The sequence below is a fragment of the Nicotiana tabacum genome, chromosome 15, assembly GCF_000715075.1.
Source record: "Nicotiana tabacum cultivar K326 chromosome 15, ASM71507v2, whole genome shotgun sequence".
Taxonomy (NCBI): domain Eukaryota; kingdom Viridiplantae; phylum Streptophyta; class Magnoliopsida; order Solanales; family Solanaceae; genus Nicotiana; species Nicotiana tabacum.
This window is the reverse complement of record NC_134094.1, coordinates 5002934-5075022: the sequence shown is the minus strand read 5'-3', so window position 1 is coordinate 5075022 and position 72089 is coordinate 5002934. Positions and strand designations below refer to the sequence as shown.

Below are 72089 nucleotides of genomic sequence, written 5' to 3'. Positions count from 1 at the left end.
TGAAATTAATTGTTGCAAATATTAGTTCATGCCTATTTGACTTAGTCTCTACTTGAGAAAGAAAGACTTAGTTTAGGATAATTTAGCTAACAAGGAATTGGGTCAATTGAGAGTTTGATTAACCCAATTAAAGGGTTCAACCTAGAGATAGTAATAACCCGACTTGAGCTCTTATCAACTGTTTTGAGTTATATCCATTTGGTCTTGAGAAATCTAAATTAGGCAAAACCACTCTCTGACTAAGAGGTATTGAGTGGGTAATTTAGAGTTGATAACTATAATATATCCCAATCAACAAAATAAGTATTAAAGTCTTTATCCCATTAGGCAAACACATAGGTAATGGTCATAACCCTAGGCTTTTTATCCATTTGAAAAAACCTTTAAAAACAATTTTCTTTAGTCTTCTTCCTTTATTTTGCAATTAATAGAGTAAAATTAGAAATAGAAAATAAATCTGATTGTGGAAATGCAATCTAGATAATCCAATCACTCGCATTGAAATATATACCTCTAATTCCCCTCTTAGCTCCCTGTGGATTCGACCCCGACTCTTAGTTGGGTTTCTATTATTGCAAACGACTGTTTCATAACTCTTTTGATGTGTGCTTTGGACGTGATCAATTTCTGGCGTCGTTGCCGAGGAGTTAAAAATGGGTTAGCTATATATATTTGGGTATGTTTTTGGAGTATCTTCTTTTCCTTCCGTGTTACTAACTTGTTTGAGAAATCGTAGGTACAACCATGAAAAACAATGAGCTCGGAAATATTATTTTGGGGGATGTGGATGTCGAGGATTAGCAAGTTGATGAGGTTCTTCTTGAACCTCAAGCTAATATAAGAGGCCGGGTGCCTCAATGTCTCCGTTCCACCCCCACCTCCACCACGAGCGACTCCACACCGGGTGTTACCCAAATGAAGGATATGCAAGTTCAATAGTCCCTCCCCGTATTAGGACGAGCAACTTTCAAATCACCAATGTGATGCTCACTTTGCTAGAGAAACAAGGTTTCTTCACCGGTGCTCTAAGTCAAAATGCATACAAACATTTGAAGGGATTTGTGGACACTTGTTGGGGGAGCAAACAAATAAATATCTCTGAGGATGCATTGAGGCTAAGGCTTTTTCCCTTCTCTCTACGGGAAAAAGCTTTAGATTGGTTGGAACATTTGTCGAACCATTCCATTCACACTTGGGATGAGTTGGCGGAAAAGTTTATTTCTAAGTTCTTCTCTCCGGGGCACATGGCTACACTTCAGGATGAGATTTTGGCATTCAAGCAAGAGCCAAATGAATCACTACACGAGATATGGGAACACTATAGAATAATGGTTAGGGAATGTCCCAACAATGATATGACGAAGAATATGATTCAAAAAACTTTCTACCGTGGGATCAACACAACCAACCAATGTGTAGTGAATCAACTTGTAGGTGGGAACTTCATGACTACGCCTAGGGGTGTACAAATCGAACCGAAAAATCACACCAAATCGATTAAAAAACCCGACTTGGTTTGGCTTGATTTGGTTTGGTATTGAGTAAAAACAATCTGAATCAACACGACATATAAATATATAATTTTTATATATACATTTAATATTTTACATAGAATTTTCTTTAAAAAATGTGTAAAAATTTTGGGATTCTCTTGCAGGATATAAATTTTAATAGAATATGAAGTGCTCCATATTTATTGACCTTAAATAATGGGTTGTATGATCATTTTCTTATCAAGTGTTACTGAAATGCGTTTATCTCTTTGTTCTTCCATATTCATATAATATGTTAAGATCTATTAAATTCTTATAGCTTTTTTTGAATGTGAAGTGATTATTAATATTTAGGTATCATATTGATTTTTATGTTTAATTACTAGATTTGGTTAACCTAAAAGTGTATATCAACGAAAAATTATTGTCAGACGACTAAAAAAATAACTATTATATTTTACTAATAGAATTCTCCCATAAGAATATTTTAATCGTTAATATATTTGTCAATTTTTTATATTTTTACTAAATATATATTTACTTATCAAATATTTAACAAAGTAAGATTGAAATAATATTTAAGTAACAAAAGACCAGAAAACCCAAAAAATCCGACAAAATCGAACCAATTCAAACCGATATAGTTGGTTTGGTTTGGTTTTGATAAAAATCGAATCAACCCGGTCCATGTACACCCCTAACTACGCCTTATGCAAAGGCGTATGAGGTTTTCGATGAAATGGCTGAAACATCATTGGCATGGCAATCCCGGGCTAATGTTCCACAAGGCGATCCCAACGTGATCCACCTTCACAAAGAGTTACATGACCATGGGCAAACCATTGTCGAATTGACTACCACCATGAATCAATTAGCAAAGACTCAACTTCAAGAAGTGCAAAATCCTAAGAAAGTCAATGCCATAGAGGGGGTAAACATGATGGTGAACAAAAGGAGAACCAAGGTCCACAGGTATAACATCGAGTGGACAATTTTGTGGAAGAGGATAGTGATTTTGATGAAGATGATTCTTACAATTACCAATAAGAGGAGGTGCAATATGTGAACAACTTTCAAAGGCAACGAACCAACTTCTAAGGCCCAAATCAACAACAATGGCGACCTCAAAACAATCAAGGCAATTGGAATTCTAACAACTAATGAAATTGGAGTGGTGGAAACAATAAAGGGAATTAGCATAACAACAATAATCAAGGAAATTGGGGGGAGGGTAACAATCAAGGCGGATGGAACCATAATCAAGCCAATCAGGGGTCGGGTTTTCAAAGGCCCCCGATGTATCAACAACTGAACAACCCGCCTCTGTATCCTTCCCATGGTCCTAGTTCTTCAACCAATGAGATGGGAGTATTGAGAACATGTTTAAGCAAATGATGGAAAAGAATGCTGATTCGGATCCCAACTTGCCTCACACAACACATCGATCCACAACTTAGAAGTTCAAATGGGGCAAATCTCTCAAGCTCTAAATTCTCATCCTAATAGGACACTACCAAGTGACACGGTGGTAAACCCAAAGGGTGGCAAAAACACGGGGCATGCCATGGTCGTTACTAAAAGAAGTGGAAGAGGTGGGAATGTATCCACCTCAAGTCAAAAGCAAATGAGCAAGTGGAGCAAGAAGAAGATCTCGAACAATATGGTGCAAGCAAATGATGAAGTTCGGATTGATATTGATGACAATTTGGAAGAGACTCAAGAGGAGGTGAACCCATCTAGGGATCACATTATTGACATACCGGAACTGATAGTGCAAAATGCTACGGCACCATTTCCTAATCCTCCATCTCCATACCCTCAAAGACTTGCCAAACAAAATGGCAAGAATCAATTCAAAACGTTCATTCAAATGATGAAGAGTCTCTCAATCAATGTGCCATAAGTTGAAGCTTTGGAACAAATGCCCGGTTATGCAAAGTTTATGAAAGATCTTGTGACAAAGAAATAATAAATGAATTTTGAAAATATAAAAGTCACTCATAAAGTGAATGCAATTGTGCATTCAATGGCTCTTAAGTTGGAAGATCCCGGTGCTTTCACGATTCCTTGTACAATTGGAAGTGTCGAGTTTGCTAAAGCTCTTTGTTATCTTGGGGCAAGTATCAATTTGATGCCCTATTCGGTTTTCAAGACCTTGGAAATTGGGAAACCAAAACCCACCTATATGAGATTGCAAATGGATGATCGTACCATGAAGAGACTTTTGGGGTGATTGAAGATGTCTTGGTTCATGTTGATAAATTTATTCTTCTGGCGGATTTTGTCATTCTAGATTGTGAAGTTGATTATGAGGTGCCGATTTTTATTGGAAGACCTTTCCTTGCTACGGGGAAGGCTCTTTGTGATGTTGAAGCTAGAGAACTCACTTTCCGGGTGGGTAATGAAAAAGTGATATTCCATGTGTGCAAGTCCATGCGGTAACCAAATAGCAACGAGATGTGTTCTTTTGTGGATTTAGTGACCTATGTTATTGTTGATGATACAAGTACCACGATCAATATTGGTGATATGTTGGAGGCCGTCTTGCTCAACCTTGATGAGGACGATATGGATGGCTTTGTGAAATATGTGAACTCTTTGCAAGGAATTGGGTCATACAATTATGCACCCCTGAAACTATCTTTGGATCTTGAAAATAGGAAAACTCCTCCTACAAAGCCTTCCATTGAAGAGCCTCCTACCTTGGAGTTGAAGTCATTACCTCCACATATTTGGTATGAATTTCTTGGCCATTGTTCTACTTTACCGATTATTCTTTCCTCTTGTTTGACTAACGTGCAGGTAGATTCTACATTGGAGGTGCTACATAAGAGGAAGAAGGCTATTGGGTGGACATTGGCGGATATTCGGGGGGATAAGCCCTGCATTTTACATGCATAAGATCAACTTGGAGGAAGGCGCCAAACCATCTATTGAACATCAAAAGAGACTCAATGAGGCTATGCAAGAAGTTGTCAAAAAGGCGATTATCAAGTGGTTGGATGTCGGGGTTGTCTACCTCATTTCAGATAGTTCGTGGACTTCTCCGGTTCAATGTGTCCCAAAGAAGGGGGGCATGATGGTGGTCACCAATGACAAGAATGAATTGATTCCTACAAGAACGGTGACCGGTTGGAGATTGTGTATGGACTATCGCAAGCTCAACAATCACAAGGAAGGATCATTTTTCAGTTCCCTTCCTAGACCAAATGCTTTCTATTGCTTTCTTAATGGGTATTCGAGCTATAACTAAATCCTTATTGCTCCGGAGGATCAATAGTAAACAACCTTTGCATGTCCCTATGGTACTTTCGCCTTCAAGCGAATGCCATTTGGTTTGTGTAATACACCGACGACCTTTCAAAGGTGTATAATAGTTATTTTCACGGACATAGTGGAGGACTACCTTGAAGTTTTCATGGATGATTTCTCGGTGGTTGGGGATTCTTTTGATGATTGTCTTGCAAATTTAGATAAAGTGTTGGCAGGATGTGAAGAAACGAATTTGATGATCAACTGGGAGAAGTGTCATTTCATGATCGAGAAAAGCATTGTCCTTGGCCACAAAATCTCAAAGAATAGAATTGAAGCTGACAAGGCAAATATTGAGGTGATTTCTAAACTTCCACCTCCAACTTTGGTGAAGGGTGTGTGGAGTTTCTTAGGCCACCCAAGGTTTTAGCGGCGTTTCATCAAAGATTTTTCTAAGGTGGTGAACCCGTTATGCAAGCTCCTTGAGAAATATGCTAAGTTTAACTTCAATGATGACTGCATGAGAGTTTTTGAATTGTTAAAGTTCAAGTTGGCAACTATTCCCATCATCTCCACTCCAAATTAGAGTGTTCCTTTTGAACTCATATGTGATGCAAGTGACGTAGTGGTTGGGGCTGTTTTGGGGTCATACATCAACAAGATTTTTCATTTGGTATACTATACTAGTAAGACCATGAATGATGCCCAAGTCCACTATACCGTTATGGAGAAAGAGCTCATTTCCATTTTGTTTGCAATTGAGAAGTTTCGTCCGTACTTGATGGGTGCCAAGTTCATTGTCCACATGGATCATGCGGCACTACATTATCTAATGAGCAAAAAAGATTCCAAAACTCAGTTGATGAAATGGGTGCTCTTGTTGCAAGAATTTGATATTGATATCCAAGATAGAAAAGGAAGTGAAAACCAAGTGGCAGACCACTTGTCTCATTTAGAGGACGAAGGTAGGCTGCATGATAGCCTTGAAATCAACGACTACTTCCCCGATGAGCAACTCTTAGCTATTTCAAAGAAAGAGGTGCCATGGTTCACAGATCTAGCAAATTTCCTTGTGTGTGGTATCATCCCGGATGAGTTCTTTTTAAACTAAAGGAAGAAGCTCAAACGGGATTGTCAAGATTATTATTGAGATGAACCATATCTTTTCTGGATTTATACGAATGAGGTGATTAGAAGATGTGTACCGGAAGAAGAGCAATGTGAAATTCTTGGAGCTTGTCATTCTTTGCCATATGGTGGTCATCATGGTGGAGCAAGAATGGAGGCAAAAGTGCTAAGTTGCAGTTTCTATTGGCTCACTCTTTACAAGAATGTTAGCGAGCTAGTGAAAAGATGTGATGAATGTTAATGGGCCGGTGGAATCTCGAAGAAAAATGAAATGCCTCTCACTACCATTTTGGAGATTGATATTTTTGATGTGTGGGGTATTGACTTCATGGGTCCTTTTGTGATTTCTTGTGGAAACACCTACATCTTGGTCGCGGTTGATTATGTGTCTAAATAGGTTGAGGTCGTTGCTCTGCCCAACAATGAGGCGAGAAGTGTGGTGGCATTCTTGAAGAAGAATATTTTCACAAGGTTTGGTACTCTGCGGACTATTATAAGCGATGGGGGGTCATATTTTTGCAACAAGGCCTTCGACACTTTACTTATCAAGTATGGTGTTACTCATAAAGTCATAACTCCCTATCATCCGCAAGCTAGCAGTCAAATGGAAGTCTCCAACCGGGAGATAAAGAGTATTTGTTCCAAAATAGTGAATGCTAACCGAACGGATTGGTCCAAGAAGCTTGATGATACATTATGGCTTATCGGAGGCTTACAAAACACCTATCGGAATGTCTCCATACCGGTTGGTGTTCAGCAAAGCTTGTCATCTTCTAGTGGAACTAGATCACAAGGCCATGTGGGATCTAAAGAAGTTGAATCTTGATTGGGATGTACCCGCTAACTTAGGGTTGCACATTTGAATGAATTGGATGATTTCTGGTACCATGCTTATGCAAGTTCGTCCTTGTACAAACAAAAAATGAAATATCTTCACAAAAAATATATTTGGAACAAAGAGTTCAAGGTGGTCGATCTTGCATTGTTGTTTAACTCAAGGTTGAGAATGTTTCCCGGGAAGTTAAAGTCTAAATGGAGTGGACCTTTTGATATTGTGGGTGTAACGCCTTTTGGTGCATTGGACATGAATAAAAAAAACAATGAGGTATTACGAGTCAATGGTCACCGGGTGAAGCACTATTTGGGAAAAGTTGGAGATGGCCACGTCGTGGCGGTCATTCATTTCAATTGATGGTATTCTGTGTCATGTTGCGACATTAAATCAGGCGCTTCTTGGAAGGCAACCCATGTTTCTTTTCCTTTTATTTTCTTCTTTTGTAGTTAGATGTTATTTTTGTGTTAACTTGATTCGAAGTGTGCTACATGTATGAGTGTTCCTTACATGAATGGTGGACAGAAAACTGTCTAAGTGTTGCAAGATTTGCGGACCGCAGTTAAATTGTGCGGAACGCACATTTACAGTTGTTGCAGGAAAAGTGCTCTACAGCCGCACAATTATCTTGCGGACCGCACAAGTGGGAGGTGGAATATACCAACTCTCTGAAGTTGTTCTGTCAGAAAAAGAGTCGATTTGTGGCCGCACCAGGAAATCTACAGCCGCAACAAGGCATCTGCGGCCGCACACACAATTCAGCGGACCGCAAACAAAAAGTCGATTTAAGCTCCCAGGTAACAGAGTGCGGACCGCAACTCAAATTGTGCTGCCGCACTCGCCCCTATTTCCCTTAAGAACATCAACTGTATAAATAGAGGGCTACGGCTAGTATTACACTTTTCCCTCTCTGAGCACAAAAGCTTGCACTATAGTGAAATCTCTTGGTAAATCATTTGCCCACACGTCCAACAATTGTGATCACTCATCCCTTGCACTTATTCACATCTGGTATGCTTAAATTTCTTGTTAGAATATTTTCATTTTTTAGTTTAAACCGTAGTATTAAAGTACTTTTAGGCCATTTGTCAGTAGAACTCAATTGTACAACCATGTGGGGGTAAATCTGTAGTGGGTTAACTAATACTTGTTTATTGGGGACTAGGTCAATGTATTTTCGTGCATTTATGTTGTTTCCATGTCAAAATTTGCACAAAAATTGCAAAACCTAGTTAATCATACTGGACAGTTCATGTTCTTTGAATTCTGCGGCCGCAAGAAAATTGTGTGGTCCGCAGAAATTGATCTAGGTCAACACTAGTGAGAAACAATCTGCGGCCGCAAGAACATTTTGTGGACCGCAGAATTCTCATTGCGGTCGCAAAACAATCATTGTACTGTCATCAGAGAGTCTATAAATTTGTGACTCAAATGTGCGGCCGCAAGACAAATTGTGCGGACCACAGAAAACATACTGCAGCCGCACATCAGCCAATTCTCTGTCATCAGAGAGTTGGCACATTTTAAGTCTCTGAGTTGCGGACGCAAGTGAAATTGTGCGGATCACACTTCACTTCTACGACCACAATCCTAAATTCTGCGGTTCGCAAGGCTTCATCTGTGGCCACAATAAAATTGTGCGAACGGCGGGTCCTTCCCCTCAAGAATATTGTGTTTGTGACCCTCACTGTGTTTTTTGGTGTTTTCTTGTATATCTCTTGTGTCTGATTGAACATTGAATTGTAACTAACAACTGCGTCTATTTGATACAGAAAATGGTTCAATCTAGAGGCAGAGGTGACACTTCTAAAGGGAGGGGTGAACCTTCTCGGGGACGAGGCAAGAGAGCCTTACATGGTGCCCAACAGTAGGAAATTAGAAAAAAGACAACATTTGGGAGAGGGAGAGATGCAAATCTCTCCGAGAAGAGTTCATACGCCCCCGTCTAGGGACGTATCAGAGGGAAACTCAACCTCTGTCCAGGAATAACTGGCAGTACAGTCCAAGCCGTTAGGGAGATTTCAATTGAGGGACGAGCCGTCCTCATCCTACAGCACTTCCGAGGGTTCGGAAAGTACTAGTCAGGATTCTGAGCCATCCACTACACCTATCCTTGAGGCACCAGTTACATCAGTTCAGGACATACCCGATGAAGGTAGAGGGGGAGATGCCATAACTGCTGGGATTGAAAGAACAAAGAAAAAAGAGGTTTGGGAGGACCGATTCGTCAGCCTAGCAGCTTTCACTAGTTTTCGCACATGGTGGCTAGTGAGGTCGCTAACACTTGAGCAACATATCTTATTGATAGATCTAGAGAGGGATAACCTGGTCGTGCTGAGGAAGTTTAGGGAGAGCAAGGGGTGGACGTGGTTTACCCAGAGTGTGGTGGATGCTAAGGAATACCTTGTCCGAGAATTGTAAGCCAATGTGACGCATATCAAAAAGGGGACAAAGGTGACAAAAGTGAAAAATCTCATAGTGCGATTTGACCAGCACACACTGAACACATACTTGGGCTTTGATGATGTCGAGCCAACACAATACCTGGAAAAGTGTGCACTTGGGGATGCAGTTCATCCTTGGTTAGCAAAAATTCTAGCGGCACTAGGACCACCACCACCATGGATCAATGCTGGAGTTCCTATTCACCGGGGCACACTGAGGTTTGAAGCAAAAGGGTGGCAATCATTTGTTTGTAGTAGACTGGACCTGAGTGAAAATGAGACTCACTCGCCGATTCCTCGGGCAGTCTTAGTTGCCTCCATTATGCCCGGGTACCCTATCAATGTGGGTGTTGTGATGTCGGCCAACATTTTTATGATAGCCTGACATGATGATTCTTCCTACCCATACCCCAACAACATTACAGAGTATCTTACAGATGAGGGGGTGGAGCCAGGGGATTTTGATACAAAGGTGAGGCCGAAGAAGCCTTTCTCATGGTACTCACTTCTGGATGCAAACAACCCAAGAGAAAAGGTCAGTCGTCTACCACCACAGGCCAGTCTGATGAGCCAGTTGTGGTAGTTGCAAAGGTAGTTTATGTTCCATCCACTTAGGCCGAGCCTTCCTCCAGTGCCGTAGCTATGACTCCACCATTATCTACAGCCCCTTCTGCAGATCCTGCCACAGTTTCCACTTCGAATTTGAAGCCGGTGCCCATGCCTACTGCTCCACTTTCTAGGCTGTGAGTCTCCTAAACATTGGTAAGCCTCAACAACTGGATGCAGACAACAACTGCAAAGTTGTCTGACTTATCCAGTGTTGTTGTAGCACAGTTTACTGTTCAGGCACCTCGGTTTCCCCCCACAGTTAAGGAAACATTAAAGAAGATCCTAGAGAACCAGAACACCATCATGGCTACCTTGGTATAGCACAGGCCAGTGATCGAAGAGCTGGGCAAAGAAGTAAAGAAGATGAGAAAGTCTCAGGCTAACAAGAAGTCAGTGGACAAGCTCTGGAGATAGGTGACCAAGCTTGCTGCATCCGGAGATATCCCCTTTGACATGTTGATCGACCCAGATCCGCCAGTCTAAGGAGCCAGACTCTGCTGCCGACACTGCCGAGGAAGTGCATCAAAAGTTCACCAACCCAGTCACACCCAGAGTTGAGGATGATGAGATTCAGTTGGATAAAACTGAGGGCGGTGACATTGTTGGGGATATAGAGATGTCCAAAGAGCCATAAGGAGTTTTTCTCACTCTCTTTCCTCTTTTACTCTTATTTTGTTAAGCATTGGGGACAATCTTATTATTATTCGGGGTGTGGAGTTTATTTGATCTTATTTGGTACATTCTAAGACAATTGGCCTGTAATAACTTGATATTATTTTCTTTCTCTTTCGTATTCTGTATATATTCTTTTTTTTTTCTCATTATGTATATTCAGTAGTTTTTGTTTATTAGCTTCTTCATTTTTGTTTCTTTGTGAGTTCCTAGTTTGAGTTAGTAGCTTCTTTGTTTGATTTAGTAGATTCTTTATATGTTCAAGTAGATAACAATCCTTTGGTTTTCCTAATGCCACGGTTCTTTCCAAAGGTAGTTGTTGTGTGAACCGGGTGACTCGTCCCAACGATGGATGTCATGACAACCTTCTTAAGGGAATGAGTCTATTTTTGGTGTTTAGATAATAATAGTAGTAGTAATGAATAAAAAGACCTAATTAAGTCATACTCGAAGAGTCAAACATGCTTCAATCGGTACCAACAGACTTAACTATGTGCTTATCATTAGAAACAAGGTTTTTGAAATCAATAGCTCTAGTTAGTGACTTTGTGACTCTTGTATTGACTTTGGCAACCATCGAGTGGTTTAATTGAACCATAGTAATTTTCAATCTTAAATGTGGTCGTTGTGGGCCCTCGACTCTATCCTCTTTAACAATCCAGTTGCGTGAGGGGTGAGATGCTTTGTTTCTAGTCCAAGTATTTGTGCGAAAAGGTCTAGAACTTGCCCCGAATGTGTTTCAAGGAAAAATCCTAAGTTTTGCTTGGCTTGAAAATTGATTGTAGGCTTCCCTTGGCCCGTTTGAGTTTTCTATTACCTACCAATGTTGTGATCCCTATTCAACCCCTTTGAGCCTCGAGCCTTTCTCATTTGACAACCATGTTACAAGCCTTTACCCATTTGGTCGTGACCCTCTCTTGGCACCTGAGCTTTCCTTAACACTCTTGTGAAACAATTGGCTAAACACGTAAGTTTGGGGGAGAGACGAGGATTGACAAAAAGGTATCAAGGCACAAAAAGAGAAAAGAAATGATGAGAAGGAAAGTCAAAGAAAAGAAAAGAACAAAAAGAAAAATGCAAAATAAGTGAATAAGTGGAAGAGTTTAAGGGATTCAAAGAGAGGTAATGATCCCAAACATGGAGAAATCAAAGAGGGAGAAAATGAATGTAATGATCAAGAAAGAGTGATGTTAAGTCTCTCTATTCCCCCAAGGAAAAGAAAGTACCTCAAAGAATTGGCAAAGTGTGAGCCGAGAAATGAAAAATGGAGTGCTTAAGGAAAGGTGTAACCACTCACCCATACTGTATCAAACCTTAATCCAAAAGCCTTCATTACATCCCGAAAGAAGTCCTACTTGATTTGAATCCGAGTGAGCTTACATTAGCGGTGATCTACATGAGGGGCAAACCTATGGTACTTGAAGCCGTACTTGCAACATTCTCTTGAGAGAGATGAATAAACCTACCATATATCTTTGGATAAATTGCTAAATTTCTTAAGTGAGCCAAGCGAATGAGAAGTAGAGGAGGAAGAGTTTGGAGTCCACCATGACCTACATGATAGATCAAGAGTCCTTGATGAGTGAAGTCAATTCTTGAAGCTCAAATGTCACATTAAAACTATATGTGCATAAATGTTTAACTTGTTGCCTTGTTGATAATACATGGGTAGTGTGGGTAATTGTTGGTCCAACTGATGTGTGAATGGCTCACCTTCGACTCGTTGAAATGACCCTTAACTTTTGGAGGTGGGAACTAATTTATTTGCTTGAGGACAAGCAAAGACTTAACTTTGGGGGAGTTGATAAGTAGATATTTTGACTACTTATTAGCGGCTTTTAGCTTTTGTTTTAGTCTAAAAGCATTGAATTGTGTTCTCGAAACTAATAAAATTGTGCAAAATTATAGGAATGCTAAAAATTGGGCTCCCGAGATAAAATCCGACTTAAAAAGGAGCAGTCCAAGCACAAGGCAATAAAGGGCACATAAGCACACAATGTGCGGTCCGCAAAAGGAATTCTGTGGTTGTAGAAGAAATTGTGGACCGCAAAATTCCATCTGCGGCCGCAAACAAAGAAGGAAAAATTAGCAGACATTTGTGCAAATTGCGGACCGCACATGAATTGTGCGGCCGCAAAGCTGGGCTAAGAGTCGAAGATTAGAGAGTATGCAAAAAGACCAAGTCCAGATCCTGAGTGAATTGCAGACCGCACAAGATTTGTGCGGCTGCAGAAGATTGCCTTGCGGCCGCAATCCTAATATTGCAGACCGCAGAAAAGCTGTCTTACGACCGCAATCCAAAAATGTACGGTAGCAGAAGAATGCCTTGCGGCCACAGAACTCCAGTTCATGCCAGATGAATAAATCTGCAGACCGTACATGGAATTGTGCAGCCGCAAAACCTCCCGAGGGGTATTTTTGTCTGAGATTTTCAGGCTTGTATAAATAGACGAGTTTCACAAAATTAGGTCAAGTTTGAACCTCAAAAGTTGTTGTAGCCATTTAGCTTTACTACTTTAGGAAGTTTTAGATTGCTTTGGTGTATTTACAATATATTTAATCATTTTAAGCTTCCATTATGAGTTTAATTTGTTTTTCTTCCTTATTTTCTTTATACCCCATTATGAGTAGCTAGACTTTACTAGGGTTGTGACCCAACCCTAGTGTGTAAACCTTATGGGTATCTAATTTAATGCTTGTTTATGATTGGGTGTTGATTATTTAGCGTAGTTCATGCTTTAATTGTAGAACTAATGGTTGCAAATATTAATTCATGCATATTTGACTTAGTCTCTACTTGAAAAAGAGGGACCTAGTCTAGGATAACTAGGCCAACAAGGAATTGGGTCAATTGAGAGATTGATTAACCCAATTAAAGGGTTCAACCTAGAGATAGTAATAACCCGACGCGAGCTCTTATCAATTGTTTTGGGTGATACCTATTTGGTCTTGAGAAAGCTAAATGGGGCAAAACCACTCTCTTATCGAGAGGTATTGAGTGGATAATTTAGAGTTGAGAGCTATAATACACCCCAATCGACAAAACAAGCATTAAAGTCTTTAGTCCATTAAGAAAACACCTAGGTCATGGTCACAACCCTAGGCTTTTTATCCATTTGGAAAAACCTTAAAAATAATTATCTCTAGTCTTCTTTATTTATTTTGCAATCATTAGAGTAACATTGGAAAAAGAAAACAAATCTTTGTTGTGGAAGTGCAATCTAGATAATCCAATTACTCAAATTGAAATATATACCCCTAAATTCCATCTTAGCTCCTTGTGGATTCGACCCCGACTCTTAGTTGGGTTTCTATTATTGCAAAATGATTGTTTCATACCTCTTTTGAGGTGTGTTTTGGACGTGATCATTACCCATAAAGTTTACACACTAGGGTTGGGTCACAACCCTAGTAAAAGTCTAGCTACTCATAATGTGGTTTAAACAAAAATAAGGAAGAAAAACTAATTAAATTCATATTGGAAGTTTAAAATGATTAAATCTATTGTAAATACACCAAAGCAATGTAAAAGTTCCTAAAGTAGTAAAGCAAAATGGCTACAACAATTTCAGAGGTTCAAACTTGACCTAATTTTGTGAAACTCGTCTATTTATACAACGCTTAAAATCTCGGACAAAAATGCCCCTCGGGAGGTTCTGCGGCCGCACAATTCCATGTGCGGTCCGCAGATTTCTTCATCTGGCAGGAACTGGAGTACTGCGACCACACTTTTCTGAACTGCGGTTGTGAGGCATTCTTCTGCGGCCGCACATTTATGGACTGCGGCCACAAGGCAACTCTTTTGCGGTCCGCACAATTAGGATTGCGACCGCATAATTCTTGTGTGGTCCGCAATTCAGTGAGGCTTCTGGACTTGGTCTTTTTATATACTCTCTGATCTTCGACTCTTAGCCCAGCTTTGCGGCCGCATAATTCATATGCGATCTATAGTTTGTGCAAATGTCTGCTAAATTCATCCTCCTGGTTTGCGGCCGCAGATGGAATTCTGCGGTCCGCAATTTCTTCTGCGGACGCAGAATTCCTTCTGTAGACCGCACATTTGTGTTTCTACTCCCTTTATTTCCTTGTGCTTCAGATTGCTCCTTTTTGAGTTGGATTTCATCTCGGGAGACCAACTTCCAGCATTCCTATAACTTTGCACAATTTCATTAGTTTTGGGAACATAATTCAATGCTTTTAGACTAAAACAAAAGCTAAAAGGCGCTAATAAGCTGTTAAAACCCCACTTATCAACTCCCCCAAACTTAAGTTTTTGCTTGTCCTCAGGCAAACAAATTAGTTCCCACCTCTAAAAGTTAAGGATCATTCCAGCGACTCAAAGGTAAGCCATCCATACTTCAATTGGGACCAACAATGACCCACACTACTCATGTATTATCATCAAGGCGACAAGTTAAATATTCATGTACATATAGTTCTAATGTGACATTTGAACTTCAAGAATTGACTTTACTCATCAAGGACTCTTGCTCTATCATGCAGGTCATGGTGGACTCCAAACTCTTTCTCCTCTACTCTCCATTTCCCTGGCTCACATAAGAAATTTAGCACTCAATCAAAAGATTTATGAAAGGTTCACTCACCTTTCTCAAGAGAATGTCGCAAGTACGATTTTAAGTACCATAGGCTTACCCCCCATATAGATCGCCACTAATGTAAGCTCACGTGGATTGAAATCAAGTAGGACTTCTTTCGGGATGTAATGAAGGCATTTGGATTAGGGTTAGATACAATATGGGTGAGCGGTTACACCTTTCCTTAAGCACTCCATTCTTCATTTCTCGGCTAACACTTTGCCAATTCTTTGAGGCACTTTCTTTTCCTTGGGAGAGTAGAGAGACTTAACATCACTCTTTCTTGATCATTACATTCATTTTTTCCCTCTTTGATTTCTCCATGTTTGGGATCATTACCTCCCTTTTGAATCCCTTCAACTCTTCTGCTTATTCATTATTTTATATTTTTCTTTTTGTTCTTTTCTTTTCTTGCCTTTCCTTCTCATCATTTCTTTTCTCTTTTGTGCCTTGATACCTTTTTTAAGTTCCTCGTATCTCCCCCCAAACTTATGTTTTTAGCCATTTTTTAAAGAGTGTTAAGGAAAGCTCGGGTGTCAAGAGAGGGTCACGATAAAACGGGTGAAGGCTTGTAACATGGTCATCAAATGAGAAAGGCTCGAGGCTCAAAGGGTTGACTAGGGATAATGACATTGGTTGGCAATAGAAAACTCAAACAGGCCAAGGAGGGCCTACAATCACTTTTCAAACCAAGCAAAACTTAGGATTTCGCCTCAAAACACATTCGGGGCAAGTTCTAGACCCTTCGTGTAGATACTTGGACTAGCAACAATTTATCTCACCCCTCACGTAACCGGACTATTAAAGAGGACATAGTCGAGGGACCACAACGATCACATTCAATTTTAAAAATCACTATGGTTCAATTAAATCACTCGATGGTTGCCAAAGTCAACACACGAGTCACAAAGTCACTAACTAGAGCTATTTCTTTCAAAAACCTTATTTCTAACCATAAGCACATAGTTAAGTGTGTTGGTACCAATTGAAGCATGTTTGACTCTTCGAGCATGACTTAATTAGGTCTTTTTATTCATTACTACTACTATTATTACCTAAACACAAAATAAACGGACTCATTCCCTTAAGAAGGTTGTCACGCCATCCATCGTTGGGACGAGTCACCCGGTTAACATAACAACTACCTTTGGAAAGAACTGTGACATTAAGAAAATCAAAGGCTTATTATCTACTAAAACATAAAAAAAGATACTAAAGCAAACAAAGAAGCTACTAACTCAAACTAAGAACTAACAAAGAACAAAAATAAAGAAGCTAATAAACAAAAATTACTGAATACATATAATGAGAGAAAAAGAGAGAATATATACAAAATAAGAAAGAAAAAGAAAATAATATCAAGTTATTACACACCAAATGTCTCAGAATGTACCAAATATGATCAATAAACTCCACCCCCCTCAGAATAAATATAAGCATTGTCCCCAATGCTTAACAAAATAAGAGTAAAAGAGGGGAAAAAATGAAAAAAACTCTCTATGGCTCCTTGGACATCTCTGTGTCCCTAGCAATGTCACTGCCCTCAGTCTCATCTAATTGAATCTCATCATCCTCAATTCTAGGTGTGACTAGGTTGGTAAACATTCGACGCACTGCCTCGGTAGTGTCAGTAGCAAAATCTGGCTCCTTAGTCTGGCCAGCTGGTGCCACTGGTGCTGATGATGCTGTAGGATCTTGGCCTGAAGGGTGTGGGTCGATCAACATGTCAAAGGGGATATCTCCGGCTGCAGCAAGCTTGGTCACCTGTCTTCGGATCTTGTCAACTGACTTCTTGCTGGCCTGGGACTTTCTCATCTTCTTTACTTCTTTTCCCAGCTCTTCGATCACTGACCCGTGTTGTACCAAGGTAGCCACGATGGTGTTCTAGTTCTCTAGGATCTTCTTCAATGTCTCCTCAACTTTCAGGGGAAACTAAGGTGCATGAATAATAGATTTTCCTGCAGCAGTACTGGATAGGTCAGACAACTTTGCAGTTACTGTCTGTATCTAATTGTTGAGACTTGCCAATGTCTGGGAGACTCGCAACGCACAAAGTGGAGCAGTAGGCATGGGCACCGGCTTCAAAGCCGAAGTGGAAGCTGTGGCAGGAGCTGCAGATGATGGCAGAGGTATGACTGCAGCATTGGATATGATCGACCGAAGTGGATGGAATAACAACTGCCTCGGTAGATACCATAGCTGGTTCGTCAGACTGGCCCGTAGTGGTAGGAGGCTAAACTTTCTTTCTCGGATTCTTTGAATCCATTAGTGAATACCAAGTGAAATGCTTTTGCGGCCTCACCTTTATGTCACAATCTCTCGGCTATACCCGTGCATCTGTGATGTATTATGTGATAGTGTTAGGATATGGATAGGATGAGTCATCCTGCCAAGCAATCATTGAGATATTGGCTGACATCACGGCCCCCACATTGATAGGGTACCCGACCATAATAGAAGCAACCAAGATTTCCCGAGGAATTGGAAGGTTAGTCTCATTCTGGCACGGATCTAGTTTGCTGCACACAAAATTTTGCCACCCCTTTGCCTTAAAACTCATCTTTCTCCTTTGGATAGGAACCCCATCGGCAATCCATGGTGATGGTGGCCCTGGTGCTGCTAGAATCTATGTTAACGCATCTCCCATCTCCAAATATTCCTTTGGCTCAATGTCTTTAAAACCCAAGTATGTGTTGAGTGTATGCTGATCAAATCTCACTTTAAGGTTACGCATATATGTTGAGTGTATGCTGATCAAATCTCACTTTAAGGTTACGCACTTTGGTGACCTTTGTCCTATTTTTTATATGCGCCACATTGGCGTAGAATTTACGGACAAGGTACTCCTTGGCATCCACCACACTCTGGGTGAACCACATCCACCATTTTTGTTCCTTGAACTGTCTCAACATTGCTGGGTTTTGCTTCTCTAGATCTTTCAACTAAAACTGTCACTCAAGTGTAAGCGATCTCACTGGCCACCATATATGAAAGCTAGTGAAGGAGACCAAGATGACAAACCGATCCTCCCAGACCTCTTTCCTCCTCGACCTTTCAAAGTCGGCAGTTGTGGCATCTCCCTCTCTGTCATTATCGGGGATGTCCTGAACAAATGTATCTTGTGCCTCAAGGACATGTTCAATGGATGGCTTAGAAGCATGACTAGCACTTTTCGAACCCTCGGAAGTACTATGAGATGAGGACGGCTCGTCCCTAAGTTGATATCTCCCTAGAGGCCTTGACTATACAGTCGGCTGCTCTTGAACAGAGGCTAAGTTGCCCTTTGATGCTTCCCTAGACGGGACATAGGAGCTCATCTTGGAGAGATCTGCACCTCTCCCTCTACCGGTTGTAGATTTCTTTATTATTGTCCTTTGTTGGCCGAGGGGTAAGGCACTCTTGCCTCGACCCCTAGAAAGTTCACCCCTCCCTTTAAAAGTGTCACATCTGCCTCTAGATCGAACCATTCTATGTATCAAGCAAAGGCCATTGTTAGTTGCAATTCAAAGTTCAGACATACAATGAGATATGCAAGTATACACTAGAAAACACAGTGAGGTTCACAGTTGAAACATGCTTGCAGGATAAGGGTCTGCGGTCCGTACAATTTTCTTGCAGCCGCAGATGAGGCCTTGTGGACAACATAATTCTTCCTTGCGGCCGCAAATTTGAGTCACAATTTTGTAGACTCTCTGATGACAGTAAGAGGGATATTCTATGGCTGCAATGGGAATTCTGCGGTCCGCACATTTTACCTTGCGACCGCATACCCATTCTTTACTAAAGCTGCCCTAGAATCAACTTCTGCGGACCGCACAATTTCAAGTGCGGCCGCAAAATTCAAAACACTACGAACAGTCCATTATTTCAATATAGGTTTTGTACTTTTTATGCAAATTTTGACATGGTAACAACATAAAGGCATGAAAATATGTTGACCGTGTCCCTAATGAGCATGTATTAGTTAACCCACTACAGATTTATCCCCACATGAATGCACAATTGAGTTCTACTGACAAATAGCCTAAAAATAATTAAAAAGCTATAAGTTAAACCAAAAATGCAAAATTCTAACAAGGAATTTAAGCATACCAGATGTGAATGAGTGTAAGGAATGAGGGATCACAATTGTTGGGCGTGTGGGCAGATGATTCACCAAGAAATTTCAATATAGTGCAAGTTTTGGGCTCAGAGAGGGAAAACTGTAACCCTTTCCCCTGCCCTTGTTTTTGTATTAATGATTCATAAAATAGGGGAAAGGTCGAGTGTGGCCGCACATTGTTATGTGCGGTCCGCACTCTGTTACCTGGGGCAACATATTTGGTTCTTCAGCTGATGTCTACACAATTTTGTGTGTGATTGCAGATTTCTTGTTGCGGCCGCAGAATTCCTCTTGCGGTTGCACATTGACCATTTCTCTGACAAACTAACTTCAGAGAGCTTGAAATTTCAACCCTTCATTTGTGCGATCCGCAAGATAATTATGCGGCCAACAACTCTAAAAATTGATCACGTCCAAAGCACACCTCAAAAGAGATATGAAACAGCCGTATGTAACAATAGAAACCCAACTAAGAGTCAGGGTCGAATTCACATAGAGCTAAGATGGAAGTTAGGGGTATATATTTCAATTTGAGCAATTGGATTATCTAGATTGCACTTCCACAATAAGAATTTGTTTTCTTTTTCCAATGTTACTCTGACGATTACAAAATAAAGAAAGAAGACTAGAGATAATTATTTTAAAGATTTTTCCAAATGGATAAAAAGCCTAGGGATGTGATAATGACCTAGGTGTTTGCTTAATGGGGTAAAGACTTTAATGCTTGTTTTATCGATTGGAGTGTATTATAGCTCTCAACTCTAAATTACCCACTCAATACCTCTCGGTAAGAGAGTGGTTTTGCCCTATTTAGCTTTCTAAAAGACCAAATAGGTATCACCCAAAACAGTTGATAAGAGTTCAAGTCAGGTTATTACTATCTATAGGTTGAACCCTTTAATTGGGTTAATCAATCTCTCAATTGACCCAATTCCTTGTTGGCCTAGTTATCCTCAACTAGGTCCCTCTTTCTCAAGTAGAGACTAAGTCAAATAAGCACGAATTAATATTTGTAACCATTAATTCTACAATTAAAGCATGAACTAAGCAAAATAATAAACTCCCAATCATAAACAAACATTAAATTAGATACCCATAAGGTTTACACACTAGGGTTGGGTCACAACTGTAGTAAAAGTCTAGCTACTCATAATGGGGTATAAAGAAAATAAGGAAGAAAAACTAATTAAACTCATAATGAAAGCTTAAAATGATTAAATCTATTGTAAATACACCAAAGCAATGTAAAAATTTCTAAAGTAGTAAAGAAAAATGGCTACAACAACTTCAGAGGTTCAAACTTGACCTAATTTTGTGAAACTCATCTATTTATACAAGGCTGAAAATCTCAGACAAAAATACCCCTCGGTGGTTCTGCGGCCGCATAATTCCATGTGCGGTCCGCAGATTTATTCATCTGGTATGAACTGGTGTTCTGCGGACGCATATTTCTGCACTGCGACTGCAATGCAGCTTTTCTGCGGTCTGTAATATTAGGATTGCGGACGCAAGGCAGCCTTCTGCGGCCGCACAAATCTTGTGCGGTTCGCAATTCACTTAGGCTCATGGACTTGGTCTTTTTGCATACTCTATGATTTTCGACTTTTAGCCCAGCTTTGCGGCCGCATAATTCATACGCGGTCCGCACTTTGTGCAAATGTTTGCTAAATATTTCCTCCTGGTTTGCGGTCGCATATGGAATTCTGCGGTCTGCAATTTCTTCTACTGCCGCAGAATTCATTTTACGAACCGCACATTTGTGTTGCGCCCTTTATTGCCTTGTGCTTCGGATTACTCCTTTTTATGTCAGATTTTATCTCGTGAGACCAACTTCCAGCATTCCTACAATTTTGCACAATTTCATTAGTTTTGGGAACACAATTCAATGCTTTTAGACTAAAACAAAAGTTAAAAGGCGCTAATAAGCCGTCAAAAACCCACTTATCAAAAATCCAATGGGACAAAACCTAGGTTAAGGGGAAAAGAGTACAACACGTATCTTACTCCCCCTCATGAAAACATCACTTTATTTCTCGAAGACGTCGTATTCCAATCTTCTGTCTCAACTTCTCAAATGTTGAAGTTGGTAATGCCTTAGTGAATAGATCAACCAAATTTTCACATGAACAAATCTATTGAACATTAATTTTACCATTTTGTTGAAGATCATGCGTGAAAAAAAACTTTGGTATTATCTTTTTTCATAAGAAAACCACAGATTTACTGAATATGCTGAGTCATTGGTCTCAATCAAACACATTCCCGACTAGCTTCATGAATGACTATTATCTCAACATGATTTGAAGATGTGACATCTATTTTTTATTTCATTGAATTCCATGATATAGTTGTACATCCATATGTAAACAAATAGCCTGTTTGAGATCGGGCTTTATGTGGATCAGACAAATAACTTGCATCGGCATAGCCAATCATTTCTGACTTGAATTCATTAGAATAAAACAATCCCATATCTATAGTTCCCCGAAGATATCTAAATATATGCTTAACACCATTCCAATGTCTTCTTGTTGTGAAGGAGTTAAATCTTGCTAATAAGCTTATTACAAAAGCAATATTTGGTCGGGTATTATTGGCAAGATACATCAGTACCCCAATTGAACTAAGATATGGAGTTTCATTACCAACGAGCTCTTCATCATTTTCTTGAGGCCGAAATGGATCTTTATTTATGTCAAGCGATCTCACAACCATTGGGGTACTCAATGGATATGCATTATCTATGTAAAATCTTTAAAATATTTTCAGTGTATGTTGATTGGTGGACAAAAATTCCATTTGTTACGTGCTCAATTTGTAGGCCAAGATAAAATTTTGTCTTACCAAGATCTTTCGTTTCAAATTCGTTCTTCAAACACTCTACAGCCTTTGGAAGCTTTTTCGAAGTGCTAATGATATTCAAGTCATCAACATACATAGCTATGATGACAAATTTAGATCTAGACCTCTTAATAAAGATACAAGGGCAAATAGGGTCATTTTTGTATCCCTCCTTTAGCAAATACTCGCTAAGGTGATTGTACCACATCCTCTCTGATTGCTTCAATCTGCATAAGGATTTTTGAAGCTTTATTGAAAAAGTTTCCCTTGAACTTTTATGTGCTTCAAGAACTTTAAATCCTTCAGGGATTTTTATAAAAAATTCATTGTCCAATGAGCCATATAAGTAGGCTATGACAACATCCATTAACCGCATATCAAGCTTTTTATGGATTACCAGATTTATTAGATACATGAAAGTAATTGCATCTACTACAGGAGAATATGTCTTCATATAATCAATGCCAGGCCTTTGCGAACACCCTTGTGCCACAAGTCGTGCGTTATATCTTACGACTTCACCTTTCTCATTTCGTTTTCGCACAAAAAGCCATTTGTACCCCACTGGCTTGACACCTTCAGGCATTCGGACTATTGGTCCGAAAACTCCACGTTTAAAACAATATAAAACAAGAAGATAAGTAATTGAATAAGAGAAGACAAGATAATTTTCTTATTTCATCAAGTGTTCAAGTGTGTCCCATATCACATTTCATGCCTCTATTTATACTATTACATAGAAGGTTACAAAATGATTATCTTAAATATGACATTAACAATTGATATCACGGGGGGAGATCATGGGGATGGGTTATGAAGGTGTGGGAGTTACAATCATAATAGTGATTAGTAGTGAGAGGTTATTTACATCATGAGTGAAAGTTGTGGGAGTAGTGGACATCCACATTTACTAATAGTTTTACAACAAGTATAATATTCCACCGAAGGGGATTCAAACATACTTCTGTCCTCCTAAATCCGCCCCTAGCCTCAAGGATCCACCTGCATTTTTAAGAAATAATTTAAACATTAAAATTGAAAAGGAAAAAAGCCGATGAAAATCAATTAATAAGAAAGAAAAGAGAAACAAAGAAACTTTGTGGAATTTGATTGTGTTTACACGAAGAAAAAAAAGGGTCTAAAATAGGTATTTGGACCATAAGTGCACACTTTGTCAAAGAATGCAGGTTATCGTTGCTCAATGTGAAAGAAATATGATTATTTTGAATCTAAGTCCAAAATAATGAACTATTGTGAAGTTTTTTGAATAAAAAATCTAAATTTAGAAGTTTCTAAAAAAAAGCTAATAGAAGTTTCCAGAACACCCGCTTCACAGGCCCGCTAGTAAACCATAGCAGTAGCAGTAATTGAAGCTGCCGTCAGTAGCAAATTCCTCAAATTCCTACTTCTTGAATACGATTCAAAGGTATCGTTCTTCTCAATTTGTATCAAAATTCAAAGAACAAAAAATAGGGTAACGAAAAAGCTATGGACGCTACAAAGTTGAATCAACTGAAGCAATTCGTCGAACAGTGCAAGTCCGATCCTTCACTTCTCTCCGATCCTTCTCTTTCCTTTTTCCGTGATTACATTGAAAGGTACCCTATTTCACCTCATTATATAAATAATTTTCATGACTCGAATCTGTGACCTATAGATTATGTAAGTCTAGGTTTGGTATAAGGGTTTCAAATGGCATTTCGTAAGCAAATTTAAGTATATGAATGTATTACTACTACTCAGCATACTGTTGTTCTGGTGTTTGCTGAGTGATTCTCAGCTGGATTTATTTGTTTGATTTTTTTTGGCAGTCTTGGTGGTAATATTCCTCCGGCGGCTGGAGAATACAAAGCGGTATTTACCCTAAATCAGTAAATGTTATGGCATTGTATATTTTATTCTTTTGGATATATTTATGGTTCCACGGTAACATAGGTGGAATACAAACTCTATGAGTTCAACTTTTAAGGTTCTTAACATTGAACTCATTGTACTATTAAAAATGGTCGGTTCATATCTATTACTTGTTGCAATGTGTAGAGCGCCGCAAAAGTACGGAGTTCAGATGAACCCGATGTCGCCACACTAGATCCGCCTTTGCCTGGTAATCGCCACGAGAGTAAATATGTTGTGCCTGGTAAACCCTCGGGCTTTGGTCTAGTGGTAAGAAAGCACCACATGATGTGTGGTTTAGAATACGTCACGTGTTCGAACCCTGTGACGAAAGCGTGGTATTTAAGTGGAGAAGGAAAGAGGGGTGGATCCATTGTCCGTCGAGTTTTGAACCATGTGCCACGAGTTCTCGAGGATTTCTTCGTTATAAAAAAATATACATGCTACATTTGGTTACTTGAATCCTCAGGACCAGCTTGGATTTCATAATTAGCAGGAAATGAATAAGAGAAGTTAAAATGATACGTGAAATCCTTTCCTTGCTTAAGTAGGGAAACAAAATACTTCAATGTCCTTATATTTGTTTAAATAGGGACGATATGACTTCCAAGTTCAAGTCATGAAATAGGGATATACAAGATGACTGGCTGTAATATGTGGGGGTACGTATTGTTTGAAAAGGTAACCTACACTCTTTATTTTATCCAAGTAGTAATTTGTTTTCTCGTGAGCTTCACATAGCCTGTTTAAATTTCGAGATTGCAGTGGGTTAACGACTGGTATAAAAAATAGTCCTAATGTCATGTGTATACAAATATCAAAGCAGAATGGATATAGAGGATTCATATAACTGGCTTCAACAATTCTGGAATAGAGACTTAATTGATTGAGTTATCGGTCTTCTGTACTCCTTCTATATCCATCCATTTTGCTTTCTTTTAAGACCTTAATAAGGAGGATCTTTTTAGATCCATGGTCTAAAATAATTTGTGGTGCGCGCAAGGAAAATAAATGCTTTTCTAGGAATTCCAATTGTCTGAAACGCTGTGCACTATTTTGTTGTGCAGAAGTCTCATGTGGTGGATGAGAGTGATGAAGAAATGGGTGATCTTGAGAATGAGACTCATAAAACAGGGGCTGCTGAAGAGGAAGAGGAAGAGGAGCCTGAGATAATTGAATCTGATGTTGAACTGGATGAGAGCGATGTTGTGGACCCTGACAATGATGAGCCACAACAGGTCTGGCTAACTGACATTACCCTTTTGCTTTTTTGCTATGGTTCATGTTTACATTGAAACAGTAAAATGAACTTTTCAAGTTTAATCTTCTAGATGGGGGACCCCTCTGTGGAGGTTACTGAGGAAAGCCGTGATGCCTCTCAAGAGGCCAAATCTCAGGCCATGGAAGCAATTTCTGAAGGTGATGCTGATTGATTTGTAGACCTTCATACTTTCAGCGTGTATTAATCAGTTGGCGTTGCATTACTCATGTTTGTTGCTTGTTGTTGATAGGTAAGCTAGAAGAAGCAAGTGAACTTTTGACAAAGGCAATTCTCCTCAACCCTACTTCAGCAATTATGTATGCTACCAGAGGTACAGTTTGCCATATGCTTCTCGACTTGGATATTATTTTTGCTGGTTTCATGTTATTACATTATTCAGTCGCATTCATTGAGTGACAATGTGAAAGTCTTGATGTTAACAGCCACAGTGTACATCAAAATGAAGAAACCAAATGCAGCCATACGAGATGCAACTGCAGCCTTAGAGGTTGATCTTACCACTTGATTTGCTTGCCAAGAATCTGATTCTGGTCTTTATTTTTTTATTTTTTGTGTATTCCAAATATCCGCATTGAGTGATTATTACTACTCATAGAGCCTTTATGAGGAAGTATCCTGAAGGCCTCAGCAGGTATATACTTGTCATATGCTTTTCCTGCTCGGGGAACAGATGGATCATTACATGCATAGTCAACTTTGTGCATTTAATGCATTATTTCTCATTCAATTGCTCTTACAGATCAACCCTGATTCAGCTAAAGGATATAAATCACGTGGCATTGCACGAGCGATGCTTGGACAATGGGGCGAAGCAGCCAAGGATCTTCATGTGGCCTCCAAGCTAGACTATGATGAGGAAATTAGTGCTGTGCTTAAGAAGGTTGCGTCCAGTGATATAATGTCTTATTTTATGGATGCTAGTGTTCCTAAGCTTTTTATGTTGTGTTCATCATGATAATTGTCAAGTGATTTAATTACATATATCTGTGTTGCAGGTTGAGCCTAATGCACGTAAAATTGAAGAGCACCACAAGAAGTATGAAAGGCTGCGTAAGGAACGAGAAGATAGAAAGATTGAGCGTGAGAGACTACGAAGAAAGGCTGAAGCTCAAGTGAAACCTCAGTTACTTGTTTGCTTATATATTGGGCTTTTTAACTTCTCTGAACTCTTTTGTGATTTATATCTCAGGCTGCTTATGAAAAGGCCAAGAAGCAAGAAGAATCATCATCAAGGAGAGCTGGTGGCATGCCCGGAGGCTTCCCTGGAGGCATGCCCGGGGGCTTCCCTGGTATGCCCGGAGGCTTCCCTGGTGGCATGCCCGGGGGCTTCCCTGGTATGCCTGGAGGATTCCCTGGAGGCATGCCTGGGGGCTTCCCTGGAGGCATGCCGGGGGGCTCCCCTGGAGCCATGCCCGGAGGCTCCCCTGGGGGCATGCCTGGAGGAATGCCTGGAAATATTGACTACAGCAAAATATTGAATGTAAGTAGCTGTACTTTTATACATTCACTTGTGATGCTTATACCATTAATTATGATGAATAAATGTAGAGTTAGTTTGCTGAGGATTGTTATCAGAAAGTTTTTTCATTACTATGTAAACTGAGGAGTCATCTATTCACATTTTCTTTTTGTATCAATTAAGTTAAAACAATCTTTATGTTTTTTACTTGTCCAGGACCCTGAACTAATGGCTGCATTCCAGGACCCAGAAGTCATGGCTGCGCTACAAGATGGTAATTTCCTTTGATCATAATTCATTCATTTTCTTTATTCTAGTACATGGATTTCTTAGATAATGTGTGTGCGTGTGTATATAAAAGAAGATTATCAATTATGCAAGATCCATAATCATGGTTTTGTAATTAATGTCCCAACGCCTTAAAGTGCAAAGAATGTCATCCTATTAGTTTGGTGTGATTGACTGACATTCTATATAATATATATTACACTGTTACCTCCCAATTAAGTACCTCTTATTTTGAAGTATTTCAAAATAAAGCGAAGCTTCTGCCATCGGAGCATGCACTGTACTTTAAATTATATAAACTATATAATACCTTGGATCCGTATTTCCATTCTCAGGATCATTTTACCATGTTCTCCTACTTACTACGAAAGAATTTTATAAAAGAGTTGTATACCTTATGCATAGGAATTGTTGATCTATATGGTTCTGTTTAATTGTTATGTTCTGCAACTTTTTATCTTGTGCATCTTTCATTTCTTCCAAGGTATGATGGAGGAGTTTCCTATCCTTCTCCATTTAGGAGAGTCTATTCAGACTCTTTTTTCGGCTTACCCACGTTGAACTCTTTTGTTCAATTGGACATCAATGGATAATTATTAGATTTAGCAATGAGAATTTCCTGTGTCGCTAGCATGCATCAGAGGTGGATGCAATGTATTGGTACACCAGTTTCATTTGAATCTAGTACTTTTGACATGGAGTATAAATTTATCTATAAATATCCACTAAAATTGCAATAAATTGTATGTATGAACCCATAATTTTAATAATACAATGGGTGCAATGCTAAGAACTTTAAAGGTTGAACCCATAGAACAAATCCTGGATCTGCTTCTGCATGCAATAATCCGTAGTGCCCTTTTGTTCCTTCATCATAGGTCATATACACCTTGGAACATTTGCTTTGTGACTTTTAAGTAGCTGCACGAGGTTGAATGGTTGAATGTCATATGTGATTGTGTATACCCGTGAACATTGATAATACCATCAAACTATACTTAAACTGTATACATGCTATATGATTGAACTAATAAATATCTTTTTCTTTCAAGTTAACACTTGGTAAGGTATCCCATGTACTGATTCTCCATTTGATGTCAATCATATATTAATGCCAGTTGGTAACACTATTAGAAACTAGTTTCTGGATCATCACAGAACAGGTCTAATAAGCGCTGCTAGGCTGCATGATCTATCCTATAGCTCCTACACAAAAAGAAAACTAATTAAGAAAAGTATCCATAAACGGATAATTATGAGAGTTAATTATGAAGACAAGCAAAACAACTACTTCCTCCGACCCAATTTATGTGACACTCTTTCCTTTGTAGTCGGTCTCCTATATTTAGTAACAATTCAACTTTAATTTTACCTTTTTACCCTTAATGAGATGATTTCTATTCACACAAATTTTTATAGTTTTAGATTACAAGGTTCATAAGTCTTCCTTTATTTCTTAAACTTCATACCAAGTCAAACACCTTCACATAAATTGGGACAAAGGGAGTATATGGGTAGGGGTGCGTCCCTCCATATACAGTTTGTTGTTGCATAGCAATGTATCTTGTCTATCTCTATTCTTGTTCCTGTGCTCATTGAGGTGTTGAAAGAGGAGATAGGTAAACTGTTGTTGATAAACGATATTAGTTGTCATCTTAGAAGGGAGTAAAGAGATTTAAGGTAGTATGGTGTGGAATTTCTAGTCTAGTTGGCTGGATAGGTGGTGCTTATACTTCTTATTGCTTATGAATGAAATACGACTCCATATTGCACTTAACCCTAATGCTTCCCACATATATACGTAACGATATTACCTGCTACTAGAGCTTTTAGGATATTCAACTCACTGTCCTTGACTGTTCATGGCTGCTTGTTTTGCAGTGATGAAGAACCCAGCTAATCTGGCCAAGCATCAAGCAAATCCCAAAGTTGCTCCTATTATTGCAAAGATGATGAGCAAATTTGCTGGACCAAAGTGAGAGTTTTCCTTCTTTGGGTGTAAACTTGTATCGTCAAGCAGGTGCACTAAGTCATGCCCCAAATATGTCTCTCCAAGCATATATTTAAATGTCATGCATCGATTGAGTTGATCAACTTCAATAGGTTACTTGGTATGGGCAGCTACCTTATACTTCAGAAGCCGAATGGGCACTTATCATATGGTTTGGATCTGTTCTTTTTTGTGTCGAACCATTTTTGATGCAGTAATAGTTGGTTATGATTAACTGTTCCATAGCTTCCATGGGTTAAATATTCCGTACTGGCACAATTCAGGATGGCAGGGCAAGCTGTGACCTGCTAAGCTTGTGACCTACTAAGCTATTGACCCGCCTTGCCTTGACCTATTTAGCATTTTCTCAAGTTTTGCCATGCCCTGCCCCACCCTATTAAGCCCTGTTTAGACCCTCCTTCATTCTTTAATTTCTTTTTTCATTTGCAAGATTCTATTCTAAGTTTTTATAACTTTTTGACCTTTTTAATGATGTTATAACTCCCCTTGCCATATTTATTTTTTTTCTAAAAAAGTGTTTTGACCTGCCCTGCCCTATGCTTGCCCGTTTAAGTATTGCCTTACAATTAGGATTAAGTGTGGTCTGTATACTTTTCCGAAGTACAACCGGCTCACTAGGAGGAGACAAGTCCGCAGTAGGAGCAGGGTCAGGTGCAGGACGTGAATTAGCTGGGCCTGATGTTGGGCGCGGACGACGATGATAAGGCAAGAGTGGTGTTCCTGTTACTGGGGATCTAGGAGGAGTAACACTAGATTCCTCAACTCTTGGTAACTGTAAGACTTAAGAGACGCTAAAGACAAACCCAAAAAATTTCTATGAAAATAAAAGATATACCTTTAGGGAGACGGAAAAAGTCGTGACTAATTTGAAATTGGACTTGAATGTTTCTGAATAATGCTTGAAACTATAAGCTTCCGACATATGCAAGTTTCTAGTATCCGGGCTAGCTTGCGCGTATCTCAACTAATTTTACAGAATACCTGCTAGCTCTTATCAGCAAAATTACCCGATAGTTCTGTCTACCAAAACTTAGACAGGAGTTTCTTCCTATGACTTCTTCACCAACATCTTCAGAGACAAACGGAACAATTTGGAAGCACCAACGTATAACTTAATCCGTCCGTCAATAGAGTATCTAATTTTTTATGATTGTTTCGTCACTGAGTATATATATATAGTTTAAGTCGAAGATAATGAATGTTGCTGTATTCATGTCTAATTTAAGTAGCTAGATTAGCCCATGCGTTTGATTGGTTCGGTTTAATGATGTTTGCATTACATACAAGTGATATCATAATATTATTCTTTAGTTATACTTTTTCAGTTTTCTTAATCTTGTTCTGTCACCCAAATAGTAGATATAAGAAATCCAATAAATAGGGAGATTAAGTGATTTGTTAGCTAATCAATCGCTTTAATTAAGATGGTGCTTAAGCCATATTGGTGGGGCTTTTCTTACATTAGAGGAGATCAGATTAATTAATGACCATAAAACATAACGTAGATGTAATGCTCTTGATAAAATTACCTTGCTACATATAGATTGGTCCGAAGATTCCCTTTAGGATTAAGGAAAATTATGTCTTCTGAGTTACATTTTTGCTCTAATTTTTCACCTTATTTCAAACAAACAAATAAATAAATATATCAAATATTACTTCCTAAGAAGCAAAACTTAGGGTGCTTCTTAGAAAGTCTTTCCGCTCTTAACTAGAAGTCTCCCATTTGCACTTTGAGAAAGAAGAACCGTGTGACTTAAAACACTTTATCCTCTTAATAGCTTGCTCCTAAGTCCTAATCACCTTAATAAGAGTTCTCATTTTCTGGCTTTGTGGGGGTTGGTAACAGCTGTGCATGTTAATTTTTATATATATATATATATATATATATATATATATATATATATATATATATATATATATATATATATATAAGCCGGCCGTACTTGTGATGGTATTTCATTAATCATGTCCAAAGAGTCTCTGAGTGTACATAGGCCGGGTCAGAGGCGGATCCAGGATTTAAACCTTATGGGTTCAACTTTTAAAATTTTTAGCATTGAACCCATTACATTTTTAAAGTTATGGGTTCGTATCTACTATTTTTGCAATTTTAAAGAATTTTTACATATAAATTTTTACTTCGCGTTAAAAGTTATGAGTTCAATTGAACCCGCCGAGTATATTACATCCGCCCCTGGGCCGGGTTGGTTCGGGTTTTGCAATTACCAAACTAAACCAATTGTGTCGGGTTATTAAATCTAAAGACCAGACCAAACCAACAAAACTTGGGTTTTTAATCTCGGTTTTCTTGAGTTTTCGGGTTATTCAGAGTTTTTCATTTTTTTTCCTCGTAACACAAAACATATAATTTGTGCCCCAAATATTTCTTTAATCCTAGTAAGATACAACTATATAAGGTGCTTTTCAAGAAAATAATACAAAATATGAGATGTGTGCATTTATCCTAAAATATGCAACAATAAAGACAATAAAATCATGTAATATAAATATTGCTAATTAAGAAGTCATAATAAAAATAAACATAATTTAAAAGTACTAAGTGATGCTAAAATAAGTAGACTAATAAGAGAATATTAATTACATGACTAAACACTAAAGAAAAAAATAAAAATAGGTTATGCATTTTTATCTAAATCATTGCAAAACAAAAAATAGATATTCAATACATTGCCATTCCTAGTATTCAATTGAATGTCTTTTGTTAGCATTAGTATTGATCTGATTTTGGTTTGGGATTTTGTTAGCATTATTTGAGTTACTAATATTAATGGCTATAAAACTTATTGGAACATTCAAAAGTACTAAGTCCAACATTGAAATAATAACTTAAAAGATAAAATCATGAAAAAATTTAAAAAATATTTATAAATTACATCACAAACAAGTATATTTATGTATTAACAACAACAACAACCCAGTATAATCCACTAGTGGGGTTTGGGGAGGGTAGTATGTACGCAGACCTTACCACTACCCTGGGGGTAGAGATGCTATTTTCGATAGACCCTCGGCTCTCTCCCTCCAAGAACTCTCCACCTTGCTCTTGGGGTGACTCAAACTCACAACCTCTTGGTTGGAAGTGGAAGGTGCTTACCACTAGAGCAACCCACTCTTGTCGAACTCATAAATATATATTTAATACATTTATGTATTAAATATATCTAAAATGTCTATATATGTAATGCCGGGTTGGTTTGGTTGCGGTTTGACTTTTTTAGTTAAAACCAAACCAAACCAATTATGGTCGGGTTTTATTTCCCAACACCAAACCAAATCAAATCGAATCATAGTCAGATTGTTTTCTTGGTTTGACTCGAATTATCGATTTGGTGCGGTTTGTCGATTTTCTTTGTATACCCCAACAGTTAGGCCTATGTTGCTACGATATTATTCCAAGAAAGCGGGTGCTTTAGCTTTAGAAGTTCGGCCCTTTTTTAGGATCGTAAGGGGGAATGACTTTTTCTAACACATATTCAGTTGTACCAGAAAATTTCTGATAATTTAAGGATCCGTCGACGTATTCTACCTATATCTTTTAATTCTTTCATGTTCATGATCAAAGTACAGTGTAAACGAGATAGATGATAACGTCTGGATTTTTTTAATGTGATTATTAGATTGAGGTCAAAAACTAAGAATTTGGTTTTCTACCTGCTCCCATCTGTTAATTTAAAATAATATTATATACATCCATTTTGTGCGTAATTGACAATTTTTGTCGTCTTATATAATGTTAATGAAGAGAATGAATTTTTTCTCAAGAAATCTGTTTTTTAAGACAAGTACTTATTGCAAGGAAGTTTTATACGAACATTGTCAATAAGATCTTTACATTTCTAACCCAATTAGCTAACTTAAACAATAATCGCAATGGAAAAATCTAGAATTAGTCACGACTAGGAGACAAAATTTGAGGTACATACGTCATTTCTTAACAAATATAAGAATATGTTTTCTTTATCAAACATATACGCATACGTATAGGTTAATTTTGTAGACGATGAAGTAAAGAGTATACTTAGTGGTGTCACACAGGGTGGAGTAAACCTCTTTCGCCTGAAAATTATATTGTATATAGCCAAATCTATACATACAATATATACTGTATATATAAGGTCAAAACCTGTTTAGTTACTTGTTTCTGTTCTCAATTTAGCTTTTCCCTAATAAATATTATGTATTAGTAATCGGGCTCTGAATTTACTTTTATTCATATTTAATTAAAAAAAAATATTAATACAAAGATTTAAACTAAAACTATTGAATTTGACTGAATCGATACGTAACCTGGCCCTGCTTTGGAGTATATTCTATCTTGCAAGTTACTACACAGTTAAACATTCTTTACCCTAATTATAATGGATAGGCCGACGATGAAAATTGTTTGAGAAGCTATTGAATAATATTCCAAACACTAATGCAAAACCATACTGATTAATGAGAATTAACTAACATGATTAGCTAAATCTCTGATCATCTCCTAAACTAATTAAACGGTTCGATCAATCTACCCCAGAAGCGGATACATAATTTAAATAGTTTAGGTTCAATCTTTAAAGCTATTAACATCGAACTTATTATACCTTTAAAATTATTGATTCAAATCTAATATTTGACGAGATTTCAAAAATTCTCATATTTGCACCTATATAATTTCGCGTTGAAAATATTAGGTTCGAATAAATTGACAATCGAAGCTGCATCCGCTATTGCTAGCTAGGAATTAAGGTTGATAATCAATGACATGGTACAATATTATTTCCCCCAAAAGATAACGAGGACATAGAAACGTGGTGGAGTCGATAACATCACAAAAGGAATTGTTATTCATGAGTAGCTTTCACAAAAATAATAATATTTGATCTATATATATACAATATAATTTTTCAGCAAAAAAATATTCAACTGACGACCCTTCTGCATATGTAGCTCCACCACTTGGGATTAGAGTGGGTTATTTACTCTTCTAAATTACTCCTACATAAATATGGTATTTACATATGGTTAATAATTAAGCCGATAATGTAAAAATAAATAAATCATACACTATTAATAAATAGAAGTTAACTGATATTAGTTATAGAGTTAAAGTTATATATACCGTCAGAGTAAACTATTTTATACCATCATACTATTTTTAACTGTTATAGATGGTAATCTATATTATTTTGTAAAATACAAATCCAATATTTTAAGAAGACGTATCTGTAGATAATTTTTGGATAATCTAATAGTATAAAAAATTCTTTACACAGACCATATATACGTCTGTTTACTTTAGTATGCAATTGAAAAGTTACTAGGAGAAAAGTGAGATCATCACCTTCACAAGAAAAGTTGTTAGGATTATATAAAGGTGGGTAGGAAAGCAAATTATCATACAAATAAAGTTTCTTTTTCTCTCTTATGTTATCTTAGTAAGAAGCTAGTGATGGGAAGACAACCTTGTTGTGACAAACTTGGAGTTAAAAAAGGGTCATGGACAACTGAAAAAGATAAGAAACTCATCAATTTCCTAATTTTTGCATTATTTTAACACCTCCTAAAGTCATTAGTATTTTGTTACTTTAATTATTTTTCCAATTTTTATGTCTTTGATTGCATATTTTCTATCATAAAAATACCAAAAAATGGTTCTTTCTTCATTTGTGCATTTTAGGAATTAACTAACTATTCAATTGATTAATTAATCTAGTTAATTGATCATTTGAATAACTTACTTAATTAATTTATTTGTTTGTATAAATTTAGTTTAATAAGTAGGATTAAGGAAGAAATTGGGCTACATTTGAAAGAGAAAGTGGCCAAAAGTGCAAGATGAGGGGCTGCCCTTGAAAGGGTCTGAAACGACATAGTTTTGCCTCACAACTACGTCGTTTCATTAAGTGCCCCAAGATTAAATCTCACCCATTGATCACTCCTTGATCTAATGGTCCATATTTGATCTCTCAAGAGGTATTCAAAGCCTCAAAAATCTGAAAAATTCCCTCATTTCCCCATAACTCTTTCTCTCTTCTCTCTCTCTCTCTCTTCTCTCTCTTCTCTCCGCCGCCGCCACCGCCGTCGGAAATCGCCCACTAGCGGCGGCCAACCTCCAAACACCTCCAAATTCACACCATGTAATCTCCACAACCTTCTCTTTCCATATCTCCAAACCAAATCCTTCAAAACCTCCTCAAACTCCTTGAATTTTAGATCTAGGAAACTTTAGCCTCCAATTTTTTGCCCAAAATCTTCAAGTTCCGGCTACTATCACCCCAAAATACCTACATCAACGGATAAAGCTCATCAAGACCTACCTATTGATGTCAATTCCATCCCGAAAATCCGGCAACTAAAAATTCGGCCAAATTCCGGCGATCACCTCGAACGCTCTCGTTTGGTATACCCCTATTCTCGTTTTCTTTGTCTATTTTTTCTAATTGTATTGTATTTAGTTTATGTCTAGCATAATTTATGATTATTTTATTTATTTATTTTTATTATTATTATTTATATTATTTATATTTTTATTATTAGTTGTGTTTAATCTATGTTAGCTTAGTCGTTCATAGTTATTAATCACTGATAATTAGTTATTCATTAGTTTTGAAATAGCTATTCTCTTAGTATGATAGTTTATGATAAAAGTTTCAAGTGCTTAGTGAATTTATTTTTATTGGATTTGAGTATTTGAATTTTGTATTGATAAAAGCTGAAATTAAAGAAGGAATAGTACAAGTTTGGTTGTTTTTACTGTGCAAAGACTTTGGAGTGCAAAACTCAAAAGTCATTATGTGGTGACAAATACAATACTTTTTGACAGCTTTTGAAAAGTGTTTAGCACACAAAATCTGATATATTTACCTATTTAAAGGGTTATCCTTACTCACTGAAACTCTATCTTATACTGAGGGAGATCTTGAGAGTTGCTTGAACACACACATATGGTTGAACAAAAAATCAGCAGTTGAATACTTTAGTAAGCTGAAAATTTTTGCGCTTTTGTGAGTGAATCTTAGAGTGCAAACTTTAGAAAAGTAGAAGTCTTCTTTAGAGTTAGTTTTGGGTTTCTTCTCTAAAGTTTTCGGGATATTTAAACATGATTTGTTGCTGGATTTCTGCTGATTTTGTTGTTGTTCTCTATCGCCTTCTGTTGCTAAGTCTCATTCTTCACTGCTATATTTATTTTCTGCGACCAAGGTTACCTTTAAACTTTGTAATGCAGATTTTTTAATAGCAATTGAAGAAGATTTGAGCATGTTTAGATTACTTAAAACATATGTAAGGAAATTTACTATATGGATGAATGTTGAGGTTTCAATCTTGAAATCAAGCTTTGGATCACAATGTTAAATCCATGACCTTTTTTTTGTCTTATTTATTTATTTCCTCTTAGCACTTCTCTATTAACCTTTAAATAGTATTTTATGAGAATCTTGATCATGTTGTAGAAAATAAAATTGTTAAAGACTTGATGAAAAGTTTGAAAGTGGGCAGAATATATTAGTTTAGTATTTAATAAGATTAGGCTAATAAGAATAAATGGCCAAATGAACTAATATGTTGCCCATTTTCACTGATAACAAATCTGACCCATTTTTATTTTTAATAAGCAAGGGCTGACCCAATGCCAAAGCATGTTCAAAAAGGGCCATCAGTTTTGATACTCAAATAGTTGACCCATTCCCTTTTAAATCAATGGTTGTCCACTCTTTAAAATAACAAGTTAGCACAACTTTTCATATTTTTATTTTAGTCAAATAATCTCAATAAAAATCAAAATTTTCTTTTATTAAAATAACTTTACAACTTAGTCTCCTTAATAATTAATTTAAACGCTAGGCAATTAGTAGGCATGCTTTAACTTCACGGGCTCGCTTGCGTAGCGTGATATTATTTTCATTAAATTAATTTAATAATCCCATGTCATACCCATTAGTTTTTATTTAATTTTTAATTTAATTAATCCTTTGCTAATATCGCGGATTCGCTTGCGTAGCGCGATAGTTGATTTTTAATAATTTTTAAGAATTAATATTTTCAAATGTAGTAATTTCTTGAAAGTACCACAAATAATTGGTTGTCATGATTTCTGATTTGCTTGCGAGGTACAATTATGATGAGTTAATTAATTTTATTTTTTGATCACGCATTCGCTTGCGCGGCATGGTTATGACAGTGTAATATTATCCATTTTTTTAATAATCAAGAAATAGAAGTAGATAGGTAAAACATAAAAATTATATAAATTGCAGTTTTGTCCAAAATTAAGTCAAGCCAAATGTAGTCAATAAAGCGACTGTGCTAGAACCACGGGACTCGGGGAATGCCTTACACCTTCCCGTTCAACAAAATTCCTTACCCGAACTTTGTTTTTTTGTAGACCAATAATAATAGAGTCAAACCTTCCTTTGACTAGGGATTCAAATAAAAGGTGACTCGGAACACCCAAAAACTCAATTTCAAGTGGCGATTCTATAAACAAATTAATCCCTATTCAAGTTTGTCAGTTTAATTGAAAAAACTCTTTAACCTATAACAATCCATAACACATATATCTTTTTGGGGTAGAAAAAGGGTGTGACACTCACAAATGGCCAATGTTGTTAGCGTTCTATCCCTAAACTCGCCGGCCTTCGATGCTGCGGTAAGAGTTGTCGCATCCGATGGAGTAATTACCTTCACCCTGACTTGAAAAGGGGCGTTCTAACTCAAGTCGAGGAGAAATTAATTATTGATCTCCACTCCCGTCTTGGAAATAGGTATTATACTTTTTTTTTTAATCTTCGTTCTCTAAAATAAAAGAAAGAAAATTAATTTTGTTTTTCATACTAAAATCGAGGATTCAACTAGCTTTTGACGATTTTCACTACATTCAACTTGATTCTCTATCTATGTGCCCTTTATGCCTCGTCATTTCTAAGAACACTTGTTGAACTTTTTATACCAAATAAACAATAGTCTTATCATTCTTTTACATACATCAAGTAGTAGTATTTTTATCTAGAATTTCTTATTTTTGATTGATCATAGTTAAGCATTGTTATTTAGTTAAGCATTGTTATTTGCTTTTCTTTTTTCCCTTCCTTTCTCTCTATGTTGTATATTTTTCATGAACATGTTTTATGCCATAAGTTTCATTTCTAATTTTGTTAAATTTTTGTAATGATTGTTATGAGGTATTAACATATTGTATAGTATTAGGTGGTCCAAAATTACTGCAAGATTACCGGGAAGAACTGATAATGAAATTAAAAATCATTGGAATACTCATATCAAGAAAAAACTTCTCAAGATGGGAATAGATCCTATTACTCATGAACCGCTCAATAAGGAAACAAAGCCAAGTAATCAAAGTACCAAAACTGGTCATCAGCAGGTCCATGTAGTACTAGAGAATACAAATGTCACAGCACAGAGTACAAATGTCGTAGCTGAAAGTACAAATGTTACAAAAGCAGTCACCTCCTTAGAACTAGAGAACTCATCAATATCTTCATCTGATTTATCTTTCTCCCCAAATGAAAACTCTTCTTGCATTACTGATGAAACTCAGCTTGTTCTTGACACCTTTAATGAAGACGATACGCTGCTAGATACCCTACTGCATACTGATATTGCTCGTCTCGTTGACTCCCCATGGGAATTTTCAGCTTATGCTACTACTCAAAAGAAAAATTTTGATAATAAGAATTATAATTGGTTATTGGATTGTCAAGATTTTGGGATTCAAGACTGTGGCTTTGATAACTTCATCGTCGAAAATGGACATCTTCTTGAACACAACAGATGACATTGACAACAAAAAGTAGTTGCAGATTTTACAATAAGTATAACTAAACTTCAATCCCAAGCAAGTTCGAATCTACTGTATGAATTCTTACTATCTATATCGCTCCATTGAAGCATGTCTCAATCCCTGCAGATTTTCTCAGACGAAAAATCAATGGGACTAAAGAAAATCTAGCTAGAATTTACAACATAGTGATCTTTTTACATGCTTGTTTAATTGTTTACTAAGGTATCATGTCTAGAGTACGTACTACATAGTTAGATTTTGTTTATATTGTACAATATTTATAGAATATATTGTCAGAAGGGTAGAATGTCTATAGGTTACGAGTTCGAACCATAGAAACATCCATTAATACTTGTATTAGGGTAGACTATCTACATCACACTCCTTTTGATGCTGCCTTTTTCCGGATTCTATGTGAATACAAGATGCTTTGCGCACTGTGCTGCCTTTTATATTCACGGAAGGGTCCAAAGATAAAGTCTCGGATCAACCATGCACAAAAAATGAAAAATGAAATTGTATATAGCTAGTATGTAGTAGCAATAGTTAATAGGAATTACTCCCATGCCAATGATAACTTTGAGGCAAATTATAATGGAGTTCACGAGTATATATCAAGAAAACTTTGTAAATATATTGTATATATCTATGTTGAAATTAATAAAAGATAATAACACTTCTCTGTTATAAGAAAAATCAAATTATGGTGGATGTCTACTCTTCCTCCGTGATCTTCTCAAATGCTTAATGACATATTCAATGACATATTTTTCTTCACTTTTTATGCCTATATAAATGCCTTGTAATAGATAGAAAAATACACACAATTGAAGAAGAAAATCTCTTCCTTCCTCTATCTCCATTTCTTGTTCATGTTTTACTAAATTGTTTTTATTTCACAACAACATGTATTGTTCATGTTTTACTAAGTTGCTTTTATTTTATAACACGTTATCAGCACGAATTGCTTATTTCATGATCTTCTACGTCAAGACTATGTAAATTATAAGCAGACAATGAGATCAAGTACAATAAAAAATGTCTTGGATGATAATACAAAGATAAGTTTTACGTCCATCTAAACCCATTCATACTTTTATATCTTTGCATTAACTTTATGTGCAGTGTTTAGTAAAAAATATTTTTTTTCAATTGTATCCAGTGAAATAAAGAACTGGAAAGGTATGTCTTTATTTGCTACATTTCTTATAGGACAAAGATAATATTCCAACGTATATATATGTTCTGACCTTTTACATACTATGATAGATAATTATTAAGGTAATTTAGTAATAATATTTTTACCATAACATGATGTATTTCATTGAAAGCAAAATTGGCATATATCCTAACTAGCATTTTTGTTGCAGAGGAACTGTTTCAAGATTGAAATAGTTATATATGTCTTCTTGAAAGTTAATTTACTTATGCCTATAATTAAGAAGTAATAATATTTTAAAGGCTCGAGTGCGAGTCCTAGTGAATTTTGGCCTATTATGCCAAAGATTGGGGGTAAGACGATGGGTTCAAGTCCCAACGCACTATGTTGATGAAAAGACATTGGATTCAAGTTCCAGTACATTATGGCCTAGCATGCCTTTATATAGGTAAGGCATTGAGTTTGAGTCCTAATGCACCATATTGATAATAATAATAATAATAATAATAATAATAATAATAATAATAATAATAATAATAATAATAATAATAATAATAATAATAATAATAATAATAATAATAATAATAACTAAATAAAAAATAATATAATTTTCATGAAAAAGCATGAAGCTTGTCCCACTTGATTTTCTTCATTCTTGAAGTGAATGTGATAGCAGTGCATGATAAGTTTAAATAAAGACAAGTGGTTGACCAATGAATGTGAGCGTGCGAAAGGCCAAAATAATAATAGTTACCACTTTATTATGCATAATAATGTACTTGTACATAGTTGGATAAATACTACAACTCACCTCTAAGGGATGTTTGAGACAAAGAAAGATAATGAATATTATTGTGTAGTTACATGAATATATCATTGGTCGCATGCATATGATACGCCAAAAAATATTTTGTCATGCCTTATGAAAGTTATTAAAAGCAAAATTAAAGCAAGAAATTATTTTGCTTGTGACGATTTTGAACATGATAATTATTACGATATGATTCTCTTTGTGAAGGAGACATTCATTATATGGATGGTATGACAAAAGATCTTATAGTACAAAAGCAGTTAAGAGCTCTGAAAGAACTAATTTATTACTACCCGGATGAATAAAATTATTCATGACATTAATATTGTAGTAAGTCTCAAAAGAAATATTTTGATTTACAAATATATTAGCCAAGGTGGTTGGCATATTGAGACTATAAATGAAAAGAAGATTGAATATCTTTATATTACTATAATCATACCGGGTAAATATGAAAGGTTACCTAACTTTTCTTTTATTTGTACTACACAAGTATAAACATGATGATGCAATCACAAGCCACAAGTAAACTAGAGGTTTACTGAAATAAATATTAGTTGGCATGACCGGTTGACCATCTCGGTTCAATTATGATGCGAAAAAAATTAATTAAAAATTACATTGGCATATATTGAAGAAATATAAGATTCTTCAAGAATTCTCTTGTGCTGCTTATTCTCATGATATACTAGTTAAGGTTGGAATGAATCCCTTGATTTCTGGAACGAATAAATGGTGATAAATATATGGGCCCAGTCACCTTCCATGTGGACCGTTTACTATTATATTATTTTAATAGATGCATCTATTCTATGGTCACATGTGCATTTGTTATCAACTTGTAGTTTGGTTTTTGCAAGATTGATTGCTCAAATTATTAGAGCACAGTTCCAGAATATAAATTATGATGATTTATCATGATAATACTAGTTTAAATCCAAGTTGGTTTAGCAAAAATTGTATGCCTCAAATTATATCTAAATCATTGGTTATGAGAACAAAATTGCCAAAATAAAATTTGATATGTGATGTATTATTTAATATACAACAACACTTGTACGCATCTAGCCAAGTTATGATAAGTTCTCCCTATCACAATCGGTTCAGGGTCAGGAACCAAATAATTTCCATCTAGAAATATGAATGTGCTATATGATTTAATTGTTCCACCACAAAGCACAAAGATGGATCCCCAAATAAGGCTGTAAGCACGTAATATTTTACCCGCGTAACTTTTAAAAGTAATATTTCAAAAATATTTGTTTATTTTCATTTTTAATAGGATTTCAGTCAACTTTTATTTTTAACTTTAAAACATAAGTTTGAAAACACAAAAATAGTTCTATAACGTTTTTTTAGCTTATTAGTATTTTATAATATTTATAATATTTTAAAAACATATAAAAAAATATTTTTATTTTAATATATAATTCACTTTAATAATGTATTCTTATTAACTGAGATTAATTAGTATATTTTGGTAGTATTTTTTATTTTTTTTTATTCAATGAGAAATAGTTGAATTTGGACCAATTGGGAGCTCATTTTCGGATTTTAGTAGTCCAGCAAGACAAAGACCCATTCTTCCCATCAAACTTCTCCCTTAATCATAACTATTGATCTACTTTCATCCAAGGGTCAATATCACTCTCCACTACCATATAAAAACTAAATTAATACCCAAAAATCCTAAGTTGATTCTCCCACTTCAGCCACAAGAGACACGCACAAAAAAAGAGAAAAGAGAGACGAGGACACCCTTCGGGAGATCTCCAAAAAAGGAAAACCAGCCGCACACCTTAGCCATTTTTCCACAGCACCCCACCCCTAAACTTTTCCCCTTTCCGTTTCTTTGGAGTTTTGAGAAAGAAAACCAAAAATGAATAGTTTGCTTTGCTGGTAAATCTCCCGATTTCAAAAATGAAAAGAAAACATTCACCCCTTAGTTTAGTTCGCAGTTGATCTAGTCATCTCTAAGAAGAAAAATAAAAAAATGGAGTGTAGCATGAGGTGGCTGTATTTGGTTTAAGCTTAAGGAGTCCGACGTATTTCCGTCGCCGTTCGTGGTTCACGGTTCCAGCTCTCGTTGCCGTTTCTATTGTATGGTCCAGATCTGCTTCGCCAGAGTTCATTGTAATCAAACTCATATATTGAAGAAAGCTATTTAAAGGTCCCTCTCTTCTCTCTTCTTATTTTCACGCTTGCTTATATGTTGAATGATCTAAGAGCAAGATAAGTGCCTTGTGATTAGTTGTTAAATTAGGGTAGTCTTAAAAGCTCTTAAACCAAAGGTATTAGAATTTCTATTCTTATATCCATATATTATTTTACAGTTCTTCTGATACTTTGTAGTAGTATATTTTGAAAATTTAATTTATTTTGTTGGCATTCTTCCTTTTTAATAGTATATCAGTAGGTTATTTCCAACATGGTTTAAGGTTTTCTTTGGTTGTCACATTTAGGAAAAATATTTAATCTCATAGATTTTGCTTTTAATTCGTAACTCGCAGTATTATTTCCTTTAGTTTTTGGGATCTTTAGTTTACTTATTGAGATGATTTAAAATTTGTTAGTTTTGGCATGCTTAGACAGTTAATACTCATAAACCTACATAGCTTCTTTAGGCGTTATTAATAATAAATCATCGTAACTATGGGTACGGTTCCCCCGGCATAGTCATGATACATAATCCCAATTTGGGTGTGCATTTCATGTGACCCGACCATAACTTCAAATAATAATAATTAAAATAAACACGTTGTGAATCACGGATACATTTCACGAGGCGTGATTTGCGATGTGTACAAAGTAGCAGGTGCGCGATATCGCGACTTGTTCTAATAAATTCCGTGATTGTTTAAAATGATTAAAAGCGGTCAAAAAATAAAAACGCACAATAAGTTTTTAAACATGTAATAAATAAGATAATTAAGCTAAGTATTAATTGTTACGCGACCGTGCTAAAACCATGAAACTCGAGAATGCCTCACACCTTCTCCCTGGTTAACAGAATTCCTTACCCGATCTTCTGTGTTCGCGGACCATAAATAGTTCCTCGATTTGGGATTTAAAAATAAACCGGTGACTTGGGACACCATAAATTATTTCAAGTGGCGACTCTGAATTAAATAAATAATCCCATTTCGAACAATGTCACTTTAATTGAAAAAACTCCTTTATCTCCCTTTGGAAAAAAAAAGGAGGTGTGACAGCTCTGGCGACTCTGCTGGGGAGAAGAACCCAGAATCTCTGGTTCAGGGTACAAAATTCGAGCTTAGATGACTATTTTACTTGACTTTTGTTGATTGTCTGATATTACATATTTGGGCCTAATATGCTAATTACCGCTCATTTACCGCTTTGATATTGCCGTGAACTGTATATAAAACTGTTACGGCACCCTTCTTTTCTCTAAGTCTTCTAAATCTTTTGGGAAGCATGCGCTTCGCGTGGCTTCTTTTCTGTTAGAGTCATACCCCTAATTTTAGAACTAGAATCGGACAAGTTGCAAAGCCGGTGAAGCTTATGTATTCCCGGTACGCTGGCTCCCCCTCGACTCGAGTTGTCCACTCGGGTAAGCCTTGTCTAGAACTTCACACCGTAAGGTTTAAACTTAGAAGAACAAAGCCTTATGTCAGATCCCTAGTGGGAACGTTTGTTTGCATCACATGCATTTGACTTTGGGGACTCAACACAGGAGTTGGGTCCGTCTAGGACAGGTGTACCCAAATTAAAAAGACCATCCTGATGCATCTTACGTGCTACATGCGTAATTGTTTGTTTCGGCCTGCATGTTGACTGGCTTCTAGAATAGGAAAAAAAAATTTAAAAAAACGAAAAAAAGAGTGTGAGGTAGGTATTTGAAACATTTCGAAACTCTGTCGAAATTTTGAAAAAAGAGAGAAAAAATAAGCCAATATTTTCAAAAGTCAGTGTTTCTTCTGTTTCTCAAAACTGCCGAACTACGCGGGTCTGATTCTCACCGGATGTGAGATACGTAGGCAAACTTCATCGGTTCCGGCCCACAATTTTTAAAAATCTAAAAATATTTTTCTTTACCTCCTTCTTTAGAAAAGTCTTTCTTTGAGACCCCAATTATTTTTCTTTTTTAAATAAAATCCAAAAATATTTTCGTTTAATTCCTTCTTTAGAAGTCTTTCCTTCGAAAATTCTAAATACAAAAAAAAATTAAAATCAAAAATATTTTCTTCCTTTATAGAAGTCTTTCATTCAAAAAATAAATTCAATCAAAATTCAAAAATATATTTTTTTTTCTTTTTTGGAAGTCTTTCTCCCAAAAATCCAAAAAAATAAAAAATAAATCGAAATTCAAAAATATTTTCTTTCTTCTTTATAAGTCTTTCTTTTGGAAATTAAAAAAAATTCAAAATCCAAAAAAAGAAGAAGAGAAAGTTAGTTTATTTCCTTATTCTTGATCTTCCCGAACTACCCATACCTGATTTTCGTTTTTCGAGGCGGGATACGTAGGCTGCCCACATAGGGTCCGGGAGACGCACTTCCTAGTTTGAGTTATTCAGTTTCTAGGAGATGCACTTCCTAGTTCAAGTTTCCCCCCTAGGAGACGCACTTCATAGTATGGGTCTTTCAGATTATTCTTTTAGGAGACACACTTCCTAAATTTAGATTTCAATTTTGGGAGACGCACTTCCTAGTTTGGGTAGTTTGAGTTCATCCCTAGGAGACGCACTTTCTAGTCTAGGTCTTTCAAGTCATTCTTTTAGGAGACGCACTTCCTAAATTGAGATTTCACTTCTAGGAGACGCACTTCCTAATTTGGGTAGTTTGAGTTCATCCTTAGGAGACACACTTCCTAATTTGGATCATTCAAGTTTCACCCCTAGGAGACACACTTCCTAGTCTGGGTCTTTTAGGTCATTCTTTTAGGAGACGCACTTCCTAAATTGATATTTCACTTCTAGGAGACGCACTTCCTAGTTTGGGTAGTTTGAGTTCATCCTTAGGAGACGCACTTCCTAGTTTGGATCATTCAAGTGTCACCCCTAGGAGATGCACTTCCTAGTTTGGGTCATTCAGGTTTTATTTTTAGTAGACGCATTTGCTAGTCAAACTTTTCTTGGTTTTACTCACAGTAGACGCACATCCTAGTCAAGTCTTTAGTTCTAGTCTCATCATTGCATCCTTCATCGATAGCATAAGTGATTTACAGTTTTGCTAACAACTCACAAATCTTCCTAGTGCAAACTGGGGCAGAAAATTTTATTTGTTTTGAATGATTTTAGGTTCAAGTCAGAAGTACCAGGAGCCCGCCTGAAGAACATGGTCAACTTTTAGTTTTCAAGTTACAAGTCAGTAGCAGGCACCCACCTGGAGAATGAGGGAATTCATTTTAAGTTCAAGTCATTAGCACACCTAGAGAATGAGGGAATTTATTTCAAGTTTTAAGTTAGCATGCGCCCACCCGAAGAATGAGGGAATTCATTTTAAGTTTTAAGTCATCAGGCGTCCACCTGGAGAATGAGGGAATTCATTTCAAGTTTTAAGTCATCAGGCGCCCACCTGAAGAACGAGGGAATTTATTTCAAGTTTTAAGTCAGCAGACACCCACCCGGAGAATAAGAGAATTTATTTTAAGTTCAAGTCAGTCGCAGGCGCCCACCTGGAGAATAAGGGAATTTATTTCAAGTTCAAGTCAGTAGCAGGCACCCACCTGGAGAATGAGGGAATTTATTTCAAGTCTTAAGTCATCAGGCGCCCACCCGGAGAACGAGGGAATTCATTTCAAGTTTAAGTCATCAGGTGCCCACTTGGAGATCGAGGGAATTTATTTCAAGTTTTAAGTCATCAGGCGCCCACCTGGAGAACGAGGGAATTTATTTCAGGTTTTAAGTCATCAGGCGCCCACCTGAAGAATGAGAAAATTTATTTCAAGTTCAAGGCATTTGCAGGCATCCACCTGGAGAATGAGGGAACTCATTTTAAGTTTCAAGTAATTACCAGGCGCCCACCTGGAGAACGAGGAATTCATTTCAAGTTCAAGTCAGTCACAGGCGCCCACCTAGAGAACGAGGGAAGTCATTTCAGAATTCACTTAAAGTTCGAGTTAGAGGCACCAGGAGCCCGCCTGAAGAACAGGGTCAGCTTTCAATTTTCAAGTTCGAGTTAGAGGCAGCAGGAGCCCGCCTGAAGAACATGGTCAATTTTCAGTTTACAAGTTCAAGTTAGAGAGGCATCAAGAGCCCGCCTGAAGAACATGGTCAACTTTTAATTTTTAAGTTCAAGTTAGAGAGGCATCAGGAGCCCGCCTGAAGAACAGGGTCAACTTTCAATTTTCAAGTTCAAGTTAGAGAAGCATCAAGAGCCTGCCTGAAGAACATGGTCAATTTTCAGTTTACAAGTTCAAGTTAGAGAGGCATTTGGATCCCGCTTGAAGAACAGGGTCAACTTTCAGTTTTCAAGTTCAAGTAGAGACAGCAGGATCTCGCCTGAAAAATAGGGGCAATCTCCAGTTTTCAATTCAAATCAGAAGTAGCGCGAGCTGCCTGAAGAACAAGGTTTGCAAGCTCAAGTCTACTGCAAGTTCAAGTTTATTTCAAGTGCAAGCAGCAGGGTGCCCGCCTGAAGAATAGGGTCAACTTCCAGCTTTCTTCAAATTCAAGTAAGCAGGATGCCCACCTGAAGAATGGGGTGAATTTTCAGTTTCATATTGAAGGATCAAGTGGAGATTCAAGGAAGATTCAAGAGAAGAAGTAGATAGGATCTTGTATTTTTCTTTTATTTTTGTTGTAATTTTTGCTTTCAATTCATGATGTAATGACAGGGACCACGGACTGGAACCTCGACGGAACCTCACTCGACTCTCTCATCATTTTCACATACTCTATCACTTCATTAACTTCTGAACTACACGTGGCCTGAATCCCACCCTTCTCCGTATCCCAACAACCCAAACGCACTCATGTAGATACACGAGAGAGAACAGAAGATCAGAGGCAGAAAACGGACACCCCCTCACAAAACCCTATCCGCCGATTTCTTCTTATCCATTCCGTCTGAGCAGCTACCCCCTCCCTCACCTCAGTCTCAGCAAAGGGACCGAAAGCGCACACACACATACACACAAAGACAGACATGTTCATAGTTTCATTCTCTCCTCGGCTTTGCTATCCGAAGTTCCATTTCGACATTCCCTTCTAAGCTTCCTTTTTGCGTCACTCAATTGAAATCTGAAGGTTCTAAAAAGTTTTTGAGTGTTTCAGATACGGATCTGTGTATGCGTGCTCGCTTTGAAGTTAATCTCGCTGCGTTTTCATTGTTGATGTGCTGTTTCTGTTTCTGTTGCTGGATTTACCCCTATATTTCAGACCTCATTTGGTCATTTTCTGTCGATTTCTTGTTTGAGGTACGCCATACTCATATATGATCCTTTGTCGAATTCATAATTGAAATCTGGGTTTATTCGTGTTACATGTTTGTTTTGAATTCACGGAGCCATCATGTTTAGCTATTAAATTTGTTTATTGGTTTTTTTTTCTGTTTGGTGTTTACTACTACCTGTGTGTTTGAAAAGCCAATTGTTTGTAATTTCAATTGTTGAATTTATGATATCTGGGTTCAAATTTGCTTAAAGCAGTGTTACTATTCTGATAGTTTATTTATATCACATGTAAGATTTATGGCTCAATTTGTTTTGGACTATATGAATATAGGCAACTGGTCTTTGGCATTTTAAGAATCCTGAGCCCAAAGTTAATTTCTGTTGCATTGGTACATGATAAAAGAGTTCTTTTTGTATATTAAAATGGAGAATATGTCGAATATTAGTTGTAGATTTCTGGCGAAACTAAATGACTATTGTGATGAATGCACTGGTTGTGATTTTCCTTTTTCTAATATCAAAATATCTGAATGGGATTGTGATAATGTATGCAAAGGTATTAAATCCGCAAAATTGAGATGCTGGTGCTCTGCTTTCAGGCACCGCTTTGAATCGGCCCATATTGGAGACTAATAATGATTAAGTCGAACACTGATTTTAGTTCAAATTAGATTATGTGAATAAAATCAAACGTAGAAAGAAATAATCATGAATATCGTAGCTTGCTTTAGACATGATTAATAAATCATCGTGACTATGAGTATGGTTCTCGTGGCATGGTCACGATACATAAATCTCATTCAGGTGTGCATTTCATGTGACCCGACCATAATTTCTAATAATAATAAAAAATAAACGTGTTGTAAGTCACGGGTGTGTTTCACGTGACGCGATTCACAATGTGTACAAAAACAAACGAGTGTGTGACATCGCCACTTGTTCAAACGAATTTCATAAATACTAAAAGCTGTTTTAAAAGTAAAAAAAATGCACAATAGGTTTAAACATGTAATAAATCAGATAATTAAGCTAAGTATTAATTGTTAAGCGAACGTGCTAAAACCATGGAACTCGGGAGTGCCTCACACCTTCTCCCTGGTTAACAAAATTTCTTACCCGGTCTTCTGTGTTTGCGGACCATAAATAGAGTCAATTCCTCGATTTGGGATTTAAAAATAAACCGGTGACTTGGGACACCATAAATTATTTCAAGTGGCGACTCTGAATTAAATAAATAATCCCATTTCGAATAATGTCACTTTAATTGGAAAAACTCCCCTATCTCCCTTCGGGAAAAAAGGAGGTGTGACAGCTCTGGTGACTCTGCTGGGGAGAAGAACCCAGAATCTCTGGTTCAGGGTTCAGAATTCGAGCTTAGATGACTGTTATACTTGACTTTTGTTGATTGTCTGATATTACATGTTTGGGCCTAATGTGCTAATTACCGCTCATTTACCGCTTTGATATTGTCGTGAACTGTATATAAAATTGTTACGACACCCTTCTTCTCTCTAAGTCTTCTAAATCTTTTGGGAAGCGTGCGCTTCGCGTGGCTTCTTTTTTGTTAGAGTCATACCCCTAATTTTAGAACGAGGATCAGACAAGTTGCAAAGTCGGTGAAGCTTCTGTATTCCCGGTACGTTGCCCCCCCTCGACTCGAGTTGTCCACTCGGGTAAGCCTTGTCTAGAACTCCACACCGTGAGGTTTAAACTTAGAAGAACAAAGCCTCATGTCGGATCCCTAGTTGGAACGTTTGTTTGCATCACATGCATTTGACTTTGGGGAGTTAACATAGGGGTTGGGTCCGTCTAGGACAGGTGTACCCAAATTAAAAAGTCTATCCTGATGCATCTTATGTGTTACATACGCAATTGTTTGTTTCGGCTTGCATGTTGACTGGCTTCTAGAATAGGAAAAGAAAATTAAAAAAAACAAAAAAAAAGAGTGCGAGGTAGGTATTTGAAACATTTCAAAACTCTGCCGAAATTTTGAAAAAAAGAGAGAAAATAAGCCAATAATTTCAAAAGTCAGTGTTTCCTCTGTTTCGTCAAAACTGCCGAACTACGCGGGTCTGATTCTCACCAGATGTGAGATACGTAGGCAAACTTCATCGGTTCCGTCCCATAATTTTTAAAAATCTAAAAATATTTTCCTTTACTTCCTTCTTTAGAAAAGTCTTTCTTTGAGACCCCAATTATTTTTTTAAAAAAAATAAAATTCAAAAATATTTTCTTTTAATTCCTTCTTTAGAAGTCTTCCTTAGAAAATTCTAAATACAAAAAAAAAGAAAATTAAAATCAAAAATATTTTCTTCCTTTATAGAAGTCTTTCATTCAAAATTCAAAAAATTATTTTTTTAGAGATCTCTTGAAGGATGTCCTCGTCTCTCCCTTTTTGACTCGTTTCCCTTTTTTGGAGATCTCCTGAAGGGTGTCCTCGTCTCTCTTTTCTCTGTTTTTTATGCGTGCATCTTGTGGCTCAAGTGGGGGAATTAGCTTAGGATTTTTGGGTGTTAATTTAATTTTTATATGGTAGTGGGGAGTGATTATTGGCCCTTGGATGAAATTAGATCAAGGAGGGGTTTGATGAGTGAGAAAAGGGTTTAGGCTAGAAAGGATTGGGAAGAATGGGTCTTTGTCTTGCTGGGCTACTAAAATCCGAAAATGAGCTCCCAATTGGCCCAAATTCAATTCTTTCTCATTGAATAAAAATAAAAATAAAAATACTATCAAAATATACTAATTAATCTTAGTTAATAAGAATACATTATTAAAGTGAATTATATATTAAAATAAAAATATTTTTTTATATGTTTTTAAAAATGTTATAAATATTATAAAATACTAATAAGCTAAAAAAATATTATAAAACTATTTTTGTGTTTTCAAACTTATGTTTTAAAGTTAAAACTAAAAGTTGTCTAAAATCCTATTAAAAATAAAAATAAATAAATATTTTTGAAATACTACTTTTAAAAGTTGCGTGGGTAAAAAATTATGTGCTTACAGTTGCCCCTCTTTGCTTGAAAATACGAAGAGTTTTCGGAGCAAAGAACAATATCATGATACATAATCTCAATTCGGGTGTGCATTTCATGTGACCCGACCATAACTTCAAACAATAATAATTAAAATAAATACGTTGTGAATCACGGATATATTTTACGTGGCGTGATTTGCGATGTGTACAAAGTAGCAGGTGCGCGACATCGCGACTTGTTCTAATAAATTCCGTAATTATTTAAAATGATTAAAAGCGGTCAAAAAATAAAAATGCACAATAGGTTTTTAAACATATAATAAATAAGATAATTAAGCTAAGTATTAATTGTTAAGCGACCGTGCTAAAATCATGGAACTCGAGAGTGCCTCACACCTTCTCCCTGGTTAACAGAATTTCTTACCCGGTCTTCTGTGTTTGCGGACCATAAATAGAGTCAATTTTCTCGATTTGGGATTTAAAAATAAACTGGTAACTTGGGACACCATAAATTATTCCAAGTGGCGACTCTGAATTAAATAAATAATCCTATTTCGAACAATGTCACTTTAATTGGAAAAACTCCCGTATCTCCTTTCGGAAAAAAAGAGGTGTGACAAAGGCTAGGGATATGTGTTGGTGATCCCAACAATAGGGGAAGAAAATGGGCAGCTGAAAAAGTAATGCATGTAATGAATTATTATTTTTATATCGAGATCCTCGTACGAAAAAATGTGAACTTGAAATTCGAGTGATAATTCATTTACAAAATATTGCCAGGTGTATTTGCTGACCCAAAGATAAATGTCATATTCAATTGCTAATACTCCAAATAAAATAAAGTTTATAATGAATAGAGTCCATGGCATGCATAAAGCATAATAGACTAATCGGTTCCAAAGATAAAACTCCTTGAAGAAGGAGAGGAGCAAATGTTCAAGATGGTCATAATAAGGAGGCAAGTGCTCTAGAAGAGCACCACGACATAACACTTCATAAGACCTCATGGGAGAGGCTCAGGTACCTGAAAATAATAAGATAAAGAGATCTCAATAAGTTATGTCTTTATTGGGTAATAGTAGAACCGATATAAAATGATCGTCGACGATATTGTTAATATAATCTAGCGCTCAATATTATTAATATTGACGAGGATCTTGAGCTCAAATATGTCATGAAATTTGGACAGATAAATGATTGGTCAAATGAAAAATACGCAATAAAAATTGATTTCACATGAAAAATATGAAGTTGTACGGATAGTCCCAACACCTAAAAGTATAAAGCCAGTGGAGGTATAAATGTGTTCTTGTGCGAAAAAAAAGGTCAAGTCGATAGACATAAAGACGACTTGTGTCACAAGAAAATTTGTAAATATCCTAGCATTGATTATATGGAGACATGTTCTCCTGTGGTGGATGTCGCCATTTTAGGTTTTAATCTGGCAATACAAGAAAAACATAATATGCGTATAATGAAAATCATTGAAGGATTTAAATTGTTTTGAAGCATATTAAGGTTTCCAAGAAATTTATTAAATAAAGCTTCAAAAATCCTTATACGGATTGAAACAATCACGGCGCATGTGATATAATCGCCTGAGTGAGTACCTGTTGAAAGAAGGGTACATGAATGATTCAATTTGTCCTTCTGTCTTTATAAAACGATCTGGATCTAAATTTGTTATAAACACCATGTATGTTGATTATTTAAATATCATTAGAACTCATAGGGAGCTTCCTAAAGCAGTAGAGCTTCCTAAAGTAGTAGACTATTTAAAGAAAGAATTTGAAATGAAAGATCTTGGAAAGACAAAATTTTATCTTGGTCTACAAATTGAGTATATGAAAGATGAAATTTTTGTCCATTAATCAACATACACTAAAATGATTTTAAAGCGATTTTATATATATAAAGCACATCCATTCCGACCTCATAAAAATAATGAAGAGCTTCTTGGTCCCGACGTACCATATTTTAGTGCAATTGGTGCACTAATGTATCTTTATAACATTACAAGGTCTGACATAACTTTTTCAGTTAATGTCTTAACAAGATATAGCTCTGATCCTACAAAGAGACATTGGAATGGAATCAAACACATATTGTGGTATCTAAAAGGGACTACTGGTATGGGATTATTTTATGAAAATAATTGCAGTCCTGATCTTGTTGGTTATGCCGATGCTGGATATTTATATGACCCACAAAAGGTTCGATCTCAAACATGCTATATGTTTAAATATGGAGTCACTGCCATATCTTGGCGATCGACTAAGCAATCAATTGTGGCTACTTCATCTAATCATGCTGAGATAATTGCTATTTATGAAGCAAGTCGAGAATGTGTATGGTTGAGGTCTATAATACACCTTATTCGAGACAAATGTGGTTTGAAGTGTGATAAACTACCCACAATTTTGTATGAAGACAATGCAGCATGCATAGCCTAGTTGAAGGGAGGATTCATAAAAGGGGATAGGACAAAGCACATTTCACCCAAGTTATTTTTCACACATGATCTTCAAAAGAATGGTGATATCAATGTGCAACTGATCCGTTCAAGTGATAATATGGCTCATTTGTTCACCAAATCTCTACCGACGTCAACCTTCAAGAAACTAGTGTACAAGATTGGGATGCGAAGGCTCAAGGATGTGAATTGAAGATCTCATCAGGGGGAGTTAATACGCATTGTACTCTTTTTTCCTTACAAGGTTTTGTCCCACTGGATTTTCCTTGCAAGGTTTTTAACGAGGCAACCAAAAGGCGTATTTCTAAACAGGCGTATTAAAAACCAAAAGGTTTTTAATAAGGTTTTAACGAGACACATTATCTATGAACATCCAAGGGGGAGTGTTATAAGAAAAATCAAATTCTGGTGGATGTCTACTCTTCCTCCATGATCTTCTCAAATGCTTAATGACTTATTCAATGACATATTTCTATGCTTAATGACATATTCAATGAGATATTTTTCTTTACTTTTTATGCCTATATAAATGCCTTGTAATAGATAGGAAAATACACACAATTGAAGAAGAAAATCTCTTCCTTCTCTCTATCTCCATTTCTTGTTCATGATTTACTAAATTGATTTTATTTCATAACAACATATCTGGTTCATGTTTTACTAAGTTGCTTTTATTTTATAACATTCTCTTGTTTACCACTTTCATTTTCTCAATTATTTATTTTTTGTACAGAGTTCACCTTTTTTTATGTATATATGACAGTGAAGTGTTAACCTTACGCTAGTGAATTCGTTCAACATGTAACCAATTTATCTGAACTTTTTATAATTAAGGAAATATTTTGCGATAGAAAATTCTATTTTTTGCGATAGCCAAGTACTTAAACCCATCATATTCCATCTAACGCAAATTAAGATTTACTTTAATAAAATGACTTCATTGTACATCATAGCAAATTTAGTACCTTAGTTATAACATGCACTAACCCCATTTGTGTAATACTAGCTTTAATATACGTGCGTTGCACGCGAACTTTACATATGTCAATAAAAGTATATAGAATATAGATTTAAAAAGAATTATGAATATAAACTTGAACTCATAATAAGGATTAAACAAGATTAGGAAAATTTAATCTTTAACTTAATTCTCGGACTAAAATAAAATAATAACTAAATTGCTTTCAACTATTGTAAACCGTGTTCATAACCTAAATATTCAGTAGTATTTTTCTATAATTTATAAATGTTTATTAACCTTGCTTGATGGTGTCTAATAACTATGAAGGGAATTTCTGTAACGATCCGACCGGCCGTTTTAAGCATTTATACTCCTTTCAACTATTTGAAGTATTGAATAACTTCTACGAAATATTATGACTTGTGTAAATTATCAGTTTTGGTTTTAAGGTACTTTGGAGTTAGCTTGCAAGAATGAATTTCATGTTGGAAGCTTAAGTTGAAATAGTTGACCGGATGTCGACTTATATGTAAACGACCTCAAAATGGAGTTTTGATAATTCCAATAGCTCCGTATGGTGATTTTGGACTTAGGAGCGTATCCAAAAAATTATTTGGAGGTACGTAATGGAATTTGGCTTGAAATGCCGAAAGTCGAATTTTTGGAAAGTTTGACCGGGGGTTGACTTTTTGATATCGAGGTCGGAATCCGATTATGAAAATTGGAATAACTTCATTATGTCATTTATGACTTGTGTGCAAAATTAGAGGTCAATCGGACTTGATTCGATAGGTTTCGGCATCGAATTTAGAAGCTAGACATTTCACAAGACTAAAATTCAAGTGAGTTTGCATAAGACTTAATTTTAAATGGGTATAACTATTATGATACTAAGTATTATATGGTTTATTACCTATCAAAAGAAAGATCTTTGAGTCTAGTTTCTAACGCTTCAAACCGTTCGTCATTTGGACATTTTCACAAAACGTTATGACCAAATTACCAAAGGCTGGAAAAATATAATTCTGCGACCAATTATGCGATCGCAAAACAGTTATGCGATCGCAAAATAGTTATGGGATTGCAAAACTGCTTCTGCGATCGCAAAACAGGTCACAGAATGGACCAGAAGAGCCCAGTTTTGGGCGCCGATTTTGCGATCAGCTTTGCAGCCCGCATACCCTTTCTGCGGTCCATTATGCGATCGCATACCTGCTTTCGGAGGGTTAATTTTTTTATTTTCATAACCCGACCCTATTTTGATAAATAGGCTTTGGGACTCATTTTGGAGCAAAAATCTGATATTTTTAGAGAGAAGGGAGAGTGTTCTAGAGAGAGGAAGAAGCTCAAGTGCTTTGTTCATCAAGATCTTGTTCAAGCTTTGAAATCCAACAAGGAAATATCACAACATCTTCACCCAAGAGGTAAGGTTCTAACCCCTAGTCTTCAATTTCGAGTTTGGGTAAATATGGGTGATTAAGAGTATAATTCTTGGGTATAATAGTATCATTTATACATATCAATAAGATTTATGAAAAGATTGTTGAGTTCAAATGGGTATAGATTGGGTTGAAAATGGTAGAAATCTTCAAAGACTTTAATTGAAGATTTGAGGGTCGAGTTGATGTCGGAATTTGGTGAAATTTGTATGGTTGGACTCGTGGTTGGATTAGCGTTCATATTTTGTAACTTTTGTCTGGTTTCGAGATGTGAGACCCACAGACGATTTTTGAGTTAATTTCGGATTTTATTGAAAAAATTAGTATTTTCTTATAGAATTAATTACAATAATTGGTATTGATTGAATCGAATTAATTGTGGCTAGATACGAGGCTTTTGGAGACCAATTCTCATGGCAAGGGCATATCAGAATAAATAAATACACGGGATGAGGTAAGTAACAGTTTTAAATCTGATCCTGAGGGTATTAAACCCCTAATTTTGGTATCATGTGATTATTTTGGAGGTGACGCACATGCTAGGTGACGAGCGTGTGGGCGTGCACCGAGTGGATTGTGACTTGGTCCGTCCTGGGAAATTGTAAAGTTGAATAATTTGTTGCTAGCTATATGCCCTCTATGTGTTGATAAAATTTGACTGTAAATCATGTTAGAAATCATGCTTAGACTATGTGATAGTACTGTTAGGACACACAGAGGTCGTGTACTTGTTAAATTATCTGCTAAATGCTATATTTACTCAGTCTCAATTTTTACTTGCACATTTTATCTCAGTCTCTGCTATTATTATTGATACATCATATCATTGTTATTTGGGCTGATTCATGATTATTGAGAGCCCGAGAGACTGGAGAGATTTATGACTGAGGGAGCCCGATGGCCTGATTGTGAGGATAATTTATGGATCGGGGCTGCCCGCCTGCAGCAAGCCTTATTGGCTTATTATTGTACGTGAGTTGGTCGTGCAGCACGTGAGTTGGACGTGCGGATCCTTATATTATTATTGCACGTGGGTTGGCCGTACAACACACGTGAGTTAGCCGTGCAGATCTAGATATTTATATTTTTGCACGTGAGTTATCCGTGCTTATAGCGCTTGGGCTGTAGGAGCCCCTCATGAATCTGTACACCCCCAGTGAGCGCGGGTACCCATTGAGAGTGAGTGATGAGGGCTGGGAGCCCAGGTAGTGATGAGAACTGGGAGCCCATTGAGTGATGAGGGCTGGGAGCCCAGTGAGTGATTGTTGTCTTAAGAGGTTGTACTTGATTTTCATTTGTTGTTGCACTTAGTTGCTATCTGTCATTGTTGTGAAATCTCTGAAAGATTGTTGATATACGGATGGCATGAACATGAACTGTATAAAAATTGATTTGACATTAAACTGCCAGATTTGATAGCATGTCTATTCTTTTGCTGGAATTACTGGAAATGAACCATAACTGTGTAGCTCGTTACTATCTTCAGTTCCTTATTTATTATTGTTACTTGCTGAGTTGGTTGTACTCATACTACACCCTGCACTTCGTGTGCAGATCCAGGTGTTCCCGGATATAGCGGGTGTTAATTCTTCCGTATATCTGATTTTTCGGAGATTTAGAGGTAGCTACCGTGTTTCGCAGACCTTGTCTCTCCTTCCCCGTCTCTATATTACTGTATTTTGGTCTTAGACTATTATAGACCGTATTTTCTAGACTTGTACTCATATTAGATGCTCATGTACTTAGTGACACCAGGTTTTAGGGAGTATTTGTATTGTATTTAAATATTATATTTTCAATCTTGAGAGAAATTGTGATTTATTGAGATTTTCGGCTTGCCTAGTATTGAGATAGGCGCCATCACGACGGGTGAGATTTTGGATCGTGATAAGTTGGTATCAGAGCTCTAGGTAACATAGGTCTCACGAGTCTTGAGCATGTTTAGTAGAGTCTTGTGGATCGGTATGGAGACGTCTGTACTTATCTTCGAGAGGTTGCCGAACCCTTAGGAAAATTTCACTTTCTTGTATTCTATCATGCAGAATTGAATTATCTTGAAACATAACTCTTTGAATTCCTTCCACACATTCATATGCACATATCGCTCGATATCAGCTGTGCATCACGACTTGTTATTTCATTAACGAGGTTCGAAATGTGTATTCTGTGTTTTGGTGATGGGCCAGTATGGAGAACTTGAGGCCAGGATTAGACCGCAGCTTAGGCTCGGTAGTTTCAATTTTATGAACTTGTACAATTGGACTCATATGTCCGGTGGTAGTGTCCCTATGAGTGGAATTTGTAGCTCGATGAATGGCTGGATGACCATATGATGATTTTATTGTGACCACGGGATGTATTCAGATGGTTAAGGGATGTAAAAAGGACTATTGGTATTTTCTCTCTCGATTTGACATAGAGTCTCGAGTTATTAATGTGTTGAAGAATCTTTTTTGTGGTGTAATTGTGGAACAAATTGAATTTTCGTGTCTTGTTGATGAATTCAAACTCATGAAGGTTAAGTGATTATGTAGGAGTTGTGGGAGTAAAAAGGGTATAGAAAGATGCCAGTTTGAGGCTAAACTTATCACCTGCGGAATAAACTACAGAGGTGTGATCTTTATAATGTTGTGTGGAGAATCTTCTTTTCTACCAGTAGGGCAGATGTATTAGGATTTAAATTTGAATCTGGTTGAGAAAGTTGACTTGACTGTCACGAGAATAAATGCGAACTTAACGGATGCTTGAGGTAATTATAGTTGGTGTGACTTGATCTTGAGAAGAATTTTCGTTGAACTGACTGTAGTATTATGGCAGTATTAAAGTATGGGTATTGTGAGTTATGAAGTGTTTTAGTCTATGGCTTTGAGACAAGTAGGGGAGCCTGCTATTGACAATTCAATTCATAGTTTTGTGTCAAATATTTTTTGTTTTGGTCTGAAGTATACTTAGGAATCAGTGATGACTTGCAGAGGTGGAGTTCGAGAATGAGTCGAGTAAGGAAATTTCTAGATACGGGTTATATTGCGCTTTATGAGTATATGAAAATCGTGGGATGAGTGAGTTGTTATTTGTGAATGATGTAGTACGCACGGAGTATGAATTTGATAGGTGGTATTAAAGTAGAGTTACTCCTTTGAGTGTTGTTGTGCTAATGGGGAACATGTCTTTTGGCCCATTTGGGCGGTATAATGTGGATTTGAACAAAGGGGGTGACTCTCGAGAAAGTTCCAATGGATTCATGATTAATATGTAACAATTGAGAATTTTTGGCGAATTTGTTTATGGATAAAATATGAGATTTAAGTTGGATGGTGTCGAAATTTGTGCCATTTTTGTATATCATTAGGGATTTTATATTTCGGTATCAGGAAGGTGAACGAAACTGCCTTAGACTCAAATAAGGTATTTTTAGAGTGGGTGTTTCGGTTGTGGTATTTATAAGGGTAATTATGATGTGGAGAGACTCTATATATGTTTTGGTGGCAATATTCTTGGGTTTTGGTGACCTACGTGGTTTGGTCAAGTTAGAGGAATTTAGTTCTAATATCTTACTTATGTGCAGATGGATTTCAAAGTGTTCATGACGGTTTGAACCGGATAGTTTCTACTGGCATGGGAAATATGTTGTATATTGTGATTTCCTCCTGGAAGGAAGCGAGAGAAAGGTTTCTAACTAACCGGGTATGTAATTTGCCGGTGACTCAGAGTTGATAATGAGATTCTTGTGCCTTTCACATGGTAGATGTGGTGTGTTGTACGGGATTTAGATTCACACGCATAAGGTGGAAGTTCATTCTTGAAAGAAAAATCATGAATTTTGGACAGAATGGTCAGTTTCAGCTATTTAGAGGATGTTATAACTGCTCGAGGATCCCTGAGAAGGGTGCGCATTTCAGAAGACGCGTTATGTTTTGACATACGGATGTTCATCGATATTGTGGTACCCACCTGGGTTATAGACTGATAATATTCAAATTATTTCTATGTGGCACGAAAGAATTATGAAAGTATTCCTCATGGGAAGATCGTGAAAAGAAGACGTATTAGTCATTCTAGTGCTGGAGTTGGGATCAGTTACGGTGATTCATGTGTTTGATGAATTTGGAAACTGGGAGTTCTCAGAAGTATATTATTTCAGGTTGCGGCCTGTTTGAGGTGAGCATTTTAACTTTTACTCAGTGGAGGCACTAGTTGCGTTAATTAATTGTGCTACGCACTATAAGTGTGCATAGGCGGGCACCAGGGCAAGTACTCATACTCGAAGAATGCTTAGGCTATGATATGCCTAGAGTTGTATGTTGAGCGTAAAGTTATAACGTTTCTCGTGTTCGTACCTTTGTTGAGAACTATCTGGGATACATTTGAGGTTTAAAAAAGGTTAATTCCCCTAAATAAATAGGGTAGTTATTATTTTTGCGTTAACTTGCCAATTTGAAGTGTGACACCAGACTTTGCACATGCTTACACTATGGTATGTTATTTATACCTGTCCAGGAGCATGTGAATATTATTTCATTTATCACATACATGTGTATTTATTTGATTGCTCCTCTATGATATTCTTGGACTGGAGGCCTGTGACCATGCCTGGCGGATCCATATACTGATGTTTTTGGCACGTGAGTTATCCGTGCGGGTTCAGATATTGATATGATATCACGTGAGCTGTCCGTGCAAGTGATGTTAATGTGAGCTCTAAAAGAGCTGGTTACTGTTATTAAACTTGTCTGTATCGGTTGTACAATATATAATGAGATTATAGCATTATAGTTGTGGTGGTTCTTGTTGAACTTACAATACTGTTCTCTACTTTGAGGCATTTTCCATTTTTGGGTACAAAGTTGCGCAGTTGTGGATTGCGTTGCATTGGTGTGGAATGTCAATAGGATAGTTGTGTTTTATAATATAAGGTTATTGGACCTAGAATGGATACTATCAGGTTAGATTCCGGTATATTGGGAGGATAATATTGAAGGTCGGCATAGAAAGTGATTTTATCTGGGATTATAGTTATGGCCGGATACAACTTGTTCATACTCATACAGTGTGTAGATGTGAGATTCGGGTATGGAAAAGAATTTTGGATGTTAGAAATTTGGCTCCATGGTTTTTGAGCTAAGGTTAAATTAATGATTTTTAGTTATGTTGTGTGGTCAGGCCTATATAGAATATGGTGACGTGCGATCACCCCCGGGTACGTGTGTAGTAAGATGGAATAGTGATGTGGTGGCTTGGAAACAACTCTTGGCACGTTCGAGGACGAATGTATGTTTAAGTGGGGAAGATTGTAACGACCCGACCGACCGTTTTAAGCATTTACGCTCCTTTCAACTATTTGAAGTATTGAATAACTTCCTACGAAGTATTATGACTTGTGTAAATTATCAGTTTTGATTTTAAGGTACTTCGGAGTTAGCTTGGAAGCTTAAGTTGAAATAGTTGACCGGATGTTGACTTATATATAAACGACCTAGGAATGGAGTTTTGATAATTCTAATAGCTCCATATGGTTATTTTGAACTTAGGAGTGTGTCCGAAAAATTATTTGGAGGTACGTAGTGAAATTTATCTTGAAATGCCGAAAGTTAAATTTTTAGAAAGTTTGACCGGGGGGGGGGGGTTGATTTTTTAATGTCAGAATCCAGTTTCGAAAATGTTCATAGCTCCGTTATGTCATTTATGACTTGTGTGCAAAAATTTGAGGTCAATCGGACTTGATTCGATAGGTTTCGGCATCGAATGTAGAAGTTGGAAATTTCATAATAGACTAAGGTTTCAAGTGAGTTCGCGCAAGACCTAACTTCAAATGAGTATAACTATCATGATACTAAGTGTTATATGGTGTATTACCTATCAAATGAAAGATCTTTGAGTCTAGTTACTAACGCTTCAAACCGTTCGTCATTTGGACATTCCTACAAGAGTTATGACCAAATTACCAAAGGTTGGAAAAATATAATTCTGTGACCAATTATGCGATCGCAAAACTGCTTCTACGACCGCAAAACAGGTCGCAGAATAGACCAGAAGAGCCCAGTTTTGGGCGCCGATTTTGCGATCAGTTTTGCGGCCCGCATACCTTTTTTGCGGTCCATTATGCGACCGCAGACCTGCTTTCGGAGGGTTAATTATTTTATTTTCATAACCCGACCCCATTTTGATAAATAGGCTTTGGGACTCATTTTGGAGCAAAATTCTGACATTTTTAGAGAGAAGGGAGAGTGTTGTAGATAGAGGAAGAAGCTCAAGTGCTTTGTTCATCAAGATCTTGTTCAAGCTTTGAAATCCAACAAGGAAATATCACAACATCTTCACCCAAGAGGTAAGGTTCTAACCCCTTGTCTTCAATTTCGAGTTTGGATAAATATGGGTGATTAAGAGTATGATTCTTGGGTATAATAGTATCATTTATACATATCATTAAGATTTATGGAAAGATTGTTGAGTTCAAATAGGTATAGATTGGGTTGAAAATGGTAGAAATCTTCAAAGACTTTAATTGAAGATTTGAGGGTCGAGTTGATGTCGGAATTTGGTGAAATTTGTATGGTTGGACTCGTGGTTGGATTAGCGTTCATATTTTGTAACTTTTGTCTGGTTTCGAGATGTGAGACCCACAGACGATTTTTGAGTTAATTTCGGATTTTATTGAAAAAATTAGTATTTTCTTATAGAATTAATTACAATAATTGGTATTGATTGAATCGAATTAATTGTGGCTAGATACGAGGCTTTTGGAGACCAATTCTCATGGCAAGGGCATATCAGAATAAATAAATACACGGGATGAGGTAAGTAACAATTTTAAATCTGGTCCTGAGGGTATTAAACCCCAGATTTTGGTATCATGTGATTATTTTGGAGGTGACGCACATGCTAGGTGACGAGCGTGTGGGCGTGCACCGAGTGGATTGTGACTTGGTCCGTCCCGGGAAAACTGTAAAGTTGAATAATTTGTTGTTAGCTATATGCTCTCCATGTGTTGATAAAATTTGACTATAAATCATGTTAGAAATCATGCTTAGGCTATGTGATAGTACTGTTGGGACCCACAGAGGTCGTGTACTTGTTGAATTGCCTGCTAAATGCTATATTTACTCAGTCTCAGTTTTTACTTGCACATTTTATCTCAGTCTCTGTTATTATTATTGATACATCATATCATTGTTGTTTGGACTGATTCATGATTATTGAGAGCCCGAGAGACTGGAGAGATTTATGACTGAGGGAGGCCGAGAGCCTGATTGTGAGGATAATTTATGGATCGGGGCTGCCCGCCTGCAGCAGGCCTTATTAGCTTATTATTGCACGTGAGTTGGCCGTGCGGATCCTTATATTATTATTGCACGTGAGATGGCCATGCAGTACGTGAGTTAGCCGTGCGGATCTAGATATTTATATTATGGCACGTGAGTTATCCGTATAGCACGTGAGTTGTCCGTGTTTGTAGCGCTTGGGCTGTAGGAGCCCCTCATGAGTCTGTATACCCCCAGTGAATGCGGGTACCCATTGAGAGTGAGTGATGAGGGCTGGGAGCCCAGGGAGTGATGAGGGCTGGGAGCCCAGTGAGTGATTGTTGTCCTAAGAGGTTGTGCTTGATTTTTATTTATTGTTGCACTTAGTTGCTATCTGTCATTATTGTGAAATCTCTGAAAGATTGTTGATATACGGATTACATGAACTGTATAAAAATTGATTTGACATTAAACTGCCAGATTTGATAGCATGTCTATTCTTTTGCTGGAATTACTGAAAATGAACCATAATTGTGTAGCTCGTTACTATCTTCAATTCCTTATTTATTATTGTTACTTGCTGAGTTGGTTGTACTCATACTATACCCTGCACTTCGTGTGCAGATCTAGGTATTCCCGGACATAGCAGGTGTTGATTCTTCCATATAGCTGATTTTTCGAAGATTCAGATGTAGCTGCCGTGTTTCGCAGACCTTGTCTCTCCTTTCCCATCTCTGTATTACTGTATTTTTGTCTTGGACTATTATAGACTGTATTTTTCAGACTTGTACTCATATTAGATGCTCATGTACTTAGTGACACCAGATTTTGGGGTTTGTATTGTATTTAAATATTATATTTTCAATCTTGAGAGAAATTGTGGTTTTATTGAGATTTTCGTCTTGCCTAGTATTGAGATAGGCATCATCACGACGGGTGAGATTTTGGGTCATGACAATTACAAATGTCATAATGCACTTCAAAGTATCTATAACTAACATTTACATTTTTAAGTTCCTTTATTATATTTATATTTACGTTAACTTCTCTTCAAATATATACATCATAAAGAGTCTTAGCAAGAAAATCATTGTTATTTGGTAAACCCATAATTTAAATAATAATTGACTTCTTAAAACAAATTTAAAGCGATATTGATGTTCTACGTTCATACAGAGAAGGAAAGGGGTTCAAATATTATTTAAAGGAAATAATTCTAGTTCAAATAAGGAAAAAATTAATAAGTACTAAAATTTTAGTTGATTTTAAAGTACTATATTTTAGGAAAAACATTAAATGACTATTCATAAATATTAGGGAACTAATTAAATAATTAATCCTACATATTAGAAAATTAATTAAATGACTATTTTGCCTTGTGTGAACTCTATTTTTAAAGGGGTAAAAGAGGCGAACAACATTTTTCTAAGGGCCTTCGTGCTTTTAATATAGTACTAGTCTTAGGATACGCGCAACGCGCGTGTATTCTATCTCGATAACTATAAAAATTTAATTTAACTTTTTTTTGAATTTAAAAAGGCGAATCACATTTAGCAATATGCTTTGTGCGTATATGTATATCAATGAGTATTCAATTAAAGAAATATTATTAAATAATAGGAGTATGTTTTAGTTACAAAATAAAATTAAAAAGTGTGAGTTCTTGAAAATGATTAGTGTTGAATGTATTTAGATAGGTCAATAGAGGAAGAAATTTTGCCATATAATCCTTAGAGATATTATGCGAACACAGATAGTAAAATATTAATATAAAAATAAATTCAAATAACACATATATTTTACCCTTACTTTGATCTTGCTTCTTCATCGTCTCACAAGAATGCCAAGTTTATCAATTTGATAATCAATTTGAATATCAAAAAATATAGTCCATCACTAATTTATCAAAATCTTAAGTGGACACAACTCGAGTTGAATTCAAAGATCATTATAAGCTAAAACATAATATTAGTACAATAAATTAAGTTTGTCTTAGTTATTTGTAACGATCCGACGTTTTGAGTATTACAGCCCCGTTCCCCCATTTACTGCTCAATTTTTGCTTTACTGTTATTTAATGACTTAACGGGTTAGTTGGTTTGGGTCCGGAAGGATTTCAGAGTTAATTGAGACACTTAGTCTCATAATTGAAAACTTAAGTTGGAAAAGTTGAGCGAATATTGACTTATATGTAAACGACCTCAGATTTGAATTTTGATGGTTCTGTTAGCTTCGTTGGGTGATTTTGGACTTAGGAGCGTGTCCGTATTATGATTTGGAGGTCCGTATTATAATTTGGAGGTCCGTAGTGGAATTAGTCTTGAAATGGCGAAAGTTTAATTTTTGGGAAGTTTGACTGAGGAGTTAACATTTTGATATCGGGGTCGAAATCCGATTCTGAAAGTTGGAATAGGTCTGTTATGTCATTTATGACTTGTGTACAAAATTTGAGGTCAATCGGAACTGAATTGATATGTTTAGGCATCGAATGTCCAAGTTATAATTTGTTAGTTTTCGTTAAGCTTGAATTGGGGTGTGATCCGTGTTGCTAGCGTCATTTGATGCGATTTGAAGGCTCGACTAAGTTAGTATATTATTTTAGGACCTTGTTCGTGTTTGCGAGAGGGGTCTCGCGTTCGCGAAGAAGAACTCGAGGCAAGCGAGGTTGTTCATCGCGTTCGCAATTGGGCGTTGCGTTCGCGAAAGGGAAAATAGCTGGTGTGGATTTTTGCCTTTGCATTCACGAAGGTTCGCTCGGTAAGGCATCACGTTCGCAAGCTGTGACTCGCGTTCGCGAAGAACAATGTTTGGACAACACAATCTTGTGTTTCGCGATCGCGAGGGACCTGTCGCATTCGCGAAGAAGAACGATTTGGGCATCGTCCCATTTTAAGTTCTGAAAATGGGACATCGTTCCATTTTCCATTTTTAAAGGATTGGAGCTCGGGAATAGGCGATATTTGGGTAATTTTCAAGAAAAATAATAGGGTAAGTGTTCTTAACTTAATATCGGTCAAATTACCCGAATCCATAGTTGTTTTTGACATTTAATGGGTGAATTAAGTTGAAAAATATAGAAAAATCCCTCTTGGTTTAATCTGAAAATTTGAGGGTCGAGTTGATGTTGTAAATTAGTAAAATTGGTATGGTTAGGCTCGTGGTTGAATAGGCTTTTGAATTTTATAAATAATGTCGGGTTCCGAGGAGTGGGCCCCAAAGACGTTTTTGGGTGAAATTTCAGATTTTGATGGAAATTTTGTATTTTCATTTGAAATTAATTCCTATAATTTGTATTGACTGAATTAAATTATTTGTGGCTAGATTCAAGGCGTTTGGAGGCCAATTCGCGAGGTAAATGCATTGTAAAATAAAGAATTACACGGTTTGAGGTAAGTAACATGTCTAAATCTGGTTCTGAGTGTATTAAAAACCCGGATTAGGTATTATGTGATCGATTCTGAGATGACACACATGCTAGGTGACAGGTGTATGGGCGTACACCGTAGAAATTGTGACTTGGTCAAATTCCATGGAACTGAGTAGTTGAATAACCTGTTGTTAAATGTACATTCTCCATGTAGTAAAGAAATTGAACCACAAATCATGTTTAGATTATGTGTTGGCATTGTAGGGACCCATATAGGTCATGCACATGTTTAATTATCTGCTAAATTATTGTTTTGTACTCAGTCACAGTTTACTTATTTCTTTTATCTTAGTCTATGTTGTTCCTTATTGGTACATGATATCATTTCTGTTGGGGCTGAGTTTCATAATTATTGAGAGCCCGAGAGACTAGAGAGATTTATGACTGAGTAAGGCTGAGGGCCTGATTGTGAGATATTATACTATAGCACATGAGTTGTCCGTGCAACACGTGAGTTATCTGTACAGCACGTGAGTTGTCAGTGCTGATTCAGATATTATACTATGGCACGTGAGTTGTCCGTGCAGATCCAAATATTATACTATGGCACATGAGTTGTCCATGTAACACATGAGTTGTCCGTGCAGATTATTGCGCTTGGGTCTGTACACCCCCAGTGAGCGCATGTACCTACTGAGTGTGAGTGATGAGTGATGAGTGTTGAGTGAGTGGAAGAGCTGAGTGACTGTGGTCATGAGAGGACGCATTTGATTTCATTCTAATTGTACTACAGTTGTCATATATCAATGTGTTGGAAAATTCTGAGAGATATTATCTCATGTGTTTAGTTGAACTTGATATGAAATTGTTGTTTGGGCCATAATTGTTAAACTTGCAAGCATGCCTACTTTCTTATGTTGGAAATTACTGTAATTGGATTTAGTTGTGAAGCTCGTCACTACTTTTAGTACTTTATTTATTATTATTACTTACTGAGGTGATTTTACTCATACTACACCCTGCACTTTATGTGCAGATCCAGGTGCCCTCAGACACAGTGGGTGTTGATTTCCTTTGCACCGTTGATTATCCGGAGATTTCGAGGTAGCTGCCATGTTTCGCAGACCTTGTCTCTCCTTCCCTATCCTCTTGTTTACTATATTTGGTGTCAGATTATTATAGACCGTATTTTCCAGACTTGTAATGTATAGATGCCCATGGACTCAGTGACACCGAATTTTGGGAGTGTATTTATACCCAGTATTTGTGAGACTTTCACTTAAGTTTGATTATTATGTTTTCAGTATTTAAAAGAGATTGTGGGTTATTGATGTTGTCGGCTTGCCTAGTATTGCGATAGGCGCCATCACGAAAAGTGTGATTTTGGGTCGTGACAAATTGGTATCAGAGCCTATGTTACATAGGTCTTACGAGTCATGAGAAGGTTTAGTAGAGCCTTGCAGATCGTTACAGAGATGTCTGTACTTATCTTTGAGAGGTTGTCGAATCCTTAGGAAATTTTCACCTTCTTGTATTCTGTGGCGCGAATTCGTTGATTCCGAAAACTAAATTTATGTTATTCTATTCTCTTACATATGGTGAGGACACGTACTAGAAATCAGACGGTCAGCTACTGGTGGCACAAATTAGGGCCGTGAGAGGCCGGGGCCGTGGTAAAGGCTTGGACCGAGGTAGAGGTCGAGGTGCAACTCGTACAACAGTTGGAGCAGCACTTGTAGCACCACCAGTTGCTCCAGCTCAGGAGCAAATTACAGATATAGCTGAGCCGACGGGACCAGCCCAGGCACCAGTTGCGCCCATTGTTATTCCAGGACTTCAGGAGGTAAGCCCAGATATTGACAGTTTGCACTGGCCTTGCTCAGGTGGTTTCGGCTCAGGCCGTACCTGCCACTTCTCAGGATGGGGTAGGTAATCATACCTCTGTTGCCCATACTCCATATCAGGTAGTGCAGGGATTTTAGATACCTGGGGCACTACCAGCCTAGCTAGTTGCAGCTGCTGAGATCCCGGTTGTCCCCGTTATGACAGATGATGAGCAGAGGAGAATTGAGAGATTTGAGAGCCTTCGACCTCCATCATTTAGCGGTGCCGAGTCATAGGATGCTTAGGGTTTTCTGGATAAGTGCTAGCGGATGCTTTGGACATCGGGTATTCTGGAGACCAGTAGTGTCTCGTTCGTTATATTTCAGTTTTATGGGGCTGCCTTTAGTTGGTGGGAGGCTTATGAGAGGCGCATGTCAGTCGGTGTAGTATCACTTACATGGGAGGAGTTCTCCGTTCTCTTTTTAGAGAAGTTCATGCCGCAGTCTCGCAGGGAAGAGCTACGCGGACAGTTTGAGTAGCTTTGGCAGGATGGCATGTCTGTGACCCAGTACGAGATGAGGTTTTTTGAGTTGGCTCATCATGCAGTTTGGTTGGTTCCCACTGATAGGGATAGGATTAAGAGGTTCATTGATGGCCTCACATGTCAGTTCCGGTTACTTATGACTAGGGAGAAGGTATCTGGTGCTACTTTTGATGATGGTAGACATTGCTCGGCAGATAGAGATGGTCCGTAGCCAGGAGCATGGAGAGAGGGAGGACAAGAGGCCCCGTGGACTGGGTGGTTTCAGCGGTGTTCCTTCAGGGGGCCAGTTTTACCACGACAGGGGTCGTCCTTACAGGCATGCTCAGATGAGTTGTCTAGTTCATCGTGGTGCATCAGCTAGCCACAGTTCTTACAGTGCTCACTCAGGCTAGTCTTCATTTAGTACACTTCCAGTGCAGAGTTCTCACCATGCCTCGTCCGCTCCGACTTCTACAGGTAATTCCCCGGGTTATCAGGAGCAGCAGTTCCATCAGAGGAGGGGTTGTTTCGAGTGTGGAGAATTTGGTCACATCAAGAGAGATTATCCTAGGTTGTTGAGTGGGGCTCCACAACAGAGTTTTTGGCCGACGGCACCAGCACCAGCAGTTACACCACTCGCCCAGCCAGCTCGGGGTGGGTCTCAGTCAGCTAGGGGCCGCCCAAGAGGGGGAGGCAGATCAGGTGGCGGTCAGGCCCGATTCTATACTTTCCTGCGAGGCCAGATGCTATTGCTTCAGATGCAGTGATCATATATATTGTTTCAGTGTGCCACAGGGAGGCTTCTATATTATTTGACCCTGGTTGCACTTATTTGTATGTATCATCGTACTTTGCTCATTATCTGGATATGTCCCGTGAATCCTTAGTTTCACATGTTTGTGTATCTACGTCGATGGGCAGTACAATTATTGTGGACCGTGTGTATCGGTCGTGTATGGTAACTATTGGGGAACTGGATACCATAGTTGATCTTTTATTGCTCAGAATGGTTGATTTCAACGTAATCTTGGGTATGGATTGGTTGTCTCCATGTCATGCTATTCTGGACTGTCACTCAAAAACCATGACGTTGGCTATGCCAGGGTTGCCAAAGGTTGAAAAGAGAGGTTCTCTAGATTGTGTTCCCAACAGGGTAATTTCTTATTTGAAGGCCCAACGTAAATTGGGAAGGGATGTTTGTCATATTTGGCCTTTGTGAGATATATTGATGCATGTACTCCTTCTATTGATTCATTACCGGTAGTGCGAGACTTTCTGGATGTATTTCCTGCAGATCTGCAGGGTATGCCACCCGACAGGGATATTGATTTCGGTATTGACTTGGTGCCGGACACTCAGCCCATTTCTATTCCTCTGTATCGTATGGCACCAGCTTAGTTGAAAGAATTGAAAGAACAATTTCAGGAACTCCTTGATAAGGGGTTTATTAGGCCTAGTGTGTCACCTTGGGTTGCACAGGTTCTGTTTGTGAAAAGAAAAGATGGTACGATGCAGATGTGCATCGATTACAGATAGCTGAACAAAGTTACAATCAAGAATAAATATCCTTTATCGTGTATTGATGACTTATTTGACCAGCTTCGGGTATCACCAGTTGAAAATTGGGATTCGAATATTCTAAAGACGACATTCAGGACTCGTTATGGCCACTATGAATTTCTCGTGATGTCTTTTGGGCTGACCAATGCCACAACAACATTTATGCACTTGATAAATAGCGTATTCCAGCCATATTTTGACTAATTTGTAGTGGTATTTATTGATGATATCCTGGTGTATTTACGTAGTCAGGAAGAACATGCACATCACTTGGGTATTATATTATAGAGGATGAGAGAGAAGAGACTTTATGCCAAATTTTCTAAGTGTGAGTTCTAGATCAGTTCATTGGCATTCTTGGGGTACATAGTGTCCAGTGAAGGAATTAAGGTGGATCCGAAAAAAATAGAGGCAGTTCAGAATTGGCCCATACCATCTTCAGCTACTGAGATTCGGAGTTTTATCGGCTTGGCCGGTTATTATCGTCATTTTGTGGAGGGTTTCTCGTCTATTGCATCGCCTTTGATTAAATTGACCCAGAAAGGTGCTCCGTTCAGGTGGTCAGATGAGTGTGAAGAGAGCTTTCAGAAGCTCAATATAGCTTTGACTACATCCATTGGTGTTGCCTACAAGTTCGGGGTCTTATACTGTATATTTATGACGCATCGCGTATTGGTCTCGGCATAGTGCTGATGCAAGATGGTAGGGTGATTTCCTATGCGTACAGACAGTTAAAGGTACATGAGAAGAATTATCCGGTCCACGATATTAAATTAGCAACTATTATTCATGCCTTGAAGATTTGGCAGTATTATTTGTATGGTGTCCATTGTGAGGTTTATACCGATCACCAGAGTATACAACATCTGTTTAAACAGAACGATCTTAATTTGCAGCAGTGGAGGTGGTTGGAGTTGCTTAAGGATTATGATATCACCATTCACTATCATCCCGGAAACGCCAATGTGGTGGCTGATGCCTTGAGTCGTAAGGCGAAGAGTTTGGCAAGCTTAGCATACTTACCGATAACAAAGACGCCTTTAGGCTTGGATGTTCAGGCTTTGGCCAACCAGTTCATCAGATTGGATATTTCTGAGGCGAGTCGAGTTCTGGCTTGTGTGTTTTCTCAGTCTTCTCTTTATGATTGCATCAGATAATGTCAGTATGATGGCCCCTATCTGCTTGTTCTTAAGGGCACAGTTTAACACGATGATGCCAAGGAAGTCACTATTGGGGATGTTGATGTATTACGGATGCAAGGCAGGCTATGTGTGCCTAATGTAGTTGGTTTGTGTGAGTTGATTCTCCAGGAGGCTCACAATTTGCGGTACTCCATTCATCTAGGTGCCGCGAAGATGTATCAGGATTTGAGGTAGCACTATTGGTGGAGGCGAATGAAGAAAGATGTAATTAGGTTTGTAGCTCAGTGTTTAAATTGTCAACATGCGAGCATCAGAGACCGGGAGCATTGCTTCAGAGACTTGAAATTCTGGAGTGGAAATAGGAGCGTATTACCATGGATTTCGTAGTTGGGCTCCCACAGACTTTGAGGAAATTTGATGTTGTATGGGTGATTGCAGATCGCTTGACCAAGTCCGCGCATTTCATTCCAGTTAGTACTAATTATTCTTCGGAGCGGTTGACTGAGATTTATATCCGTGATATTGTTCGCCTACACGGTGTGCTAGTGT

At 37.3% G+C, this 72089-nt stretch overlaps 1 protein-coding gene, 1 long non-coding RNA gene and 1 pseudogene across 2 annotated transcripts; all 3 read left to right on the top strand.

Moving 5' to 3' along the window:
* The first annotated feature begins 23278 nt into the window (after positions 1-23278).
* On the top strand, positions 23279-29121 carry LOC107784193 (FAM10 family protein At4g22670). Its single transcript, XM_016605274.2, has 11 exons — positions 23279-23566; positions 23780-23822; positions 24929-25099; positions 25193-25280; positions 25373-25453; positions 25566-25630; positions 25883-26023; positions 26139-26255; positions 26333-26623; positions 26819-26876; positions 28772-29121. The coding sequence occupies exons 1-11, from the start codon at positions 23457-23459 to the stop codon at positions 28867-28869; spliced, it is 1263 nt and encodes a 420-aa protein (XP_016460760.1). The 5' UTR covers positions 23279-23456; the 3' UTR covers positions 28870-29121.
* Positions 29122-34287: 5166 nt separating this feature from the next.
* LOC107784189 (MYB-like transcription factor ODO1) lies at positions 34288-38719 on the top strand (annotated as a pseudogene).
* Positions 38720-42367: 3648 nt separating this feature from the next.
* Positions 42368-48122, top strand: LOC142169403 (uncharacterized). The gene is made up of 2 exons (XR_012699104.1): positions 42368-42846; positions 45938-48122. It is a non-coding gene; the product is annotated as an uncharacterized LOC142169403 (long non-coding RNA).
* The last annotated feature ends 23967 nt before the right edge of the window (positions 48123-72089 follow it).

Excerpts from the sequence above, each read along its gene's own strand:
- LOC107784193 (XM_016605274.2), top strand. The coding sequence starts at position 23,457 with ATGGACGCTACAAAGTTGAATCAACTGAAGCAATTCGTCGAACAGTGC. Across the intron at positions 25,281-25,372 it reads CATGGAAGCAATTTCTGAAG|GTAAGCTAGAAGAAGCAAGT; the intron begins GTGATGCTGATT and ends TGTTGTTGATAG. Across the intron at positions 26,024-26,138 it reads TTAGTGCTGTGCTTAAGAAG|GTTGAGCCTAATGCACGTAA; the intron begins GTTGCGTCCAGT and ends TCTGTGTTGCAG.